Source organism: Oncorhynchus gorbuscha, linkage group LG19 (assembly GCF_021184085.1).
Source record: "Oncorhynchus gorbuscha isolate QuinsamMale2020 ecotype Even-year linkage group LG19, OgorEven_v1.0, whole genome shotgun sequence".
Lineage (NCBI taxonomy): Eukaryota > Metazoa > Chordata > Actinopteri > Salmoniformes > Salmonidae > Oncorhynchus > Oncorhynchus gorbuscha.
In genome coordinates, this window is record NC_060191.1 from 20,395,955 (window position 1) to 20,468,043 (window position 72,089).

Below are 72,089 nucleotides of genomic sequence, written 5' to 3' on the forward strand. Positions count from 1 at the left end.
GTTCATGAATTGTTTATGGTTCATTGAACAAGCATAGGAAACAGTTGTTAACCCTTTACAATGAAGATCTGTGAAGTTATTTGGATTTCTACAAATGTCTTTGAAAGACAGGGTCCTGAAAAAGGGACGTTTATTTTTTTGCTGAGTTTATTTATCTTTAAGCAGGACAAATCTGAGTGGGCACATGCCCCTGTGGGCATGACACCTCTGCTATTTATGATTGTGTTATTATTATAATAAACAAGGGGAAAATAAATACATCAGAGCAATATTTCAGGGTAAGGTTCTTCTGTCAATGATACGCCATGCATGTTGATGTTTCTATGTCATGTTGATGTTTTCTATAAGCACTAGGGCTAGGCAATGGAAGATGGAGCCTACATGCAATAGATTTTTACACATGACATAGACTGTCTGTACTGTATGCTGCTTTAGTGACGATATTCAATGCAAAATTGTACAGGGGTTCTTTTTTTGTCAATAAAATGTAATTTTTCAAGACTTTAAAGTGTCAAGTGTTATATTGTTACTATAACCTCTTCTCATATACATTGTTTATAATTCAGAGACCATACAGTAAGTGATATATAGTTCCCTTTTGAGTCTGTAGAATACTGTCTAATCAACCTATCATAATCAACATCTCATATCTCACAACCTGCCTTATTTCTGCTTGTGGTCCAAAAGGAGTTACTGTAATGCCTGTCAGACTACAATGGTACAACCTCTGAGTTACTCTGCATGCACATTTCCCATCTACAGTTACAATCACTCCATTCATAAGGTTTGTCAAGATAGTTCATCTTCACAATGTTGTATCAAGCTGCATTTAGTCATGGTAAAGGATTCATAATTAAGTCATTTGTGCTTGTTATTTTTGTGACGAGTAGAGAGTAGAGTAGTACTTGATTGATCCCCACTTGGAAAATTGTTTTAGCACTCAGCATCATCAATAAATGACAAGGACAAGAAAAGACATGTAACAAACACATGATAAAAAAATCAGATAGACACATACAGTATGAAGGCACCTGCACCTTAGAGGCCTTAAAGTTCAATTCACTACAGTACTGTATTACAGTGCTGTGTGTGTGTGTGTGTGTGTGTGTGTGTGTGTGTGTGTGTGTGTGTGTGTGTGTGTGTGTGTGTGTGTGTGTGTGTGTGTGTGTGTGTGTCATTGTCCATGATCATGTGTCTTAGCTTGTAGCCTTTTTATGAATATATCCTGAATTGATTCTAGATTGCAGTTGTAGCACTGGCTTTCTTGATGATTTTGTCAAGCTGGTTTAAGTCCTCCTTGGCCATTCCAGCACACCACACTGCTGTAGAACATGCAAAGCATTTTGTCAACGACACTATCTAAGCTTCCCTAAAAAATACAGTCTGGATTGGACTTTTTAGTACACTGTGTGAATTCTCCTTCCAGTTCAGCTTGTTGTCCACTATTACACCCACGTTCTTGTAAAAGTCAACAGTACTAAGTTCTTTACCATTAATACAAATTTGATTGGAAAAAGAATCCCCCCAAATCTACCACCTGCTCTTTGGTCTTTAGTAGATTCAGGTCCAGGTAGTTGGCCTCACACCATTTCACAAAGGACTCTGTTGTTTCCCTGTGGTGAGTATTGTCTCATCTCATGACACAGCTTACTATAGCAGTCATCAGTTCAGTGTTGTGTGTAAAGACATTTGTGTAAAGGATAAACAGGAAAGGTGACAGGACCGTCCCTTGCGGGGGCCCCCATGTTTGTATATATCCGATCCAATACTGCATGGTTCAGTCTTATGAACCCTGGTCTATTGGTCATATCACAATCCATTTGATTATGTGTGGGTTGACATGAATGTCCTTTAGCTTTTGGGCCAGAAGTTGGGGTTGTATGGTATGGAAAGCACTGGAGAAGTCAAAGAACATTGTTGTCACCACACAGCCAGGCTTCTCCAGGTGCTCTGTGGAGGAGATCGAGCAGAACATATTCCACACCAGTTTTAGGGTGGTATGCAAATAGCAAAGGATCCAGGTAGGCTGCCACCTCGGCTCTTAATAAGGGTATTCAAATTTGTTCAATCATAATGTAATAAAGATATAAGTCATATTCTTCCAAAATCCGGGTGTTTATTTTGGTCATAATTCTATAACACCTATCCAATTTTCACATCAGGAGCATTTGAAATTCAGAAAAATACTTCAGTAAGTTAAATGTTATTAATGTGCAAAAGATGGACAGTATGTTTAAATGAAAAACATTTATTTCACTTTATTGCTATTACAAACTGGACAATATTTTATGCTAAATTGAACACCTGATAGAATAACGCTGCAAGTATGGATGATGAGAAGATACACCTGTAAGTTCAACCTGTCAGGAAACTCCTGAACATGCACAAACAGTGCCTCCTGTTGATAGGCTCAAGGACATCAATTTCAGAGATGAACCAGGTATCTATTCAGTCCTGAAACCGTTTGTTACCGGCCATGCTCAACATCTCATTTTAAGTAAGTGGTCAGTATGGAATGTCAAAAGAAGACCAGTAGCTATCCAAACTTGCCACCCTACGGCCTGCCCCTGCGTCGTCCCCTAGTTCCCCCAGGTGTCTGTGTTCTGGGGGGGTTGGCAGAGCTGTGTGGGGTTCGTCTGAAGGGAGGACATTTTGCGGGCACGACGGCGTCTGGATGCTTCTCTCCAAGCCTCCCTTTGCTGTCTCTGGGTCTCTTCAGGTAGATCTGATATCAGCACCCTCTTCTGATAATACCTGAAGAGAGAATGAGTATGAACACAGGCTCCACAACACAGATACAATCTCTTCTGATAATACCTGAAGAGAGAATGAGTATGAACACAGGCTCCACAACACAGATACACACACTAGGGCTGTCATAGTAGAACCGCCCAACCTTTGCTTTTGGAGAATGTGCTTATTTTCTCGTTTTCTAGGTATTATCATTGCACTGTTGGAGATAGAAACACAAGCAATTTGCTGCACCTGCGATAACATCTGCAAATAAACTTTGATTTGATAACCCGTCATAAATACAGATCGTACACAAATTGAAGCCTAACCCTTGGTGGACAGTCATTGTTTAACATTTCAGTAAATGTATTTATTTTGTTTGGAGTGGTAACCTTCCACATGGAGATTAAAAGAACGAATGACGCTGTTTTGCTGCTTTAAGTCATTTATTTATCAGGCCTCTATAACCGGCAGATGCTTGATAGAAAACATGAACATGCATGCAGCTGTTGCGCAACATTTAAAAAATACTATTATGGCTAAACAGAGTTTGGAGAGCACGCCTCTGTGGTGTAGTGCAGCTCAATCTACTTTGTCTTCTTGGCAGGTGGCTGTTAGTCAGGTTCCATGTCCTCTTCATCTCCCTCAGTTCTATCTTCATCGTCTTCTCCCACTTCCACATCTGCAGCCCTTTCGTCCACTCCATCCCCAGTGCTAACGTCACCCTCTTCTCCCTCTTGTCCTTCCAGGAGACTACCACTGGTGGCTACTGTGGAGTTGGTGGGGGGCTGGTTGACAGGGATATCTGTTTGAAGAAAAATGCAAGGTATTTTTTATGCAAGGTATATCTTTAATAAAATAAATTTGCATACATTCTGCAATCTTCACTTTGTGTTGCTACACAGAGGGGAGTTGTTGGTATATGCTGTTGTATGTATGCTGTTGAACGTATACTGACTGTACAAAACATTAAGGATACCTACTACCATACCCTGTTGAAAGGCACTTATTTTGTCTGTCCCATTAACCCTCTGAACGGCACACATGCGACAAAAGGCTTACAAATCCTTCTTTAACCTGCCTCCTCCCCTTCATCTACACGGATTGAAGTGGATTTAACAAGTGACAACAATAAGGGATCATAGCTTTCACCTGGATTCACCTGGTCAGTCTATGTAAAGAGCAGGTGTCCTTAATGATTTGTACACTCAGGGTATTTTGTGTATGCTGTTGAGAGTGGAGAGTAACTTACACTTCAGTAAAGAGTCATAGTATTTGAGCAGCTCCTGGAGGCAGTCCTCCTCCAGACCTGGCCGAGGGTTGGTGGGCATCATGACTTCTACTCCCAAGCAGCCTCCACGGAACTGCTACTCTATGAGGACGGACCTAAAGCCCAGAGCATGCACTTTCCGGAGCTGCAGAAGACAAAGGGGTTTACTGAATTATAATTTCAATCAGGTGGCTGCTAATCATAAATACAATAGGAATGAGTTAAATTCAAATGGAATAAAGTTAAGAATGTGTGGGTTACCATTCGGAAAAGTGAGTCCAGGAACCTGGCAACTTTGTTTTAAAGGATGGTCGGTCTTGTCCACTCTATCAGTGTCTTGTCCATTGCCTTATTTTGTAATTTGCGGTTTTTCTTGAAAGGCTGCACGGTTTTGCAGGTCTCACATATTTTAGAAGCATAATTTCACAACCTTTTGCAGTTGTCACACACCTTCGTTGAGCCATGAGTTGGTTAAATTTGATAAAGAATGAACAAAGAAACAAACAGAAAGGCGTCAAGGAGAGCACATGGTTAGCACATTTGATTTGACAATAAACAGAAGTTGCAGTCAATATTACCTCTTGAACAGGGACCCTGAGTGTGGCTTATTACAATCAGCTAGATTGGGTGGGTTTTGATAATATGATAGCCTTAAGCATAGCCTCCCCACTCCCTATTAATCCCATTCAAGGGGGAAAAAATCTAAATAACCTACTCAGCAGCAGAGCACACACATCAAGTACAGGTTGAAGGAATGGGGGATTAATGGAGATTTGATTTATTGTATTTAAACTTGTTTAACATTTTACAGTATTTTAAGGTGTGAAATTGATTAGCTACCAGTCAGAGAAATACACTGCACTGTCAGTAGACAAATTCCAATCCTCAAGATAGATCGGCAATGGCAAAATGCAGTTTAATCCAAAACAGGATGTTTTATCACAAATAAATAATATTGAAAAAGATAACAGCTTAAGCCCCCATGCAGTCTTTGTAATTATATTTTTAAATCACCACTTTGTCTAATGAATTACTGTGTTTATTTAATGAAAATTCCACCAACATATACTGTATGTTTAACCATTTATGTCCCTGAGCCTCCTTTGGCCCTTAAAATGCTCAGTCCGTTTGTGTGGGCGTTAGGAAACACATTTGAAGATACAGTATTTACATACACAGACCCGATTGGCTGATAGGATGGTCTAGAACCCACTCCCTTACGCAGATGAACAATCATTGGGCTATTATAATCAGATCATAATTTGGCCCACATCATGTGAGCCAAAAGTTCCATCCTACCTGAACAGGCTTAAATTCCAGGCAATTTTCAACAGCTCTTACACAAAACAGGCATCCTTTTTACCATTTCTGAGTTTTATTTCAACCTCTGTGTGGAAATATAACAAAAAGCAGGAAAATCCAGTTTAACTTCACTGCCCCTTTAACACTGTAGTGAAATGGGAACTGAATTTAATCACACTGATTTTATTTACAGTAAGTCAACAAAACGTTTTAAAGAAATCTGTCAACAACAAAAAAACACTTCCGGTAATCATTTAGAACATCATTATAACATAAAAGTTATAAAATCACGTTTCCCCATCACAGACAGGGCCAGCCAACAGAAACATATAACAATTATTCCAAGATGCATATCATGATAGATCTCAATTGCAATCTGTAGTGTTGATTGGTTGATACTAAACAAGAGCAACATTACAACATTTGAAGCTATTCATCATGTATGTGCATCCTTGTTTGTGTGTTTGCATCTCCTATGAAACTGGTTCACCATTCAAATTCAGTCAGGTCTTTGAGGAAGGTGGCAACTGCATCGGTCTTCCTTTGCACAACTCTTCCAGTCCTGCGGCTCACCCCGGCTTCTGAATCAAGGTATGAAGAGCATTTGGTTCCTTCGTTTGGGTTGATCCCTACTAGAAACCTAAACAGTCAACATGGAAGCGTTAGTCAATCCAGGCAATCAGGCATTGCTTTCACAACTCTTTCAATTCGGGTTGCAAAGCTATGGGTAATTTAGAAATCTAACAGAATCTTCAGTAATTTCGGTAATTAAGAGAAAATGTATGGCAATCTATTGTAACTTTGGTAATTTATACTTGAATAAAAATATATAGTATTCATTTTTTTATATATCTGTGTCCATATTGTACATGAGTTTCTAGTAGATATGGTTCAAGAGAAAAGAGCCTAATTAATGAAAAAAGCATCAACGATTTACTTTTTTATAACGGTCACCAGTTTGACGACAAAACATTGACAACAAATACATATGGGGCGGCAGGTAGCCTAGTGGTTAGAGCGTTGGACTAGTAATCGAATGGTTGTAAAATCTCATCCCTGAGCTGACACGGTAAAAATCTGTCGTTCTGCCCCTGAACAAGGCATTTAACCCACTGTTCCAAGGCCGTCATTGAAAATAAGAATTTGTTCACAACTAACTTGCCTAGTTAAATAAAGGTAAAAAAAAATACAAATTAAAAAAAATACTGACATAGTAAAATAAATAAGTGTGTAAAAATATATAAAGGCTACTTCATGCTGAAACCCTCATATGAAACACCAATGGTATTCACTAAATTAATGGTTTATATTTAGGATGTTTTACAGCTTTGTTTTTCTGTTTTAAAATATTCTTCTTTAATTATTTCATATATTTAAATGTGATAAGGCCACACAGAGGGCCAGAGATAATTACAGACACCTGTGATAATGTGAGGTACCCAAAAGGGCCACTATATGTATTATAATAGATTAAATAAAATCCTTGAAGATACCAAAAAGCTGGCAGTTTACTGGTAAACAAAAGCTTCCAGTAATATACCCTCCCTTTGCAACACTAGGCAAGTCTCAACACTGAGATGCGCAAAGATGAAATGTAACTGCAAGGCATGCAAGACAAATGTAAGTGCTGGATCAATAAATGTTCAATACTTGCCTCTGAATAAGCTCCAGTGTTGCTGAGGCTGTCTCCTGGTACTCTGTATTGAACACGTAGAAACATCCGAAGAGCACAGAGAGGGCAGCAGCAAAGTTGGACTGATTATCCAAAACACAGACCACTCTCCCCTCGATCGACACCATCCACTTAGATGAAGCCAGCAGGGAACTCCCTGAAGTATACAGTAATAATGAATGTGTTAAACAATATATATTTTTAATATAGGCCTACACAATATATTTCTGTTCCACCACAATTAAAGATTACAGTATTAGACTATAATTCATCTTATTGTTCTATTCTTCTGTGCAGTATTAACATTATGAAGTTAAGTACCAGTATGTATTTCTGGTGGTTTATCTAGCCCCACCTTCGACATAATCTGATTTATGAATATGATCATCTCCAGTCCATACACAAAACGCCATCATTACCAAGCATGATAAGTCTTGGAGTGGCCGGCAAATGCAACTGAGCCTCTACATCCATCCGGGTGTCATTCACCTACATTAAACACAAAAAGAAGAAGGTTGTTGAATCCTGATATGATCAATCATGTGTGTAAAAGCACAGTATAATGTATATAGTCCCAGTATAAAACAATCAGATTAGGTTTTTTATTTGAATAAAATCACACACACAATAACTTACATCAGCCAAAAGGAAGAGAGAGTCCTCTTTCTCTCTGAAGTGGGACAGCACCAGAAGAATGGCAGCACAGGCTGTGAGGTTTCCACTGACGTCACCTTCAATGTCATTGAGGAGACTTTGGATGCCTCTCCTCCAGTTGGGTTTCTGACTTCGGAAGAAATTGACAATGGTCTTTCCTTTGCTCTGGAGAGCATCACTGAGACAGCGGTCGATCTCAACTCCAGTGAGCATGTGGAAGTGGGCGCAGAGCCATCTCTTGGTAAAAAGAAAAGGCCATTGTTGCTTGACGTCACCAATGCTTGGGGCTGGCCATGCATTTATCATGTGGCGTTGGTTAATGTACGTAAGCCTCATGAATTCATCCACGTCTCCCCTGTCCACACCTCTGGGGCTTGCACTGTTGAAAATGGTGGCCATAATCTGTCTCTTATTTTCCAGGGAGTCAGGAGTTTCTCCTTCTGGAAGGTCCTGTGGGTGCCAGTTTATGCACCCATAACTGTCCACTTTTGTTCTTGCTGTTTTGACTTGTCTGTTGCCGTTTTCCCCTTTTTTGCTCGTCTTGGGTCTGCGTATTCTATTTTCAGTGTTCCGGTTCACATGCTCCACTCTGGTCTTTATTTGGGTGAGCAAGGAGGAGTACCTTCTGCTAAGCAGTTCCCCTTCTTTTGACAGGTCTGCAAAGCTCTGTGGATATTCTGAAACTATAGCTTTGGCAATTTCTGAACATACTTTCTTGTTGGGGTTGAGGCAGTGTACACGCATTGCATCAACGGTGATCCTCACCATCAGCCGCCTATCTGCCGCCTCGACTCTTCGTCCCTCTGCAATGGCTCGCCTGAGGCTTTCAGGCGTCTGCTGCCAAGGGACATGAAAGTTGCTGATCCAATCCTCATCATAATCATCATCCTCCCTAAAAAGCAATACCAATTGCATGGGATAAATTGATGGTTGCTTGTGTGGCAAGTGTTCACAGTGCTATACAAAGCCAATATGTTATTATATGTTTATTTTTGCCTGAGCCAAGAGGATTTGGTACCTCCAATGAATCCTGGTAGAGAATAATTGACAATGATGATGGGAGGCTCTTGTAAAAAGTCAATTTTCTTTCAAATTTGACCATTCGTCATGTCCTCATTAGCAACAAAGTGGATCATTTTGTACTGGTCTTTCACCGTTGACAGTCCAAGAATAGGTGTCAGTCTCTTTGATAGGGATCTACTGACAGAAGCGTATCCTGCCTGTTGCATCGGAACCAAGACATCTGAGCTGAATTGGCTCAACATAGTGTCCAGTTAGACCATACACCTTTTCCACTTATACTGTATGCAGATCTTTCGTGACAATCAATGCTTTTTTAAATATCTATTAAAATATTTGAATGAAAATATCTGAGTGTCTCCCGACAGTGAAGCACGGTTGATTTTAACACAATTGTAATTTATCAGACGCTCTTATCCAGAGCGACTTAAAGGATCAATTAGGGTTAAGTCCCTTGCGCAAGGATACAGACACATTTTTCACCTAGTCAGCTCGAGGATTTGAACCAGTGACCTTTCGTTTACTGGCCCAACGCTCTTAACAGTAAATGTGTTTTTATGTGAAGTACAGTAATGTTACAGTAATATAACAGCAAGCTTTATATTATGGATGATTACAGTATTGTTTTCCCGCCTTGAAATAATGTCCTATACTGTAATTAGGGATGCACGATATATCGGTGAACATATCGGAATCGGACGATATTAGCTAAAAATGCCAACATGGTATCGGCCGATGTCTAGTTTAATGCTGATGTGCAAAACCGATGTCAAAGCTGACGTGGATAACTATATAACGTAATGACGCCACGTAAAATTCTGCACCACGCATGCAACACAGCATTCCTAACCTAGCCCACAATGTCTGCTGTGTGTATCGAGCAGTCAACAAGTCGAGAAGTCCTTTCAAAGAGTAAGAACATTTCTGCGAGACAACTCAAAGGCAAAATCTATTGACGCCAAGATAATTGAATTCATTGCCCCTGACAATCAACCGTTCTCTCTCGTGGGTGATGTTGGCTTTCGCCGACTGGTTGAGCACCAGTACACACGTTGCTCTACCAGAGTTACACAGTAATAGCGTCACTGGTATTAGCTTCACGACATACTATGGAACGTCGTTTGGGTCTTTGCATGTCAAAAAATATATAAAAATAACACTATTTGACGTGTTAAATAAGCTTTTAATTTGACACGTCAAATAACAGTTATATTGTAGAATGTTGTGTGTTCTGAATTTGCACATGCAAGCCAAGCGCCACCACTACTATCAGTAGCACTGTCAAAGCTGTACAGAAGAAGTCTGCAAAGAAGCAAACACCGGCCACGAACGATGTGTATACAATAGCGCGTTGGTAATAAAGCATTATTTGTTCAACCATAACTTCTGGGGTAGCTAGGTACCTTTAGCTCGGTACCAAGCTAGCACCAATACAACCAGCCTGAAAACAATGACTAGTACAAATTGCAGTCATTTTCATTATTCTTAGAAATGATTTAAGAATACTTGTGAGTAAGTATTAGCTAGGTAGCCACTTCTTGTTCGCCTATTGAAATTGAACTTCAGTTCATGAAAATAAATAGCTAGCCAGCTACTTAACCCTGTTGCCCAAAGCTAATGTTATAAGCAGCCAGCTAGCTTCATCTGGCTAGTGACGTTCGACCGGACTGTGGACCCGGGTTATGTGTAGTGAAGCTAACCACAATAACGATTAAGCACAATAGTGGAATTTGTTGTTTGCCTTCAAAATAAAAGTACATCTTTGAAAGTGATGCAGAAGGTGGAATCATGCCATATTTAGACTAAATAATGTCAAACAAGGTTGGAATGTGAATCAATGAGATGGGGTATCAGTCTACTCGGTGACACCCACAGAACAGAAATGTGAAAATGTTACGCAAATATTAGCATTGTAGCTCTTATCCTTGGACTGTGACTGTGTGAAAACACCTCCCCAGTCAACCTATTGTGTGTATTGACATTCATATTGCACTGTACAGCTTTACCTAAGGATTGGGGATCAATGAAATGGGGTATCAGTCTACTCAATAAATACCCAATATAGTTTTCTACAACAACCTCCTCAGAGTTATCACACTCAAACATCCATGCAGTATTGTTTTTCCTAATGAATAGTGTTCATATAGACTGACAATAAATGTGGTTAAATTCACAGTTGTTTCAGAGTACTGCAATAAGAGCTACGACGCTAATGTTCTCTGGGTGTCACTGAGTAGACTGATACCCCATGTCTGATACCTGAGACTGATACCCCTATTGTGGCTAATCCTTAGTTTGCAGCCATGAGCTAGCTAGCTTTTATGACCAGCACTGTAGGTGCGCGAGACAACTTTACCAGCATCATAGCATACGTATCAATGAATCGTTGTGACATATGAAATACGAGTGATAGTTATTATACATTGATTACACTATGTAAAAAATGTATGAACGCGTTAAATTATTATGTGACGTGCAGTCATGTTCAGGTCCTGATTGGTCAACAAGTTTATTTGACACTTCAAATAGTGTTATTTAACACACAAAGACCCAAATGGTGTTTCATAGTATGAGAAATCCTGGTTGAGAATGACACGACTGAACAAATAAACAACGAAACGGCACAGCAAGTAAGTGAAAGAAATAGGTTTTGATGTTTTACTGGTAATGGGACATGCGTAAATTCCAACAAAATCAGTTAAGAACCGTTTCTTATTTACAATGACGGCCTACCCCGAACGACGCTGTGCGCCGCCCTATGGACTCCCAATCACGGCCGAATGTAATACAGGCTGGATTCGAACCAAAGACTGTAGTGACGCCTCTTGCACTGAGATGCAGTGCCTTAGACCGCTGTGTCCACTACTAGAATGCTTAAAAGGCCGCAAAAAAAATGTAATATTGGTATCGGGGCTTTTTTGGCAAGGAAAATATTGGATATCAGTATCGGCCAAAAATGTCATATCGGTGCATCACTAATTGTAATGTAATCTACTGTGTTACACTGCAAAACACACTGAAGGTATTTTACTGTGGATTTGTGACAGTCTTTCACAGCACTGATAAAAATTATTGACAACCCAGAATCCAGGCCTGTCAAAACACTAAAATATGCTAAACATGTCAGAAATATTACATGCTCCATGTTTTGCAAGACAACTTAACTAAATTGAATCACAATTTAAGTGTAATTGTGGACAGCCAGACTGTGTGGATGAAAGGTCATACCTGCATTTTGCCCTTTCCTTGTAAGCCCGCAACTTCTCAGGGTCAGCACGGATTCTCTCTCTGTACTGCCGCTGTGTCTCTGCGCTTGACAGCCTCCCTGATGTCAAGAGACAATAGAACCGTATTGTTATTGGCACGATCCTCTTAAACCTGAATTTAACTTGGAGTTTACCATGAACTGCATAGCAGACAGTTGTTTTTAAATCCATAAGACCCCTTACAACTTTACAATAACCCTCACTACTACACTATAAAAAAACAACAACAAACAGAAAAGGACAGAGACAAGACACACAAGCATACTTTTCACACGCTCTGTCGATGTCTCCTCAGACAGTTCTGAACGTCTATCGCCTGGACTCTGGCTACCAGCAACAGAAGACGTTCCATCAGACTCTTTCCCCAAGACGTGCATCGGGCCTAAGCCCTCCTGTTGTTCCGCAATGCTCTCCTCACTCATCTCCCATTTGATGTAGAAGGACCCAGTGTCAGCAGGCTCCTCTTTTATCACTGGGCTGGTGACTGGAGTGGCTGATGGGGACTGGCCTCTGGTTCTCTCTGCTGAAAGCCCAGGAGTCCCTGCATTGAGACCTGGGATTGAAACAAATACATTATATCTAAAGCTGGGGTTGGTCTCAAACTGGCCAGGTTTGAGCATAGACATGTTCAAGTAGCCTTTACCAGCAGATCAGTTACCATGAACAAGAAGATGTCTCATCATAGGCGTTCCAATGCTAAATGGGGCAGTAACTAGTACACAATGATAATCTGCAGAACATATACTGAGGCAAGTAGGGTAGTTAGCTACATGACCTCATGAGAAAACATTTTCTGTCGTGTACCAGATTTGTCCCAGTATTGGCAATGTCATAACTTTAGCATATGGGGAATATCAACTATGAATGCATTCATCATATCATAGTGTTTATAATGATGTACACACTGACATTTATGCACCGGTGACCTGAGTGGGAATGTACAGTATTATGAACTGCTGATAACCAAGCAATAAGGACAGAGCTACTCACTGGGGAAATCCATTCTCCAATTAGTTTCGCTTCCCACCTCGTTCTCATTGCACATCGGTTTCCCAAAATCTCTTCCTGGTGAAAGTGCAGAAAATTCAAAAGATAGGCCTACTCGAAATGCTGTTAATTCCTCTTCAGCTTTTTTAAGCTTACATTTAAGCGTTTCATTTTCTTTGTCCCTCTCGGCCACCTTCCTTTCATATTCCAGTATTTTGGTACTGTTCATATTGTAAATAACATCCATGACAGTATTTACCGCTGTTCTGATAGCATTTTCCACTGCACGAGCGTTTTCTTCGTTTTGTAAACAGGAATTCATTGCTCTACTAGGGAGATTTTTAAAAAAAAATCACCCACACAGCCTAACGCTACCAAGTTTGCTAAATTGGCCAAGTCACTGAGAGTGAAGCAGCAATACCAAAGATACTGATAACTAGCTAGCTAACCCTTTTGTCTGTGGCACTGTAACGTTACTAGCTAAATGTTTACCTGGCAGTTCACTTCCGCCGCGTTGAACGCGCGCATCACGTGTCAAATATGTTTGTGGTAGCTCAATCACAGCACCATCTAGTGGTAAATCAGTGAATAATCAAGTAGCAATAGTTGTACAATGAACTAATTTATTGACATTTCTAAAAAAAAATAACATACAACATTAACAAGCCCCAACCAATTTATTGAATAACTGGATTGTTAGAATATGATACCGAAATCATTCCCTCAACAAAGGAGATATCAACAATTATGATCCCCAAATCCCCATCTTTGTTCAGTAGCCTAAACTCATCTGTACAGGCCTAATCCCCCCCCTACCGAATTCTATCCTACTGCCTGCCCCTGCAGTGCCCCCTAGTCCACCCAGGTGTCTCTGTGTTCTGGGGGAGGTGGCAGGGCTGTGTGAGGTTCGTCTGGAGGGAGGACATTTTGCGGGCACGACATCGTCTGGATGCTTCTCTCCAGGCCTCTCTCTTCAATCTGCGGGTCTCTTCAGGTAAATCTGATATTGAAACCTTCCTCTGCTGATTCCTGGGGAAAAAAGGAGTGAGTATGAACACAGATATTATAACAAATACACATTATCACAACGTTAAACATGTTGCATGCTCTGTTTTCAAATGTCTATGAAATTAACGTCTCCATGCAGGACAATGGAAATAAAATTAATTGTATTCACGTTAATGTCAATATTCTCCTCAAGACTGTATTGAAGGTGGACATCCAGACTGTGGCAGTGAAAGGTACTGTAATCTATTTACCTGCGTCGTTCCTTCTCCTTGTAGGCCCGGAACTTCTCAGGGTCAGCACGGACTCGCTCTCTGAACCTCCGCTGTGTCTCTGCGCTTGACAGCCTATCTGAGACAATAGAACCATTTTGTCGTTGGCATGATCCTGTTAAACCTGAATTAAAAACATATATGTATATAATTTCACATGCATACTTTTCAGATGCCTGGCTGGTCTCTCCCCATACTCATGTCCACTCTGGCTACCAGCAACAGGGTGAGTTCCATCTCTTTGCATGGTTGGCGTTCCACCCCTCTGCTGGGCTTCGTACTCTTTTCCCAGGACGTGTGTCGGGCCTAGGCCTTCCCGTTGCTCCCCAATGCCCTCCTCACTCATCTCCCATTTAATGTAGAATGTCTCAATGTCAGAGGGCTCCTCTTTTATCACTGGTCTGGTGACTGGACTGGGTGATGGGGACTGGCCTCTGGTTCGCTCTGCTAAAAGCCCAGACTCTTCTGCAGAATGGGAGGAAGGGTTCTGGTGATGGGACATATAAATAGTTGATGCCCCAGTGGGAACAGTTGTGACTTTGCACGGGGAAAAAACCTGTGGAGGAGTACTTCCATCAAGACCTGTGATCAAAACAAAGATATTTGGACAAAAACAGGGGTTGGTAAGTGTATGTCAAAGTTAAATATTGGGATAAAATCAATTGGGACAATACTCACTGGGGAAATCTATTCTCCAATCAGCTCTGCTTGACACCTCGTTTTCATGGCAAATTGGTTTCCCTCTTTGCATTTCTGGTGAAAGTGTATAAGTGCTTGACCTGACTTGATGACATTCATTTCCAGAAAATTCAAAGGAGCCTCGCAATGCTGTGATCTCTCGTTCTGCTGTTTTAACTTTGCGTTTCAGCGTTTCGTTTTCTTTGTCCTTCTCGGCCAACTTACTTTGATATTCTTGTATTTTGGCACTGTTGATACTAGAAATAACACTCACAACAGTATGTATCGCTGTTCTAACTGCATGTTCGACTGCACGAGCGTCGTCTTCATTTTGCAAAAAGGAGAACGTTGCTCTACTATGGAAATAATTCATTTTTTTTTCAACATGAAAGCCGGCCACTAAAGACTGTATGTGCACCCAGCAGTGCTATTGGACCGCTTCTAACGCAGGTTAATGAGATAATAACAAATTGGTAAGAGAACGAACCGGCGGTATTTCAAAAGAACACGTTAATAGCAGATAAAATAAGACAACAGACACAGTTCATGTTGATTATCTCCAAACACCATTCACTTCCGCATGTATTTTAAAGGTGGTGGCGAAGTCACAGCGTCGTCTAGTGGTAGCTAACTCAATACTGATTTTGTTTCAAGTTTCACGTTTTAATGTCACATGCGCAAGTACAGTGAAATGCCTTTCTTGCAAACTCAAAACCCAACAATGCAATAATCAATAACAATGTATCACTAGAAAGGAACACACGAGAAATACTAATAAGAAATATGAAATACACCGTAAAGCAAGTAAGTAAGCATACTATATACAGGACATATTTAAAAAGTCAGTTCCAATACTATGCATGTGCAGTGATACTGCAGTGATGGAGGTAGACAGGTATAAGTGTAAGGGGACTAGGCAACGGGATATAAGATAGACAGAGTAGCAGCAGCTTGCATGTGAGTTGGCGTGCGGGTGTGTAGAGTCAGTATAAATGTATGTGTGAGTGTTTGTGTGCGTGTGTGTTGGAGTGACAGTGTGTGTGAGTGTGGTGCCCTGTTAGTGTGCATAGACATGGCAAATATAGAAATAAAAGGGCCAACTTGGAGTAGCAGCTTTTCTCCACATGATGGTAGTATACAGCAAATAATATGGACATAAGGGAAGAAAGTTGCCCATTGCTCCAATGCTGTAGGTACCAGCCTTTGACGGACGGTCCATCATATATGCACAGGTGCATTATATCATCAAAATAAAGCCAGAAAGTTTTATGGGAATATCTTTACAAATTGATGTGGATATATGCATATAATGTGGTTTGCTGGCTCATAGCATTTCAGGTTATGGATATGCATGGAAATCTAAATCAATTGTTGTGAGCAGAAAGTATGGGATAGATTGGGGTGGAATTACAAGTCTAACAATAGACAACCAAAAATATAACATGAAAAATGATAGCTTTGGACATTTCTTGATCATTAGAAGGATGGACCAATATGAGGTAAAGTCAGGTATGCTGTATACATATCCTGCTTAGGTCTTACTGTCTGACTGAAATAGAAAAGAAACATGGAGTCATCACAAGTGCAAACACAGTCACAGCATGTTCTTTTTTAGCCTTTTTGTTACCTGGGTGTTAGGGGAAGCGTTCTTTTCATTAGAAGTGGCTGAAATGACTCTCCCAGGTCTAGGGGCTTTAACGCTCTTGAGGCTGCTTCACCAAGTTGTTCTGTGACCCGGATACTAAAGCAAAGTGGTGGAGGTGTCTTATCGTGGTGGGTGGAGGACTTGTATGTTGAGAGTAGTTGGAGGTGGTAGGGGGGAGATATGCAGTCTTGCAGCTGTGCATGTGCTTGTGTGTCCGTGTGTTTGAATAAGGGGGGCAGAAAAGATTGAGAAGTGTTGGAGCAGAAAATCTCTCTCTCCCTCCTCTTTTCTCTCACTCCTTTTCTCTTTCTCTCCCTCTGTCGCTGGGCCAGACGTAAAGCAACAGCAATTTGCGCGATTTCACAGCTCACTGGGTCCCTAAAACTCTGACTGCCCTGCAATGACAGAGGGAGAGGAGGAGGAGGAGGAATGAGGAAGAGGGCAGAAATAAAGGGATGGAGAGGCAGGGTGGTGGCGAGGGTAAATAGAGGAGGATTAAGAAAAGCAAATGAAAAAATAACAGAGAACATTGTATAGAGATGGAGGAAGATGTATTATAATATATACATATGTTTGGCTAAATGTGAGGGCAGGGCAAGATGTGTACTGTATTGTGACGGAAACAAGAATACATGCATGTGTAGCACTGATCCAACACTGAAACTGTCAAACCTTGATGAAGATATGGGGCTATTATATTCCCATCTGTAAGAGACTCCATTTTAGTTAAACAGTGTAAACAGTTTGGTATCTCAGGTCTATAAGGAAATACTTGGACATTTCATAAAAATACTATGGACCTTTCTGGTAATATGTGTAAGAAATAATAAGAGCCATTTTGGATGCTAATCCAAGCATCTGATCCGGAGTCCTAATCCGGTCATCGCTCCATGCCCTCTTAGACATCAATAGGGTTCCCTTTGGGTGGTCATTACCCTGCCAAGTGTCTGTCCTTTGGAGCAGGGTCACCCTCGAGACCCCTCAAGGACCACCATCAACTTCTGAAGACCTGCACCGCACGAGGTTAGCGCGGTCACAGACACATTCTTAAACAGAGTCACAGACCGGTATATATACAGACCAACTTTTCCTTTCTTCATTTAACTTCATACAGATAGAGGTTGTCTTTGTCAGTGGCTCATGACCATGGTCAGCTATTCTTAAACACCTTGCAGCAGGCATGCAGCGGAGGATTGAGACCAAGAGACTAATTTCCATCCTTAAGTCAAATCAAATCAAATGTATTTATATAGCCCTTCGTACATCAGCTGATATCTCAGTGCTGTACAGAAACCCAGCCTAAAACCCCAAACAACAAGCAATGCAGGTGTAGAAGCCTTAAGTCTTTCAGAACCCCAGACTGCGAGTCCAGTCGAGGGATAGTCGACACTCCGAACACCCTCTCTCAAGACTCGAGGGCAGGGAAAGCCGTTAAGAGGCTGAGCAAGAGAGAGAGAAAAGAGGGAGCCATTGAGATAAGAGGTGTCACCTGAATGCTTTGTCTTGAGAGAGTTAAGAGTGGGTTCAGGGGTGGTTCAGGACATCTGGGCAGGGTTTGAAGGGTCAGCCAAGGGACAGGAAACCCTCCTAATCCCCCAGCTGGGCCTGGAGGAGAGGATTTGGCCCCACTCGCCCCCCTGCCCCATTCCCAACACCCACAACAGTAGCTAATTGAGCCCCACTCTGATCACAGCACTCCCATGCTTTCACAGGCTTTTGGAGCGCAGCCTGGAAATCTGTGCTACTGTATCTGTTATGGTAGATTGATAACATCTATGTGCACAGCATATAGGAAGTCTGCGAATTGAATTCTAAGCACTTCACACAGATGTACAGATGGCTGCAAAGGCTTTGAATATGTTCTGCCTTCCTGTATGCATACAGTTAGACACTGTTGGCAGGCATGTTAATAATATTGATAATAAGATAGGCGGATGGATGGACTTAGAGTTCAATGAAGGAATAGAGGGCAGTAGTTTGTATACAAAGATGCACAAACATAGCTAAGACAGGCTGGTACACTGGCCTTGAGCTCGTGTTGTGTGGCCTCTCTCCTCTCAAATAACTGCCCCTCCCCCTACATGGCATTACCATACAGGCCGAGGGGTCAAGTGAAGGTGCTGTCCTCCACCAGCCAACTGGAAAACTAAAGAGTTCAGAGGTCATGGATAAGCAGCCCAGTTGGCTGGATGGTCAGACAAATCAAATTTACATCATATTGTGTTCCCTCTTAAATCATGGTACATATGGAATTAGGTTGGAAGACTGCACATTTAATTTAGTTTATCCTGGTACTTGACCAAAATATTGATAAGAAATGACATTAGATCAATTGACAATGCTGAATTATGTTTTTAAAATTTTATTTAGTTTATCTGATAATATCATGCAAAATTATTTCAACTTTAGTTTGCTGGTTCTCATCAAATCAAATCAAATGTATTTATATAGCCCTTCGTGCATCAGCTGATATCTCAAAGTGCTGTACAGAAACCCAGCCTAAAACCCCAAACAGCAAGCAATGCAGGTGTAGAAGCAAGGTGGCTAGGAAAAACTCCCTAGAAAGGCCCAAACCTAGGAAGAAACCTAGAGAGGAACCAGGCTATGTGGGGTGGCCAGTCCTCTTCTGGCTGTGCCGGGTGGAGATTATAACAGAACATGGCCAAGATGTTCAAATGTTCATAAATGACCAGCATGGTCAAATAATAATAATCACTGGCAGAACAGTTGAAACTGGAGCAGCAGCACGGCCAGGTGGACTGGGGACTGCAAGGAATCATCATTTCAGGTAGTCCTGATGCATGGTCCAAGGGCTCAGGTCCTCCGAGAGAGAGAAAGAAAGAGAGAAAGAGATCATTAGAGAGAGCATACTTAAATTCACACAGGACACTGGATAGGACAGGAGAAGTACTCCAGATATAACAAACTGACCCTGGCCCCAGACACAAACTACTGCAGCATAAATACTGGAGACTGAGACAGGTGGGGTCAGGAGACACTGTGGCCCCATCCGATGACACCTCCAGACAGGGCCAAACAGGAAGGATATAACCCCACCCACTTTGCCAAAGCACAGCCCCCACACCACTAGAGGCAAGGCCGAGTATAGCTCACAAAGATCTCCGACACGGCACAACCGAAGGGGGGGCGCCAACCCAGACAGGAAGATCACATCAGTGACTCAACCCACTCAAGTGACGCACCCCTCCTAGGGGCGGCATGAAAGAGCACCAGTAAGCCAGTGACTCAGCCCCTGTAATACGGTTAGAGGCAGAGAATCCCAGGGAAAGAGGGGAACCGGCCAGGCAGAGACAGCAAGGGCGGTTCGTTGCTCCAGAGCCTTCCCGTTCACCTTCACACTCCTGGGCCAGACTACACTCAATCATATGACCCACTGAAGAGATGAGTCTTCAGTAAAGACTTAAAGGTTGAGACCGAGTTTGCGTCTCTCACATGGGTAGGCAGACCATTCCATAAACATGGAGCTCTATAGGAGAAAGCCCTGCCTCCAGCTGTTTGCTTGGAAATTCTAGGGACAATTAGGAGGCCCGCGTCTTGTGACCGTAGCGTACGTGTAGGTATGTACGGCTGCACCAAAGTAGAGATAGGTAGGAGCAAGCCCATGTAATGCTTTCTAGGTTAGCAGTAAAACCTTGAAATCAGCCAGTGTAGGGAGGCTAGCACTGGAGTAATATGAAAAAAAATTTGGGTTCTAGTCAGGATTCTAGCAGCCGTATTTAGCACTAACTGAAGTTTATTTAGTGCTTCATCCGGGTAGCCGGAAAGTAGAGCATTGCAGTAGTCTAACGTAGAAGTAACAAAAGCATGGATACATTTTTCTGCATCATTTTTGGACAGAAAGTTTCTGATTTTTGCAATGTTACGTAGATGGAAAAAAGCTGTCCTTGAAACAGTCTTGATATGTTCGTCAAAAGAGAGATCAGGGTCCAGAGTTTTATTTGAGACAACTGTACAAACATTAAGATTAATTGTCAGATTCAACAGAAGATTTCTTTGTTTCTTGGGACCTAGAACAAGCATCTCTGTTTTGTCCGAGTTTAAAAGTAGAAAGTTTGCAGCCATCCACTTCCTTATGTCTGAAACACAGGCTTCTAGCGAGGGCAATTTTGGGGCTTCACCATGTTCGATTGAAATGTACAGCTGTGTGTCATCCGCATAGCAGTGAAAGTTAACATTATGTTTTCGAATGACATCCCCAAGAGGTAAAATATATAGTGAAAACAATAGTGGTCCTAAAACGGAGCCTTGAGGAACACCGAAATGTACAGTTGATTTGTCAGAGGACAAACCGTTCACAGAGACAAACTTATATCTTTCCGACAGATAAGATCTAAACCAGGCCAGAACTTGTCCGTGTAGACCAATTTGGGTTTCCAATCTCTCCAAAAGAATGTGGTGATCGATGGTATCAAAAACAGCACTGAGGTCTTGGAGCACAAGGACAGATGCAGAGCCTCGGTCTGATGCCTTTGAAAGATTATTTACCACCTTCACAAGTGCAGTCTCGGTGCTATGATGGGGTCTAAAACCAGACTGAAGCATTTCGTATACAATGTTTGTCTTCAGGAAGGCAGTGAGTTGCTGCGCAACAGCCTTTTCTAAAAAATTTGATATAGGCCGATAGTTTTTTTTTATTTTCTGGGTCAAGGTTTGGCTTTTTCAAGAGAGGCTTTATTACATGAAGCAATGTGTGTGCTTATACAGTGCACTCTGAAAATATTCAGACCCCTTCACTTTTTCACCTTTTCCACATTTCGTTACAGCCTTATTCTAAAATGGATGAACTTATGTTTCCCCTTCATCAATCTACACACAATACCCCATAATGACAAAGTGAAAACAGGTTTATTGGAGTCCACCTGTGGTAAATTCAATTGATTGGACTTTTTTTAAATATAAAAAAATTAAATCACCTTTATTTAACCAGGTAGGCTAGTTGAGAACAAGTTCTCATTTACTACTACGACCTGGCCAAGATAAAGCATAGCAGTGTGAACAGACAACAACACAGAGTTACACATGGAGTAAACAATAAACAAGTCAATAACACAGCAGAAAAAAAGAAAAAAAAAAGTCTATACATTGTGTGCAAAAGGCAAGAGGTGGTAGGCGAATAATTACAATTTAGCAGATTAACACTGGAGTGATAAATGATCAGATGGTCATGTGCAGGTAGAGATACTGGTGTCCAAAAGAGCAGAAAAGTAAATAAATAAAAACAGTATGGGGATGAGGTAGGTCAATTGGGTGGGCTATTTACCGATGGACTATGTACAGCTGCAGCGATCGGTTAGCTGCTCAGATAGCAGAGGTTTAAAGTTGGTGAGGGAGATAAAAGTCTCCAACTTCAGCTATTTTTGCAATTCGTTCCAGTCACAGGCAGCAGAGAACTGGAAGGAAAGGGGGCCAAATGAGGTGTTGGCTTTAGGGATGATCAGTAAGATACACCTGCTGGAGTGCGTGCTACGGTGGGTGTTGCCATCGTGACCAGTGAACTGAGATAAGGCGGAGCTTTACCTAGCATGGACTTGACCTGGAGCCAGTGGGTCTGGCGACGAATATGTAGCGTGGACCAGCCGACTAGAGCATACAGTTCGCAGTGGTGGGTGGTATAAGGTGCTTTAGTAACAAAACGGATGGCACTGTGATAAACTGCATCCAGTTTGCTGAGTAGAGTGTTGGAAGCTATTTTGTAGATGACATCGCCGATGTCGAGGATCGGTAGGAGAGTCAGATTTACTAGGGTAAGTTTGGCGGCGTGAGTGAAGGGGGCTTTGTTGCGGAATAGAAAGCCGACTCTAGATTTGATTTTAGATTGGAGATGTTTGATATGAGTCTGGAAGGAGAGTTTACAGTCTAGCCAGACACCTAGGTACTTATAGATGTCCACATATTCTAGGTCGGAACCATCCAGGGGGGTGATGCTAGTCGGGTGTGCGTGTGCAGGCAGCGAATGGTTGAAAAGCATGTATTTGGTTTTACTAGCGTTTAAGAGCAGCTGGAGGCCACGGAAGGAGTGTTGTATGGCATTGAAGCTCGTTTGGAGGTTAGATAGCACAGTGTCCAAGGAAGGGCCAGAAGTATACAGAATGGTGTCGTCTGCGTAGAGGTGGATCAGGGAATCGCCCGCAGCAAGAGCAACATCATTGATATATACAGAGAAAAGAGTCGGCCCGAGAATTGAACCCTGTGGTACCCCCATAGAGACTGCCAGAGGACCGGACAGCATGCCCTCCGATTTGACACACTGAACTCTGTCTGCAAAGTAGTTGGTGAACCAGGCAAGGCAGTCATTAGAAAAACCGAAAGGCACATACCTGTCTACATAAGGAACCACAGTTGACAATGCATGTCAGAGCGAATACCAAGCCATGAGGTCGAAGTCATTGCCCGTAGAGCTCCTAGACAAGATTGTGTTGAGACACAGATCTGGAGAAGGGTACCAAAAAATAAATCTGCAGAACGTCCCCATACACAGTGTCGTCCATCATTCTTAAATGGAAGAAGTTTGGAACCACCAATCTGGCCTTTATGGTAGAGTGTCCAGACGGAAGCCACTCTTCAGTAAAAGGCACATGACAGCCCACTTGGATTTTGCCAAATGGCATCTAAAGGACTCTCAGACCATGAGAAACAAGATTGTCTGGTCTGATGAATCCAAGATTGAACTATTTGTCCTGAATGCCAAGCGTCACATTTAGAGGAAACCAGGCACCGCTCATCACCTGGCTAATAACATCCCTACGGCGAAGCATAATGGTGGTGGCAGCATCATGCTGTGGGGATGATTTTCAGCGGAGGAACTGGGACACTAGTCAGGATCAAGACAAAGATGAACAGAGCAAAGTACAGAGAGGTCCTTGATGAAAACCTGCCCCAGAAACTGATATTTCAGTTTTTTATTTCTAAAAACCTGTTTTTGCTTTATCATTATGGGGTAGATTGATGAGGAGAAAACATAATTGAATCTATTTTAGAATGAGGCTGTAACGTAACACAATTGTTGGTCAGGTCATGTCATAGTTATTTGTCCCTGCTCTTTTGAACAGTGCTGAATAGACTGTTGAACAGCCATCTCTAGCCGTCTACCGGGTGATACACACACACACACACACACACACACACACACACACACACACACACACACACACACACACACACACACACACACACACACACACACACACACACACACACACACACACACACACACACACACACACACACACACACACACACACACACACACACACACACACACACCTCATACTCACAAACACATATACACACTCATACACAGCCAACGCTGCTGTCCCATGTTAGACATTGAACCACTGGTCACTTCCCGTTTCACACTGTGTATTTAAATACTCTATCCCCAATGTAGCTCATCATAATATTTCTACTACTGTACATTGTATTTTAGTTACACTGATTATACACACAATATATGTATTTACAGAATACACTATTCTTGACAGAGCTTACTCTAATATATCCCCTGCTATACATATATTCTATTTGGGTTGTTAATCAGATATGTCCCAGATTTCTTGATTTCTTGTCCTTTTTTGTATTTTATTGTTTATTGTTATTTATTGTTTGACATTTTACTGCATTGTTAGGCACTTGTAACATATGCATTTCACTCCACCAGCTATAACACCTGCTAAACTGTACGCAACCAATAAACTTTGAATCGATTTTTCTTTGAATAAGTTATTCAGTCCGTTTCATGTACAGAGGACAAGCTAAAAGTGAAGGGGATCGGGTCCAGTATTCCACCACCACCCACAGGGAGATGTGCATTACATGCTACATTGGTGTTGGCACCTCTCATCTGAACTCACTATCTCTGTAATTTCCTTTTTATCCCTTCCATGACTTTGACCTTCTCTGCGCTGCGAGCATTTGGTAAGCAGTGATTTATCTGCCAAATAAATGTGTTGGCTCCATTGAAATGTGTTTAAGGTGGGGGTCATTCTCCAGGCCAAAGATGGCAGCTAATAAATCCAAGTTGGGGTGAGGGGCGAGAGGAGAGATAGATGGACCAGAAGATAAAAGGGGGGAGTTTACAACTCTGTGAAAAATGGGGAGGGCATTCTAAGGAGATATAGATTGTTTTATAGAGGCTTGAATGCTAAATGTCTCGGTACAGTGCAGCATGGGAGACCTCACCTTGAGTGAGATCCGGCAATAAGATGGAGCATCATTCATGTTGACAGTTTGAGCTTGAGCTAGCAGGTTAGAGGGCTCATCTAAAGAGTAAAGGACGGTGTCCCTCCCTCCCAGCTCTTTGGGTTTAGAATGCTTTAGTTACATCACCTGCCTGAAAAATGACTGGCCTCATTCACATTATTACCCACAAACACTTCTCTACTCCTAGCCTGTATCACTGGCGTTATACACTTTGATAATCTGACTCTTTTAATGAGCATTTATGACAGTGTATATGATTTTATGAAGAAGGTGAAGGTTCAAATCTAGTTTGAATACTGTACTACTATCCCATATACACTCTTAGAAAAAAAGGTGCTACCTATAACCTAAACGGGTTCTTCTGCTGTCCCCATAGGAGAACTCTTTGAATAACATTTTAGTTCCAGGTAGAATGTTGTTATGGGAAATCAACCAAAAATAATTAGTTCATTTGACAAATCTGTTGAAATCACACTATATGTTTTATACTTTAGAATTGCATACTTATTTCACTGTACAGCCTTACCTATAGATTGTGGATCAATGTCATGGGGTATCAGTCTACTCAGTGACACCCAGAGAACATTAGCTCTTATTGTGGGACTCTGAAACAACCGCGAATTAAGCCACATTTATTGTCAACCTATGTGTATTGAACACTATTCCAGAGGAAAAACAATACTGCATGGATGTTTTGGAGTCTAACTCTAAGGAGGACGTTGGGAGAAAAAAATATTGGGTATTGAGTAGACTGATACCCCATTTCGTTGATCCCAAATCCTTAGATAAAGCTGTACAGTGCAATATGAATGTCGAAACACAATAAGCTGACTAGGGAGTTGATTTCACACAGTCACAGTCCCGTGATAAGAGCTACAACGCTAATATTGGCATAAACTCTTCACATTTGTGTTCTGTGGGTGTCACCGAGTAGACTGATACCCCATTTCATTGCTTCACATTCCAACTATGTGTAACAGTATATAGTCTGATTCCACCAATTATAACCTTCTGCATCACTTTCAAAGAGGTACTTTTATTTTGAAGGCAAACTGCAAATTCCACTATTGTGCCTAATCCTTACTGTGGCTAGCTTCACAACACATAACCCGGTCCAGTCGAGCCTCCCTAGTCAAATGAAGCTAGCTGGCTGCTTATAACGTTAGCTTTGGGCAACAGGGTTAAGTAGCTGGCTAGCTATTTATTTTCATGAACTGAAGTTCAATTTCAATAGGTGAACAACAAGTGGCTACCTAGCTAATACTTACTCACAAGGATTCCTAAATCATTGCTAAGAATAATGAAAATAACTGCAGTTTCTACAGGTCATTGTTTTCAGGCTGGTTGTATTGGTGCTAGCTAGGTACCAAGCTAAAGGTAGCTAGCTACCCCAGAAGTTGCGGTCGAACAAATAATGCTTTATTACCAACGCGCTATTGTAAACACATCGTTCGTGGCCTGTGTTTGCTTGTTTACAGACTTTTTTGTACAGCTTTGACAGTGCTACTGATAGTAGTGGTGGCGCTTGGCTTGCATGTGCAAATTCAGAACACACAACATTCTACAATATAACTGTTATTTGATGCCTCAAATCAAAAGCTTATTTAACACGTCAAATAGTGTTATTTGACGTATCTTTTTTGACATGCAAAGACCCAAACTGCGTTCCATATTATGTCGTGAAGCTAATAGCAGTGACGTTATTACTGTGTAACTCTGGTAGGGCAGCGTGTGTACCGGTGCTCGGCGAAAGCCAACATCACCCACGACAGAGAACGTTTGATTGTCAAGGGCAATGAATCCCATTATCTTGGCATTCATGGATTTGACCGTTTGAGTTGTCTCACTGACATTTTCTTACTCTTTCAAATGACTGCTTGACTTGTTGACTGCTCGATACACACAGCAGACATTGTGGGCTAGGTTAGGAATGCTGTGTTGCATGTGTAGCGCAAAATATTACACGTCAGCTTTAACATCGGTTTTGCACATCAGTGTTAAACTAGACACCAGGCCGATACTGACATTGGCATTTTTAGCTAATATCGTCCGATTCCGATATGTTCACTGATATATTGTGCATCCCTAGTATATACATATGAAGTTGGTTAAACAGTATATTCTTAGTAGAAAGAGGAGGAAGGGAAGTGCTACTAAGGTACACAATAGTACATTTTGGTAGATAGAAGGTGCTCTTTGGTAAAAGGGGTAAACTGGTCATCAAAAAGAAAAGAGGACCAAGGCACTCTTCATATAATTGATTTAAATGCCTTTGTTAGTATGGCATGTTCAATAGAAACAAAGTTTTTAAAAACCAACGCGTTTTTAAAAACCAACGCGTTTTTAAAAACCAACGCGTTTTTAAAAACCAACGCGTTTTTAAAAACCAACGCGTTTTTAAAAACCAACGCGTTTCAGCTGCATGGCCTTCATCAGGGAGTACAAAAACAGGAATACAATGTCCTCTTTTTAACAGCTTTTCAATTAGCCCTAATTGGAAGAGGGCGTGGTTACACAATTGATTGGACACACCTAGTAAGCAATACTATACACATTGATGTTACTAGGTGTGTCCAATCAATTGTGTAACCACTCCCTCATCCAATTAGGGCTAATTGAAAAGCTGTTAAAAAGAGGACATTGCATTCCTTTTTTTGTACTCTTCGACGGGACTGTACTCTTACCAATGCCAAGTCTCTCACCCACCTTGTATGAAATGGTGGGCTGGACCTCACTTTACATGCGCGGACAGCTACATTTGTATGTGTTCATCTACAAAATGTTTCTGGGTAAACTCCCCCTCTATATTGGTACCCTGCTCTCCTATCAGATGCTTTCTGCTAGGTGGTTGATACTGAAAGTCCCCAGGGCCGTTACAGAGTTAGGCAAGTCTGCCTTTTCCTATTGTGCACTGGAGGAATGGAACAGTCTGCAAAATACACTTCACCTATATGTACTAGCGCCCCTTAGTGAGTTTAAAACTCTGTGTAAATGTTGCCTGTAGGCCGGATCATCTCTTAATGAATGTGCTGTTTGTATTGCATGTTTTAAATGTTGTAATGTTGTATTGACTGCTGCTGCTTTCTTGGCTAGATCTCCCTTGCAAAGCTGTAACTCGGTGGGTATTTCCTGGTTAAAGAAAGATTAAATAAAACAAGATGGTGCTACATATCCCAAAAACATAGATCAAGAAACATCACACATTCTGCAATCTTAAACTAAACCAAGGCCAATACAGCACATGCCTGTACAAGCAACTTGTTGGCGAGTGTTGCTCAGGTTCAGTCTATCCATGATTGCCCTTTTGTTTACCTTAATTCACCACCAGCAGTTTCGTCACAAATGAGGTGGCCAGCGCTGGTACCAGGGGTCGTTTGGTTGGTTCACGCTGCTCTGAATTGCGTCACCGTGGGAGGAGAGGGGAGTGCAAGTGGCCAGAACCCCGAGCAGATGTCAGCAGCTCACCATTAATGAGGCCTAATCACTAATTAGGGAGGGGTGGCTAATGAAGGTTACTACTGAGAGGGAGCCAGGGAGCGGCCTGGAAAAGGGAGGATAGGACAGTCACTAGCGTCTTATCAAAACAGGGCTGTTATGGAAGGTTCACGGTAAACCATAGACATATCCAAGCTAAATGTGTTCCATTGTTGTCCTTGGACCAGATGCGGTGTCTGTGAACGTTTGAGTTCTGAACTGTACACGGCCGTCGACCGGGGGTCAAGCACACACTTGTTTGTCTTGGAATGGGAATAACTTTGTACTGGGGATTGCATTTGCTCGTGAAGGCAGCACAATGAGGAAATCAAAAGTGGTAGTAGCAGATGGATACAGAGATGGATGGAGGGTCCTAAGAGGCAGATGTTTATGGGCCATTATTTACAAGCTCTTTAATCTGGGCTATTTCCCCGCCCTTGGCAATGGACAGGTCTATGGGTCACGCTAGCTGAACCCTTCCACTCCTGGTCATCCATCTCCCAGTGGCTATGATACAGAGGGATGAAGGGATAGAGAGAGGGAGGGAAAGAGGGGGGAGAGAGAGGACTAGTGGAGGGAGGGAGAGAGGGGAGATTGATAGAGAGACATGGAGCCACTCCACTGAAAAGCTGTCACAGACATTATTCATTCATCTTTCTGTCATTCTTTCAATCTTTTTCTCCCTCTGCATACATTCAATTAGTGGAGCCCTTACAGTGCTGTTGCAATGCCAACAGCACTCCTCTGACCCAACTCTCGCCTAATTTTCCCATCTGCAAGATGAATATTAGCCGAATTGCTGTCCATATTGATTTGAGCTAAGGTTAAAAGTTTTGAAGACCTTGGCTTGAATATGAGTTGCCTAGCAACCGGCCCGTTGACTGTGGTCCCGGCCTACCCAGACAGCTTAAGCCTAGACCTTGATTTCCTCTCCCATTTGTGATTAAATGCAGCCCCTTCCGCCTGACACGGCGACCTTAACCCCAGACCTCCCTGCTCCAGGGTCACTTAACCTTGAACCCAATTACAAGATAAGGTTACTTAAGTGTAACCCATGCCTTGCTTCACTCAGTTAATAGGACAGTCAGGAAAATGGGCCAGCGCAGCTGATTCGCTTCTAGCTAATTCGCTGGTTTGACATAGGTCGGGTGGCTTCCATAAAGAACGAGCAGCTTCGATTTCTCATGCAAAATGAGACTCAGCAATACAATATTGAGGTGGACTAAACAGCAGCGCTAGCAAACCTGGTATTCAGATAGGGCGGTTTCATCACTTCAGACACCTCTGCTGAGCCTTGTCTTCTGTGTTGCATATCAAGTAGGAACTGTCTTGTAGACATAGAGCTATGCTCTACGAAACAAATATATTATCTATTGTCAGTCCAACATTGTTCTAACAGAGCCAGTTTGCTTTGCTATGATGCTTGGGACCCGTTATGGATGAATTAACTAGTCATTCTTTTGTTCTGCCATTCACCCCTCCAATCTGGCTCTACTCCTGTTGGAACCTGGCCAATGGGCTGGTTTAACAAGCTGTGCTACATCCATAGCAGACCAGAGGGAGGGAGATCAAAGTCTACAACTGACGCGCTAGCATTAGCAGCTAATCCTGCTAGCTTGCTAGTTTTAATGCTGCTACTGGTGTTGCTGCTACAATGTACAAATGTGACACAAATGTATTCAAAGACTAGAATAATTCAAATATATTCATATGGACTGCAACTGTCAAACACTACAACTGCCAAGCTAGCAATACATCATGACAGTGTGCTAGTTCGAGTGCCGCTACTGCTTGTTAATGTATCATTATGGGCTGCGTTACTGTTAATGGTGTTACACTTTGTATTATTCTCCTGATCAATTTAAGATAGACTTAAGCTAAGACTTAATAGTATGCTCCTAGCACCATGTATTTTATGCACTTGCCGTCATAGCAAAATATCTTCAAACTCCAGTTCAAATACAAATAGCCATGTATATGAAACAATGATCTTTGACCACAATGAGCAATGCGACAAGGGAATGACAATAATGTGAGCACATCGGCATTTGTAATGGCAACGACTGGCATATGTTCAGCAACTGACTGTAGAGGACACACTGTATTATAGTGGTCTGGTTTAGCCTATGTGGGCTTTGGGCTTGTTTTTCCCTGGGTTGTTGTGTCACAGTGGTCCTGAACTCTCTGGAACTGCCCACAGATCAACACATGGTTAACCTTATCAACACATCGCCTTTTTTTGATCAACTCCCAAATAGGTCACACATTTTACCCACAGTGAAAGACAAAGGGTTTCTGATTAAATTTTGCAACCATGTTTGCCGACATATGGTTTTAACCAGATCACAGCATGTCAGGTCATACACACATACTGTACAACCTCATCACAATCTCCCTCGTGACATAAATACTTTCAAATGGCAGACCACAATGTACCATAACACAAATGATGTTCAATTGGATAAAATCTCAACTACAACCACTTTACTTTGGGTATAGTTAAACGGTAAACAGTCAAAAACATTTACACACAGACAAGCATGCACTTAAACACTTAGCCAAACGCACAGCGTATATCTCCCTCGATCGAGCATGCATAGAGGGAACAATACGGCCGTTGTGTTGGCCACGGCAGTAAAAATAACACTCATTTTTAATACTCTCCTTTGGAGAGAGTGCTGGCTGATTGCTTAACGCAGTCAAAAAAGAGGCGGAGAAAGGAGAGGGAGAATGAGAATGAGAAAAACAGAGAGGGGGGGGGGGCGAGCAAGCGAGAGAGTGCCCTGGTAGCGGCTTGCTGACCGCCAGTTGAACCTGTCACTGAACTGAGGATGAACCCTCAACTTGAGTAGCATCCGTCACGGATCTCCCTGGGAGCTACAAGCGAGGGCAGCCACCGCTGGGACACACACACATTGGTACGTCATACACGCATAATCCTCGTTCATCCGGTACTGGGTGTGCAAACATATGCACAGACACATCCCCATTCATGCACGCGTGCGCACGCACACACACAGCAATGTAATAATGACACACTCACATGCACACTTTCGATCCCTGACACACAGGTCGACCCTGTGTGCCATTTTCACAGGCACATGCCCTCTGGCCCGCAGAGGTGTGCGTGTACAAGTAGACATGCAAAAGCATCATGCACAGCGTTTGTGTGTCACACACACACGCAAGCACGCACATACACTTGTGCACGCTAACAACAGCTAACACTTTACCAGACACATTCGCGGCAGCTAGCCCTTTAACCATCCCACTGTGACACGCCCATGGGGACATGGCAGAATGCACCGCAGGGTCATGGACAGGTCAGCACAGAGCATACCAACCCTGTCCCGGTTTGGCATTCATCTCCAAATGTCAGGGGAGGGGAAAGAGAGAGATGGAGACCGAGAGAGATGCACAGGAAAACGGTTAAACAGCACCCCTTCTGCAACCTTTTTCATGTTATCTGACTTTTCTGATGGGTATTTGGTGTTACCATGAGATCCCAATGGAAATCCCCACTGTACGAGTGGGGCAAGAGGGAGCTTCGGGGTGAGGAAGGACGGTATAAACAGGAGGATTTCGGATCACAAACCCCTCCCTAACCCCCCTTGTCTGGTCTGGCGGTGCACTGTCGACATGTCAGACACAAAAGCATAAGAGTTCCACGTACTGTACCCCCTGTCGCGTAGCCCGCCCCTTCCCCCCCCCCAAATGTGACTTTTCCTTTTGTTTATTTTGATTCAATCACATTATGGCGACCTTGAATCTAAACGCCACCAGGATGCACTGTGTTGGAAATTCGGTCTGTTGTTGAATGTTTTTGACAAGGCCACAGCCTCATAGGATTACAGTTTGCGTGGAATGTACTGTGCGTTGAGTTATTGCCACAGATGCTTGCAGCAAATATACAATATTCCAAATCCATTTTGTCTACAACAGATTGTCTATCCTGAAATACCCAACAATATATTATGCAACCATTTATGTCGTGATTTAAATGTAGGGATATGTGTATGGTATTAATAACATATTTATCAACATATATATTATTCATTGCCCAAACAATTCCTAAATACTAGTGTAAATTGATTTTGGTGAATTAAGGTAAGCACTATTGTCCACATATGGAATTGACTCTGGCTTGGACACAGTCAAGCTTCTTGTAGAACTTGCAATATCCCATTGATTGAGAATAGCTGAGTATTTAATTGAACGGGGGGATGAAATAGGGGGGATGAAATAAAGACATTTCCTACGTTTCCTCTGATCATTTATTCATATCCCAGAGGATGGATGAGGGAAGGAACATGACAGAGGCTTGGTGTACTTGTACAAATGGGCTTACCCCAGGGACAATCATCACACAATCATTTCCTCTTTTATTGGTGTTATGTTCTGTCTTTTTTCTTTTAACGTTTTTTAGCCACTTAAGTGGATCCCAATTAAACCGTAGTTGTTGTGTCAACCTCCCTACACTACATGAGGCACTGCATAATTGGATAACCTATTACAGGGTAACGACACCTAGGTCATTCCACCGGCTGTATCTGGTGTAGGGCTTATTCATTTTCAAGTGTGACCTCTTTCTTTTATATAATAAAATGATCTTGAACCTCTTTGCAGAAAATGCATCTGTCAAAATGATAAAGACATAGGTCTGTGTAAATGATAAACGGTTTGAAAGACAAATCGCACACAAGTGATTTTTAGGAGTGACACGAGGTAAGAGGATTTCCAGTTGATCCTATGTTGTTTACTAACTGTAAGATGGATATGAGTGTCATCTCAGGTCAGTAAGTTATGTCAGACATAGGTCACGGAAGCATGTCTTACCCTTGTTGTTGTCCAGGCCAGCAGGCATCACATTGAGAGTCCTCACAGAACACTTTAGGTTTACTTGTGATATCACACGCTGTGAGTGAAAAAGTGACTGTGTGACCCCTGGAGGGGCAGGTGGGGGGGCCCCCGCTGTGTTGTTCTGTCCTCCGTACAGGGACACTGAGGTCTTTATTGGGTACTGTGGAGGTTTGAACATTGGCTCATGAGGTCTATCATGTTGGGAAGCGTGTTTGCGAGTGTATAATTAAAATGATGTGGATGTGATATAAAAGATCTACAGTATGATTGCGTATCAGAACGTCCACATCTAATCCTGAATTAAGTTCTAAAACCAAGACAAGATTTACAGTCTATTGACCTGCAGTGTCTAAGTTTTTGTCCTCATTGTTTCAATACTGAATGAGACCTCTCAAACCAATGACTCTCACCATTAATTAAATATAAAGGAATAAATATCAGCCAGCAGACATTTGAGCCTTCATGGAAACATGGACATTTTCTGGACTTTATAAAAACAACAGCTGGGAGTCTGGCTGTCCCTGAGGTAATGACAGGTGTTGGTATCTCCGGGTGACATGCCTATCGACAGCTGCCATGGAGACCTGGCTGGGCGTTGGCCACACAGACACAGTGCAGGGGAGGCTGACAGGTGGTGGAGAGGGAACCGCTGTCAACATCCCTGTCATGAGTCATGACCTTAGATGGGGTTTCCCCTCCAGGCAACTGGTAGGTCATTGATACACATACGCAATTCCCTTTGATAGACCAGTGGTGGTTGCTTTGTTATCGTTCCTCACAAATACCGGAACAGTGTCCATGCTGGTTATTCGAGGGTGACTCTCACACTCACTTTCTAACTTTCTCACTTTGAGTTTATGTGTGTGTACGTGTGTGTGTGTGTGTGTGTGTGTGTGTGTGTGTGTGTGTGTGTGTGTGTGTGTGTGTGTGTGTGTGTGTGTGTGTGTGTGTGTGTGTGTGTGTGTGTGTGTGTGTGTGTGTGTGTGTGTGTGTGTGTGTGTGTGTGCGTGTGTTCAGTGTCCAAGCCAAATAACACATCAGTTACAGCATTGATGGAATTTCTTTCATTCTGACCCCTGTGGAGAATTCATACACTCATAAAAGACTAATTTCACCAACACACACGTGCACACCAACATACACACACACACACACACACACGTGCCCAAAAGTCTCACTCTTTAATCACACTCGATGAAGTACTCAGGAACATACAGCTGCATCACCCAGCACCAATTAGCACGGCGGTGACCTCACACAACCGGGTCAGTGATTCCCACAACAGGAACAAAAAGAAAGCTTGTCCTGGAATCCCTGTTCCCAATTACTCTACAGTGAGCTGCCCGGTGGACAATGCTGCAGGTGAGAAGTTGGATGGGGCCTCTGTTAAAGCCTGGCAGAGACACAATGGAACACTGTGGCTTCGGCTGGAACAGCTAGGCTACATGCTCGCTGGCGACTTGGCCCTCGCCCTGCTCTTATATCATCTGATTTTTCATATAAAGTATGACAAGTCACAATTCCGGAAATGGATATGCTTGTTTTACTACCTGTCCTGATCTGGCGTCTCTATAACTTTTATTTAAACGGCAGTGCATTGTCTTTATTCAATTTCAGATAACATAATGATCCATAAGGACATCAAATGTTAAATATCCGATTTTAAGCTATTTAAAATCTGTCCTCAACTTCAGTAATACATTCTGTAGGGTTACATGGAAACAAAGAAGATGAATGTATGGATTGCAATGCACAGACCATCGGAGGGCAAAAACAACAGAGCTCTCCATTGATCCCACATATGTGGCATGGGTCAAAATACAGCATGGGACATGTACTCCTGGGCCCATTGTAATTGTTTATGTTTCTGGGAAAACTTGCACCATGTTTTCAGTCCAATGGCCGCTCATCTCCGCAACAATGACCCCGCCCTCTCTGCATCCTGTGCGCTCAATGCAACATGCATGTGATCTAATATTCCTGATCTATGGCCACTTGTTTGAGGACAATGGAACCAGAGGACCATAATTAGTCTACTCTACAATAGACTGGAATGTTTCCTTTCCACAAAGAGTGGTTACAAAATCTATATGGTATAAAGTGTTCTCTCCAAACATAAAAAACAATGTTGATCTGCGAACCGAAACGGACTGACTGGCACTATTCACTCCAAAGACCATTCCTGAAATGGATCTGATAGAGGCATAGTGGATGATGGTTCGCATTGACCCCAGCAGCCAAGGCTTCAATGTCCCAACCTCTGTGGGTCTTCTGTGGTTGGATGTTTATGCTCAGTTCACAACCAATTACAGAGGGACTCTTCTGCACACAATGCACGATTGATATGCCTCTGGGCCATGTGAAGATGACTTAGTGGGACAAATGGAGCCTGCAGACATGGCAGTGAATGAGAGAGAAACAGAGGGAAAGAGAGAGAGGAGAGAAGAGAGGGAAAGAGAGAGAGGAGAGAAGAGAGGGAAAGAGAGAGAGGAGAGAAGAGAGGGAAAGAGAGAGGAGATAAGAGAGGGAAAGAGAGAGGGGAGAGAAGAGAGGGAAAGAGAGAGAGGAGATAACAGAGGGAAAGAGAGCGAGGAGATAACAGAGGGAAAGAGAGAGAGGAGATAAGAGAGGGAAAGAGAGAGGGGAGAGAAGAGAGGGAAAGAGAGAGAGGAGATAACAGAGGGAAAGAGAGAGGAGAGAAGAGAGGGAAAGAGAGAGAGGAGAGAAGAGAGGGAAAGAGAGAGAGGAGAGAAGAGAGGGAAAGAGAGCGAGGAGATAACAGAGGGAAAGAGAGAGAGGAGAGAAGAGAGGGAAAGAGAGAGAGGAGAGAAGAGAGGGAAAGACGGAGGAAGCAAAAAATAAAAACTGAAAAAGAGAGAGGAACAAGAAAGAAGGATAGAGGGGGAGAGAGACCGAGAGAGGGAGAGAGCAAGTGAGAGAGTAATGGAAAGAGACAGGGAACAAGAGAGAATGAAAGAGAGGGAATGATAGAAAGAGAGAGAGAGAGAGGGAACAAGAGATAGAGAGATGCACTAGTGAACACACGAGGGGAACGTACAGAAAGTGGAAACAGACGGGCTAAAAATAAATCATCTGAAATATTTAACTTACTGACCCAGAAACAGCCCCAGTGTAATCATATCTGTGCTCCAACAGAAGAGACTGCAATGGCACGGCCATGATATCATTTGGGCCAATGGAAACGGTAATGAAATGCCAGGAGTACGTGGCTCGTCGCAGGAGAACACACTAGAAAACCTACGCAAATGAACCACATAATGTCAGTGTGTCTGTCGGGTATAATGTTGGCAGCGAAAATCTGCATGACTGAGACCAGAGTATCATTGAGTAAAATGAAGACGACACTCAGAACGTTTGATGCGGTAGTAATTTATCAATGAACTCATAACACTTTTCACTCTGGTCCGGTTTTGAAACTCTCACGTGACCTTTCTCCGCAATGAACAGCAATAGGGTATTACCTTTTCAGATATCTCAGTCAGGTATGGAAAATACAACTTTTGCATTGCAATACTGAAGGAAAACATAAGAACAATAGTCCTTCTCCTTATGATAGAATGGTCCAATGAAAATAATTGAAATGTATTTGTTTATTTGGATCCAAGTCAGCTTTTTGCAGAAGCAGCAGCTCCTCTTCCTGGGGTCCACAAGAAACAGTGACTAAACAACTGTCGACAGACACGTATTGTGATGGTGAAGATGTTGGAGAAGACCTGGTGATTGGCATGTACCTTTGTCCCTTTCTACCTCAATCTCAATGCTCTCCATGTCCATATTCAGCAGTGAGATTGGCCTGTAACCCCAGCCCTGTTGCCATTACCATTTTAGAGTTCCGACTGAGCAGTGAGGATGCTGCACAACACCATCAATATTAATGTTCTGTGGCTAAACCGGCTTTGGAAGAACTTTCTCCCACATTAATATTGATGCTCTTGCCAGATATTGGGGTTGGGCTCTCTTTAAGGATTTATAACAGGAACCGGGGAGGCGCACTCCTCGCGAGGGGCAATGCCATTTTGGATCCGTACCTCGATGATGCAGACGATGTCTCTCTGTTCGTAGCAATTTCCGTGGGAGAGGGGTGACTTCTGTGCACCCTTGATGAGATCTGAGGAGAGAGGGTTGCCTTGACGCAGATCCAATTCCCTTCTGATGCTGCACGGCCGGGATGATTGTTATGAGCTTTCCCCTTTCAAGGGATCTGGGAATGCCAAATGGGGTTTGTTGATTCTGGAATATGGGTTATTGCTTCTGGAACATCTTCACAAACAGTCCACTGTTTAGCCACACACACTGACTCCCATATCACATTCATTATTTGTTGCTAAGATGCATTGCTTTACATACCAAGTGTCAAGTGGGCTTACTTATGAAGCGTTCCAGGCCTGGAGATTTTGTCATGGATTCTGTGAGAAATTGACTTTGTAGAAAACCCAGTATAAATAAAAACGGATGTGAATGACCTTGACATCGCTGCCTGACATACAATCATTCTATCAAGACTTAATAAGGACTCGGCAGGCCCGTTCTTTGAGCTTGTGTGGCCTACCACTTCACGGAATCTAGAAGCATTGGTCATCTTCTTGACTGTTAAATGTAGTGACAGAGACATTATTGGTCATGATTTTGGGGGTCTCCTTCTGAATCTTATGTCCCTACTAGCACTTTATGAATCCGTCTATTTCCATCATGGACAAACATTTCTAACTAGGCAACACAAATTGCTTATCATACACTACATGTCCAAAAGTGCTGTACACCTGCTCGTCGAACATCTCACTCCAAAACCATGGGCATTAATATGGAGTTGGTCCCCCCTCTTCTAGGAAGGCTTTCCACTGGATGTTGGAACATTGCTGCGGGGACTTCCATTCAGCCGCAAGAGCATTTGTGAGGTCGCATTTGCGCTGATGTTGGGCGATTAGGCCTGGCTTGAAGTCGCCGTTCCATCCCAAAGGTTTGATGGAGTTGAGGTCAAGGCTCTGTGCAGACCAGTAAAGTTCTTCCACACCAATCTCAAAAAAACATTTCTGTGTGGACCTCGCTTTGTGCATGAGGGCATTGTCAGGCTGAAACATGAAAGGGCTTCCCCAAACTGTTGCCACAAAGTTGGAAGCATATAATCGTTTAGAATGTCATTGTGTGCTGTAGCATTAAGATTTCCTTCACTGGAGCTAAGGGGCCTAGCCTGAACCGTGAAAAACAGCCCCATGCCATTATTTCCCCACCAAAATTTACAGTTGGCACTATACATTCAGGCAGGTAGTGTTCTCCTGGCATCCGCCAAACACAGATTTGTTTGTTGGACAGCCAGATGGTGAAGTGTGATTCATCACTCCAGAGAACGCGTTTCCACTGCTCCAGAGTCCAATGGTGTCAAGCTTTACACCACTCCAGCCGACACTTAGCATTGCGCATGGTGATCTTAGGCTTGTGTGTGGCTCCCAACAAACAGTTATTGTGCTGATATTGCTTCCAGTGTCAGTTTGGAACTCGGTAGTGAGTGTTGCAACCGAGGACAGACAATTCTTTACATGATATGCGCCTCAGCACTCGGCAATCTCGTTCTTTGAGCTTGTGTGGCCTACCACTTTACGGCTGAGCCGTTGTTGCTCCTAAACATTTCCACTTCACAATAACGACACTTAAAGTAGACCGGGGCTGCTCTAGCAGGACAGATATTTTACGAACTGACTTGTTGGAAAGTTGGCATCCTATGACGGTGCCACTTTGAAAGTCACTGAGCTCTACGTTAAGGCTATTCTACTGCCAATGTTTGTCTATGGAGATTGCATGACTGTGTGCTCGATTTTATACACCTGTCAGCAATGGGTGTGGCTGAAATAGCCGAATCCACTAATAGTGTATATTCAACATTTGAATTTGCATGGACTATATAGAACAAAACGTGTCAACAATGAAAACCATGTCTTGGATCAGACTCCCAATGAACACGTTACTGACAAAACCCATATATCTCTGACATGGGTTGCCAAATACAGCTGTCCAGCTAAAATCCCCCTTTCTCCATCCCCCTCTCGCTCCATCCCCTTCCCTCCCTCCATTCCTCTCTCCCTCCATCCCCCTCTCTCCATCCCTCTCTCCCTCCCTTCAGCCCATCTAGCTTTTGCGTGCGAGCCAGTAAGTGGGACCTCTTAGGGGACAAAGAGTGACCTCAATTCGATCTGACGTCTCGCCTATCGATCTCCTTCGATGGCGGCCTGGGCTGCCGTATCCCCCGGAGACAGACAGCTTGGCCGTCCTTGTAATGGCTGACGTTCACGTTTAAAAACCTCTGGCCTGTTTATCAAGCACAACCCCCCCATCTCCCTCAACCATCCCCCTCTCCGAAATATAAATTACACAGGCCCCCCACCCCCCACCCAATCCCCCAACCCTGTTTTACAGGTTTTCCTCATACGCATTGCTCATCTGCGGAACCATTTGCGAAATGTGGAGTGTTTGTCAAATGGTTAAATGCATGTGACTGGTGCCTGTGTGTGTCATCTCCAGAGGCACCTGCGTGTTTTAGGGGGTGATGGGACCTGGAACAATTACAGTCAGGCTACGGGTGACGTATCGGCAGAGTTCATGTATTTATCATCCCAACCTCTGACTTGATTGGTGAGAACTAACCTCCTCTTACATGCATGCAGGTCTTTTGAAATGCTGTTCAAATATTGGTTTATTCAATTAAATACTTCTATGTTCACACATGGGGAAGTACTATACAACCTTGAATTTGGTGTTTGACTCCACCTACAGATTCATATGTCTATGTAGTCATGTTTTGATGGTATGTGTAGGTGGAAATGTTTGCCGTAAAAAGGCAGGTGTGCAAAACGGAAGGTTAGAGTAATTATTCTCAAGCCATTCAAAGCAGCCATGTCAGGGTTTGATTTACCCTTACCCCCAGTAGTGCACACACACACACAGATACTCACACACACACTTTTGGGCCACATATGTTTTTTATATTCATACCAAGGGAGGGGAAAAAAAGTGTGCCTTCAAAATGGGGGTTGAGGGGTCATGGTGTTTGGCCAGGAGTGACAGCTCTGAAATGAAGGCATAAGTCACTCTCCTACTCACCATACGCACCATTCTGGGATAGGGGAGGGGAACAGAACAAGGCTATGAAGGGTAGGGGACTGGGGAGGGAGAAGGCTTTAAGGCAGTTGGTGGGAGGGAGGTGGGGTGTAAAGGGCACAAGGTTACAGTGTGGGGTAGTGGTGTGTGATGGGAGGAGGGGGGGGAGAATGACTGAATATAAAGCATGTCTTTAGGGAGGCAGAGGACCTGTGAGCTCTTCTCTCTTACCTTTATCAGGCTGCCACAGAGCTGCCAATCTGAGTGAAGGACCACAGATGTTGTTTACACATACATTACCCACCCACACACCACCTTGAACTGAAGGGTCGAAGACAATGTGTGCACTTTCTCTTGATTCTCTCTCTCTCTCTCTTTTTCTCTCTATTTTTCTCCCTGACTCAAACACACACATACATCATTAAGTGAGAGGTCAGAGTGTTTGTTTACACTCTCTCTCTCTCTCTCTCACACTAACAGCAGGGGAGTATCAACATTTGGGCTGCACCCTGCCGTGAGAGTTGGTTGTGGAGTCCCCCCACTTTGTCTCTCACTGATTAGTTTAGAGCATTGATTTGTTTCATGCCTCGGTACCCCATCATATCCAAACAGCTCGAGATAAACACACTGTCCACACTGAGTGACTACTACTCATGGCCAATGGACTGCACCACATGGGATTATCCATATGACTTGAGCCACCTGTCATAAGCTCCGTCTAAAATGGCCACTTGAATTCATATCGACTTGGTGAATCACCTGATTTCAGCCTGTTCTTTGGTAAGAGAATTTAGTTGTATTATGTTGTAGTCATAATGACAGAATATGCCATGGTGTTTGAAGTGAATAAACCTTTGATAGTATAGTTAAACATCTAAAATGTTAGTCATAGTTATGACAGGTTATGACATCTGTAAGTCATGTGTTAACAGCATTAGGCAATACATTCGTGGAGTAGGATGTTAGCTGGTTCGGATCATAGCACCACAAGATGGAGAAATAACTGTGAACAACACATTTTTATTTCAATTAACGGATCCATTTTTCCCAAACAAAAATAGAGAAAAAAAACATACTCTTATAGAAATATTCTGTGAACTAATGTATCAACAGACAGTCCTGCTCTCCAAGGTCCCAATGGCTTTCAAATCCCAATAATTGTTGCTGATACCCCAGTGCCACGTTAAAAAACAGACTGGTCGTCCAACAATCAATGTTGCCGTACAGCCCGTCATCAATTGATGGTAACAAAAACACAATAATATCTATGCTAAATCACAGTAATGACCATTGTAACTTTAATTGAGGTTTGGAGGTTAGTAATACAATTTCCTAGTATGCTGCTTGAATGACAATTGAATTGAGGTGGCCTCATATGGAGGATATATTGCCTGTCATAACAGGTAACTTCAGATTATGGCACAGTCATAAAATAAATGCTCAGTGACAAAATCTTGTTCTAAGGCAAGTACAACTATAGTTTTCAAATGCTTATTGGTTCAGGCTCCATAACCATTTTCATTTTTTTGTGATTGTGACATGAAACTAACAGGGATTAACTGGCATGTGTTATGTCATTCCTTTGACAGCATTATATAGATGTTATGAAGGGATATATGATATTCTGCTTTGAAACAGTGGCGGAAGTACACTGACCATTACCAGTTAGTGGCCCTGTAGTTTTGACCTCAAAATGGCGACTGAGGAAAAATCTACCAGTGCTGTGTTTATGATGGGAGTGGGTCAAGTGTGGGTTCTGGATAGTTTCACATTGCAAGTGCCTATTTTGTATATATATATATATTTGTTTTGCAACTTCCCGCACCCTCTGACGTCTAAATACAAGTTAAAGGTCAAATTATAGACAAACCAAAAGGTGTTTTTGTCACCACTACCACAAAGATAATCCAAACAATTAATATCCATGTTCCACTTTGGTACAGGCTGTTGATAGGTGTTTTGCCCTGGGTGAGGAGTGATTCTCTGTTTCCTACTGATAGTGGCATGTCTGTCCTGTCTGTCCTGTCTCCCCAACCTGAACCTGAGCTAGTCCCAACATACCCCTTAATGTGGATGTCTATGAGTCAATGACATACATATGGACACAATCATGAATTTCTCTCATTATAAACAGTGCTAATACACACACACACACACACACACACACACGATAAATGTCTTCTGAAAATTCCAAGGAAATTTGGCATTTGTTTTTTAATGGCTTCGGGTTAATTAAAAAATTATTGGTTGATGAAGAACCTTTGGCCTGGCTCTCTCGGTCAAGCAGTTATATCGGCAAAGGCCTTGCTCTAAATCGCCATACAGTGGAGATTCTTGGACACGTCTCCTTTAGATGCAAGCACAGTGCCGACAATAGAGTGACTGCGTCGCCAGTAGCCAACACCGCGTCGAGTCCGAGACTGACAAAGTCGTCTTTACCGGCATAAGTCCGACAGAGCTGCAGGAGAACGGCGCAAAAACACTTCTGCCAGCCGGCCCGTCTAGTGTCACCTCTCAAATGTGGCAATGGCGAAGTAGGAGGGGCCATGGCAGCCTCCTTGTCTCTCTATTGGCCGTGGTCCCCTGGAGAAGAGGCATGTGAATGGCTGGATTGGTGAATGGGGATGTGGTGAGGTGGTCAGTCTGCTTTTTGGCAGAACGGTGGTGGTCTTCCAGGGGATGGAGGGAGGAGATAAACGGAGGGAGGGATTGAGGGATGGTCGATGAAGGATGGATGAAGAGCTGAATACGCGACGACTCATCCTCCTCAGGGCCCGTTTTCATTGTAGTGGAGGGAGATGGGGCGGTCGCGCTGCACGGGCATGTAGGGCCAGTTGTAGCTGGAGCCAGAGAGGAGCATGTCGCGCAGCAGCGTCTCGATGGGCGTCTTACCCACCAGGCGCACGAAGAAGAGCTGCTCGATGACGGGCGAGGAGACGATGCGGAGGGAGGGCAGACGCAGGAGCAGGCGGCCGAAGCGGTTGGGCTGGCTGGGGTACTGGTTCCTCACATACTCCTCCAGGGCACACTGGGACTTCTCCTGGATGCTCTCCACGTGGGCCACATCCGACAGGCCCATGGCATCTGAGAAAGGGATAGGAAGGTTAGGTGTTGATGAGTTTCTGGTTCATTATGGTTCTAATGAGTTGACCTCACATTGACATGCAATGTGAAATTGTGTCCAGCTACGTTACATACATTAGAGCTGAAATGTCTGCATCCCTAAGTAAATATGTCATCTATGTGGTGGAATACAATTCCCTTTGCCTTCAGTTGTGGATCGAGGTTTTGTCCCTGCTCTCACACCTCCCCTAGCACCAGTCCCTGGTGTGAGTCTCACATCACACAGCGAGCGTGTCGACTGTGTGAGATACTTTTCACATCCTTCGAGCTCCGTGGTTATGGGGTCAGAGATGGGTGAACTCAAAACAAAGTCCCATTTAGTGTACTGCATGGTGCTGTCCTGTACTGCACGGTACTGTAGTGCACACTCAGTACTACTGTGCCAGTGTTTCTGTCCCCAGTATGAACCTTGTTTAAAGGCTGCATCGAACAGCGAGGGTCATTTTCTCCCAAGTGCTTTACTCTAGTGTGCAGCAGAAGCACTGGGCCAGGATCTTTTACCCACCACCCAGCACGCTAGTCCCTTTGTTACAGTTCCCTTTAATCGCCCCCCTGCGCAAACTTGGTCCAGCTGAGCTTCAGTTCCGTGTAACAAAAGATTCATGTGCCTCATCATTTTGTCGCAGAGGGCCCCCCCCCCAGGTGGGGTATAACTGCAAATTCTGCCACATTTCCCACTTTGAGGGCAGACATTAAGTTTTTAAGCTATCCACCATTTTAGGGTCCGTGTGAGGCATCAGTGGCTGAGAAAGCTAGTTCTGTCTGTGTGATTGAGCTCGCGCGTGCTACAACGACCCCTCCGCAGGCATCCTTTACAGGCACCTCCTCCCTTTGTCTGGCTCCCTGGGCACACACAGCCACACTTTGGGGATGAGGATGGTGGCAGTGGTAAGATGGCCGCTCTTTGATTTGGGGTGATGGGACTGGGATATGGGGTGGAATGTCTGAGGGCAGAGGTGAGGGGGGGTTATTGAGATTTTGTCTGTCCTTGTTAGCTCATGCAGGCAGATCTCGATGGGGGCCTGGTTTACGAATGGTCTGTCCATCTCATTGTGTGTACATGCATGTGTGTGTGTGTGCGTGTGTCTCATTGTGTGTACATGCGCGTGTGTGTGTATGTGTATGTGTATGTGTATGTGTGCGTGTGCGTGTGCGTGTGCGTGTGTGTGTGTGTGTGCGCGTGCGCGTGTGCGTGTGTGTGTCATTGTGTGTACATGCATGTGTGTTGGCTGGAGCTGTGGGACGGATCACATGGATGCTCAGGGCTACAGGGGTTGTGTAGGTCAGGGCCTGGGCTGTGGCGAATCCCCCTTGTCGCTGCAACCCACCATGAATAATTCAAGCACGGTGGTGGAGGCAGGGGTGAGAGGGCTGGGGTTTGGAGAGGAGGAAAGGGGAGGGGCTGCCTGACTGCTTTCAATAATAGATGGAAGCGTGAAGGAGAAGAGGGTGATGAAATAAATGAGAAGAGCGAAGGGGTTCTTCAGCCATCCAAATGGAAGAGTGCGAGCCAGAACTTGGTATATGCAACGTGATTCTGACAAGCTGTGCGATGGAGACGAGGAAAAGGGCGATCGACAGGAAACAAAAAGCAAGAGCTCAGAGTTGGGTTCTCTCACACTCATACCCCCTGGGTCATAAACAATGAGTCCTCCACACATCCCAACCCCAGATCTGACAGCATTCTGGGTGGCGTAGAATAACCAAAATGATATACAGTGGCAAAAGTGGTGTATCAAATCAATAAGCAAAGTATTGTTTTTATATTGCTATTTCACCAATATTTACGCTTCTTTAGCTCATATAAGTAGTCCATCCATGATAATATTGAGTTGGTATCCATACATTATTGATACATTGTTTACAAAGATATTGTTAACCACTTGGTTGTTAACCACACGCTGTACTGCAGACTCTATACGTCTGATAACTTATCTGGAGTGACCACTACGACCGAAATGTGTAGTTACAACGCAAACTATCCTACGGGTGGACATAAACAAAGACATATAGAAACAGAAACCACTAAAGTCAACGCCACTCACCGGAGGTGAAGAGCACGATGGATTTGATGCAGGAGTACTCAGCCGTGTCCACTTGCAGAACCTTCAGTTTCTCCACCTGCTCCTGGAATACCCGGATGTGGTCCATGAACGCCACCACGCGCTCCGCAGACATGGGCGATGCGTGCAGACCGGCCGCCGCCAACAGGGGCGCCACGTGCAGCGGCATGGAGCACTGGGCCGCGTTCAGCACAAACAGCTCACTCCATGACATGCGCAGGAGCGCCACCTAGGGCATGGGAATGATGGCAGAATTGGTTAGTTCAGAGTGGACGAGGGTGGTTCTGGGAAACAAGGATAATAGTGTTTATCTTCCTTATGCAAATGATTGAGTATGGCAAATGTTAGTGATATGCTCAAACTTTTAAAGGATGCTGACCCCACAATTGAACCTTTACATGACATACCAATATACATATATTTGTTCTGGGCAATATCTGTGTTGAGCATCAACAGCTCATCCATAAGGGATTACCCAAATAAAGTGACCACACCACATCTCTAAGCATTCATCATTTCTATTTTCTAGTCAGAAATAACAAAAAAGATCTAGTCAAGCATAAAAAAAAGATCTAGTCAGGCAGAGTTTCTAGTCAGGAATCAGGGTGGTCGTCCTCACCTGGTCCATGAGCTGCAGGTCAGGGAAGAAGGGGATGTTCTTGGCCCACTCCACAGCGCTGAAGAGCAGCCGTGCGGCCAGCTCGCAGATGTTCTCGATGCCCATCAGGTTGTTTCCCTGCATGCACTGGGACCCGTAGCGGGACGTGGGATAAGGCTCGGCGCGCAGCAGCAAAGAGATGAATCCTGATAGGTAGGGCTGCCCATTGTAAGGGTCGCTGCCATTGGTCAGGTACTGACCCGGGCTAGACTGGGAGTTGGACATGCGGCCTCTCTGGACAGCTGAGGGAGAGAGAAAGAAAGGGTTAAGAAAATGAGGAGATAAAGCATTTGAATTTTATGAGCAAAATACATTTTCCCTCTTGACATTTCATAAGCAAATACTCAAGTGCTAGAAGCTAATTGTTTGGCATGGGGCTAACTTGGTTATACTACTGCATCTTTCATTCATTCATGTGGCTGTACTCTATCCATCTATCCTAAGAGGCTTTATTTCAATCCAGGCTGGCACAGTTACAGTAACATTTAGGACCTGAAGCTTCTCTGCATTCACATCGTCATGACTGCGTCCAACACTAACTGCCTTGATTTAGTAGGCTGCAATTACCACTGTGTCATAAAGCAGTATCTAGAGGCACTCAGACGAGTCTACTCTTTCTCAATGGGAATATATAGGGCCAAATCACACTGGGGCTAGCAGCTAAAAGCCATGTCTGGGGAGAGGAGGAAGGTGGGTGGAGATTGGAGGTGGGGGGTGCAAAGTGTGGAGAAACGGGGGGAAATTTCTGCGGCTCTAAATGTGTCGGCACTCTGTCTCCTGACCGGCAGACACCGGTGCCGTGCATCAATGAGTAATGGCAACCAGCAGCCAGTAAAGACACTACGGTTCTTCACACCTCTGCCCCCCCCCCCCCCCCCCCCACTGCCAAATGGCTCAGACGAAGGGGAAGGGGGCACGCAGAGGCTAAGCACACATCCCCACCCCCGCTGAGCTAAGAAGCGGCGGCTCAAAGCCCATTTGGAAAACACCTGTTCAGTCATCCCCGCTGTCTGACTAATAACTCCCTCTACAGTTACAGAACAAGGGAGAGAGAGAGTACGCGGGAGGGAGTACGCGGGAGGGAGTACGCGGGAGGGAGGGATGGAGGGAGAGAGAGAGTACACGGGAGGCAGGGAGGGGGAGGGAGGGAGGGAGGGAGAGGAGGGAGGGAGGGAGAGTACGCGGGAGGGAGGGAGGGAGGGAGGGAGGGAGGGAGGGAGGGAGGGAGGGAGGGAGGGAGGGAGGGAGGGAGGGAGGGAGGGAGGGAGGGAGGGAGGACAGGCTAGGGTTTGGAAAATACTTTGAAACTCAGCATCACCTGTCCTTCGACACAACAGCTGTGAAAATTTAATACACTACAGTGTACCAAAGAGTACAGGTCAAATCACTCAAGAACATAGTAAGTCAATAGATATGTCCATCGAATTTCAAGACTGTTGAATGATTAGAAAAACATTTGAGTTTGTGACCAAAAAATACTGGTCTCCCTTGAACACAAACAACTCCTGTCCCAGGGAAAGAATGTTGCCTCAACGACAATGTAGCGTACTGAGACAGCATTGCACAATGGGCCGTACCATGTCACTCACAAAAAAAAAACTCCTGGTTGTACCCAAACCTGAACTTTTTCTAGAGCATGGTTGCCCTTCATTAGAGGTTAGTATGTTATAACTATCTGAATTAAAATAATAATAATTAATGCATCATAATGATTAATGACGTAATGCACCAGATGCCAAATCCACCCCATCCACTTGTCTTCTGAAAAGCCTCTTTGAGGAGGTTGTGTGTGAGTGCATGAGTGCTTGAGTCGAAATGACGCTTGAAAAGCATCTCTATGTGAATGAGCAAGGGAAATGAATGAGACAGGGAGAGAAGGGCATAGACAGGATAAAAGGGAGAGGGAGAAAGATAGTGAGTGGCATGGGCTGAGAGAGAGTGAGAGTGAGGATGTAGAGACAGATTTGAATGCCTGCCATAATCGATTTCCCGATTTCTAATTGGTCAGCAGTGGCTTAGTGTGATTGGAAAGACCAAATCCCCATCTCTTGACAGTAGAGCTACTGGCAAACAGTGGGACCAAACAACTAAAGAGCCTAAAACCCCAAACAGAAAGACCACGGCACTACATATAACCTCCTCTCCCCTGTAACTATTCCCCAACGGATAAAATATGGTACATAAATAAGGCAGAGGGGAGAAAAGGGCACTAAACAGGTATCATGGGCGATTTCAGCCATGACTTTTAAAAAACACCACCACAGCGAGTCACAGAGAGTGTGTGGCCGTGGAGTTAAGCATGTCTCATCCCACCAAGGCTGTCCTTATTTGGCCTTTAGTCACTGTGCTAGAAGTACAAGACAGTTGAGCAAACTATTGTAGATAAATACAATGAAGGACTATCTGCTCCTGTAAAAGGTCATAGTCAGGGGCTATGTACTAGAAGCATGACAGATTTGGCACAGCCTCATTGTCAACGGCGATAAGTAGTATAATGGTTTTCGTGTAGTCCCTTAGAAGTCTGCGAACAAAAAACACAAGATACTGTAACATTCAAACACAGATACACAAAAAAATGGCTTATTTTGGACAGTAAAGCCGTGTGTATTGTGTAAGCCCGCTCAGAGAGGAGTGTGTGATGTGACATTCATGTGTTATTCCTGTGCTTCTGACAGACTCCTTTAGCTTGGGTTGAACTCTGAACTCTGGGGTCACTGCTCTCACTCTGCATGCAACGGTTACAGTGAAGCACCAATCCCCCGGCAAAAAGTCACAGCCAAGGCTGTGAGAAAGAGAGGAAGAAAGGGTGAGAGGAAAGGAGAGAAAAAAAGAGGTTGAGAATGAAGATGAAGGTGAGTATAAGAGTAGAGAATTGAGAAATAGAGGGATGAAGTGAAATAAACCAGTGGTTCCCAAACTGTGGGGCACGCCCTCAGTCTGGCTTTAAACGTACTCTTGAAAGTTTTAATAGTAGAATGCACAAGGTGCAATCCCCGAAATTGGGGAGTGCATCATCAGTTCCTCTTGTCATGTTAGTCACTGCATACCTTAGAGACCTATAAATATCACATGAATACACATTAGACATGAGAAAATGCGTAGAATTGCAGGAAAGAAGCTTTAAACCTGCAAAATAAATTCTCTCCACCAACAAGAGGGCTGTGAACAGTGTGTGCCATGAACAGTGCTTGTGCCCATAGAAATAGACGTGGTGTGTGGCAGCGGGATTTTCCTCAATGCTGGAGGGGGATCCCTGAAAGAGGCAATGAGATCAAGGAAGAGGGAGGGAGACAGAGTTAAGTATGACATTGTATGGAAAGGGAGAGGGAACGGGCAAAGAGACAGGGAAAAAGAGAGACACAGACAGACGGAGATGGAGAAAGCTCCCGGTGAGGATGCTCAGACGCATTAGCTGCAAACGTAGGCCCTTTAATATCCACCCAGTCACGTTGGCGCTGCTTTGATGAAGCAGATATGAATTAATAACAGAAATGCACCCTGCACGGAGGAGTGCTCTGGCTTTCTATCCATCTCTCTACTCACTCATATCCATTTCTACAATGGAAGAGATCACACAACAAGCTATGCTATACAAGCGATTCAATCATTTTCATTACATTGAGTTAAAAACTCCATGGCTGTATCTCAAGAAAATTGGTGTAAAGTGGCCTGGAATCAAAAACAACACGATACTTCAAAATGTAACAATGAATATGGATGACGCTGGACTTACTGTAGATGCTAGCCTTTCATATTGTGGCAATAGGCTAACCTGGCTGTTGTACAGACAACAGAGAAAATGAGAGACTCAACAGAGAAATATGACAATATGACACGCAATGTATCGTGAACTGGAGTCTATTCACCTTGAGGTGTCAAAGGAAGCCCATCTCTGCAGAGTGAGCTCTATTCCTCCACTCACATCCCTCCTCCTCTAAAATATTCAATGCTAGCCTTGGGGATATCAGAACGGGAAACGACTCGTGCCTCAGCTCTATGGTCTCTTTGTGGCCTATCACTTCAATGGAGGCTGCTTTCTGACAGTGAATAATGGCAAGGCCTCAGTCAATATGGAAGTCATGGTGCTGGAACCTTACAGCCAGCTTGGACTTAAATAGACCTATTCTAACATGTCAATAAACTATGACAGTATTGTAATAGGGGAATGTTTTGGCAGGCCAGAGTTTAGGGGTCAAACTAGTCTCGGTTTGTGATTGCCTGCTCATACAAACTGGACAACGTGTATGGGTTAGTCAATAAAGGCAGTCAGTTAGCGAGCCCTGGTACTTTCTCAATAGAGTCAACCTCACATTTGGACCTTGAACATCGCCATTATTAATGTTTAGTTTCTGGTTCCTGTTGACCTACAGTATATCCGTCTCTGTGTTTGGTCGGTGTGAACCAAGGGTCACCAGCTGTAGCAGCGAGTCTCGTCAAGAGTGATGTGTTTCATAATCCTATGTATGAGTAACTGAATATCAATATACAGGTCTTTCCCTGTGTTATTTACCATTGAAGGACACTCACACTAGGAGTCATAATGAAGATAATCTGTCTTTGAATGTTCTGTCTGTGAACAGTCGTAACTATGTACTTACTATGAACAATTTAGAGCAGGGTTCTCCAACAGGTTGATAGCAAGCTACCAGTAGCTCGCAGCCCACCTATGAGTAACTCGCCAAACAATTCTGAAAGTACGTGCAATTTTCATGTATTCCACGGCAAACTGTCATAAACAAATCTCAGAAGTATCAGACACCACAAGCTCCCAGCTACTATTTATTGATATTATCCCACCCCTAGTTAGCCACTATTGGCTTAAAAAGCCAAACCTAACACCATCTGTCAATAAATTTTTGTCACTCCATGTGTAGCCAGTTGATGTGATAACTGTCTTGTGGGTTGACAGAAATACTTTCTCCCAATTCTTCTCAATTAAATTTGAACTGCAAAGTAGGCATACCTGGCAGAAGTATATCATGAGTAAGTATATCATTTGTATCTATTATTTGAAAACTTTGCCATGAAATGAGCATTAGTAGTACAGAACCATTACTAGACCAGCACATTAGATGACACAATCCTCACTTGCTAGATGTGCAATTAAAAGGCCAGATGCACAACTAAAGGGGAATAACACACAAACATAATAATTTGCTAGTTTTATTTCCAGACCTACAAAAAGAGTCTTCTGATTTAATTTGAGCTTTGACATGGACTCAGACCATCCAATTCTGTTGTTTCTCTATGAATCATTGCAATTTTGAGAGTGAAAAAAATCTGAAAATCTAAAACCAGGAAAAATAAAACTAAGAAAAAAACATCAGTTGGGAAAATCAAAAAATAAATAATCTAAAAAAATTATATAGGACCCCGCTTGTTTATTAACCATTATTTTAGCAGGTATATTGACAGAAAACATAGCTAGAAACATTGAGTAGCTCGCGACCCGTTTCATTTTTTAAAAGTAGCTCCCATACGAGAAGTAGCTCCCATACTAGTGGACAGTGTGCCTGTCCATGCCAATCTCTGTGACCATGTCACTATGTGCGGTAGCTGGTAGGGAATGTATTGTATGCATGAGAAGGCTGCTAGTTGTGAATGTAAAATTGTCAATGTGTCAAGTATACAGTGTGTTCTTCGAACGTGTGAATTTGACAAACATCACAGTCTATATTGGTCTTTTTTGGTCTCACTAAGGTCAGAGGAGCACATACGGAACATTCCGACAGCAGAACATGATATGCACTTCACTCCCAACTAGCCAAGGAACTGTCAGCCAGTTGCACAGGTTCACTGTCTCTCTCTTCCTCACTCCCTCCTCATCCCTTAAACCAGTATTCTACTCTAAGCAGGAATGTCATTGAGAAACATGTAGAGTAGAGATGCCAGAGGTGCCAAACAGGTAGAGCAGTGAAGAGGTAAACATGACCTTTTACATGACTGTTTAGTATAAATCAACATTTAACACGAGATATTCGATATCTATGTGGGCTGAAATAGAGTGACCTCTCAGTCAAGTTACACACGAAGGGTCACCCTAAAGATCAACTGAACTGTCCAAATAACACTCCTGAATTAGCCAGCGAATGTGACACTGATCTTAAATAATGAAGACGTGTGTGCAGTACATTTTGTAGCAAGTTATAGCATAGATAGGATCAATTACTATTTTTTTTGTACCTTACTAAAACGTTGCCATGTTTTACAGAATTTCGCCACTAGGGAGTGGTGCATTTTTGGAGAGGGAGGGGAGATGAGGGGCAGCGACTTGGTCGACAAGAAAGGCCCGCCTAACCACAAACATAACCTGTCAGCTTTGTTTTTATATGCTTTGTTGCTGATATTCTGCTATATTTGTTTATTTTCACTGGCAGAGACCATCAATACGTTACTTTTACACATGTTACCAACAGTAGAAGGGCGTGGGTAGAATCACTAGGGAAGCCAGGAAAAATGCCATATTACAACCTACTGTATGTGTTGTGATAATTACATAGTTTGCTCTATAACCTGTTAGTTCATATGCCTTGACTCCGTGATATATAGGCCTAAAGGCAGAGACGATAAGAAGACACAGTGGTAGAATAAATTCAACCACACCTTTGTTTCATCACAAAACCAGAGAGCAACTTCTGTCCACAAAGCATTTAGCCTGTAACAAACAGCTACATGACCTACAGCATGGTCAAGCAGGGTAATGTTTCTGACATTTTTGGACCTTTTAAACAACTATTGACTTAGAACCACGGAGAGTTACCACAAGTCGAAAAGGAAACAGGAGCTGCCTCCACTATTCCAGCACCATTTCAACTTCAACATTTCAACCTCATCAAATTGCCTATGTTTTCTCCAATACAGTGACAACTAATAGATACCAAAAACTATTTAGTCCAATCATCAAGCTAAATATGATGTGGCTGTCCATGGTTGATTTCTGTGTGTGTGTGTGTGTGTGTGTGTGTGTGTGTGTGTGTGTGTGTGTGTGTGTGTGTGTGTGTGTGTGTGTGTGTGTGTGTGTGTGTGTGTGTGTGTGTGTGTGTGTGTGTGTGTGTGTGTGTGTGTGTGTGTGTGTGTGTGTGTGTGCGTAAGTGGAAAAAACATGTTGATTCACCCTACTTGTTGAGAAAGGCCAATGCCATCCTCCTCTCTTTCATGTTGACGAAGCGGTCTTTCATTCTGTCATACAGTACATGCTTTTATTTATTGTTGTCCTAGGCTACCTGGCTAAAATGTTTGCTCACTAATCTAATTTCCTTTCATGGGCAACATTAGCTCGTTACATTAGCCTTCTAAAACTTCCATCCTCTCAGGCCAGTGGCACAACAATGTATGAATTAATGGTTGGATCAGAATCGCCATTATAATTATTGTCAGTATGGAGAATTAAGTAAAACCACAAGTCCAAAGCCACCGGATGACAACAACACAAAAATTAAAGTTGTTTCTGTCAATGATGCATGCTCTCAATTCAATTTGATAGGAGTGACGCCAAATCCAAGCTGCTTACCCTTAACACTTTTGTACTTTTGGTGCACCAGGAACATTCACAGTTGAGCTCACTCAGTTTTGCTCAATGCTGATTGGCTATTATTTGATACTTTTTTATCAATAGAGGCCAAATGCTCGCTGGCTTCCCTTGCGTTCAATGCTACGAGAGGCAACAATGTCATACTCTTTTAACCAGACAGCATCAGATACATGGCCTACACATACAGAGACAGAGGGGCAGTTCATATAAGGTAATCAGTCAGTTGAATTAAATGAATTAGACCCTAATCTATGGATTTCAGCCTGGCTCCCCTGTCGGCCCACCCACAGAGGAGCCAGGCCCCGCCAATCAGACTCAGGTTTTCCCCACAAAAGGGCTTTATTACAGACAAAAATACTCCTCAGTTTCATCAGCTGTCCAGGTGGCTCGTCTCAGATGATCCCTTAGGTGAAGAAGCCAGATGTGGAGGTCCTGGGCTGGCGTGGTTACACTTGGTCTGCGGTTGTAAAGCAGGTTGAACGTAATGCCAAATTCTCTAAAATGACGTTGGAGGCGGCGTATGGTAGAGAAATTAATATTAAATTCTCTAGCAACAGCTCTGATGGACATTCCTGTAGTCAGCATGCCAATTGCACACTCCTTCAAAACATGCAATTGTGTTGTGTGACAAAAGGCACATTTTAGAGTGGCCTTTTAGTGTCCCCAGCACAAGGTGCACCTGTGTAATGATCATGCTGTTTAATCAGCTTCTTGATATGCCACACCTGTCAGGTGGATGGATTATCTTGGCAAAGGGGGATTTGCTCATTAACATGGATGTAAACCAATTTTTGCCATTTTGTTTGAGAAATAAGCTTTTTGTGTGTATGGAATATTTCTGGGATATTTTATTTCAGCTCATGAAGCACTTTACATGTTGCATTTATATTTTTGTTCAGTATATATTTTTTTATTGGTCAATTTTTTGGGGCCGCCTAGCTTCCCTTGGCAGCCATGAATTAACGTCACTGGTTACCAATCCATGTGCCGAGAATAGCATAATATTTAGATGATTATTTTGTGCATGGCTTGCATAACACAAGTAGGAAATACCTCGTAGTGGTAATAACTATTACAAAGTCAATTATTGATAGTTTCAACAATCAATTTGAGATGATTTCAAATCCATATTCAGGGCAGGAATGTACATTTGTGTATTTCCAAAATGTTCCAAAATTCACACCGATTATAACTCAGAAAGCCCAATGGCCTCCTCTGTCAGCCGACCCAGGTGCATTATGTAGAAGAAACATGACTTATGTATGACCTCTGGGGAAGACGAAAAGTAGCTTTGGGTGTGTAGTCTTGCTGCTTTCTCGCTGCTACCAGTAAGCCTTTAATGTGATTGCAATGCTGCATTTAAATGTGTACAATTGGTGCTTTTATTATTAATTATCCCCACCATTAGGCTACCTCTGAACTTTTCAGGGCAAATAGATAGCAGGACATTATCTTAGGCCCTATTGCTGAGTTAGAAACATATATGTAGACTATTTCACACCAAATTATGCCTCTAATATTTTGTTAATAACAATCTGACTAAGAAGATAATTTGATTTTCTTTCAGGGTTTGAAAATTATTGGTAGGCCTAAAGAAAACCATTTATTTTTAAAATATGTTTTATCTACTACCTCACAAAGGTTGCCGTTTAAAAGCATTGTTAACACTTGGTTGTAGTACAACACAACTCTGCATAGCATTTTAATTATAATTATTGTATTGAATGTCAATTAGATAATTAGGCATATACAAAATAGTTATGCCTAGGCCTGCATTAACCACGTCATCATTTTCAATTTAAAACCAACACTTTTCATATTTTAAAGAAGTGCGATTTCAAAATGTTCCTCAAAGGCACTGACACCTACGAGGACATGTCTCTAGGCCTGTAATCCACGATGAGGATGAGTCTGTTTTGAGTATGACAGACCTGTATCAATTTAATCAACACTTGAAAGAATTGAGATTTTTTAATCGTGTTTTTGGTGAATATTATTCTAGACCATATAATAGTAACATAGCAAATCAAATCCCTTTTAAAATGTTATCTGCAGTAGTTAATATATAATGTAGCCAAATAATGGTCTGATAACATATTGAGCATGTTTATGTAGATGAAAGGTCAACAGACTGCACTGTGTCAGGAGATTTCCTCGGGTTCATTCAGTCAGAAAGGGGCATGGCTGACTAAATTTACCCTGCAGTGCTTTACATGAACTGTGTACAGTTTACACACTAGCACACTAACGAGATCCCTTGAATGATAATATTAGGCGATAGGACGGGTATTTCCACCTAAAATGTACTGTATAGTCAGTTCATTTTGACAGAGGTTACTGTATTCAAGACCTCGTTTGTAATAGGCCTGCCTGCTTGATACACTCACACACTGGAAGTTAAACACAGCGTGCTTCCTGCACAGAGCGCACGTCTTCTGTTGACTACGGTTTGTGTCACCATTTGCACTGTTTATGGTCGTATCATAGGAACCTTTTGGGGTATCCACAACAGCTTGCGTGGCCAGGCTTAGCAAGAATTACAGTACATAATATAATTGTTTATAATTTGCGATAAAAAAATATATTACAATAAACTAACAAGGTTGACTCCAGAGTAGGCTACACTGCACAGCGATAAACATGTATTTATGATTAGAGAAATGTAGTATTGTTGGTGGGTAACGCATAAAACACAGAGTACAACGACGTCCAGCATGGAAACATGCATGTGCAAATCTTTTATGAGGATTTCAAGTGTCTGGTTCGCGTGTTGTAATTAACACAACTCGTTTGATTGAACATGACGCAGCAAGGTCCAAGCGGACTGATTAAAAGTGAAACGCAGTGCTTTGCGAACACGTTGCCACTGTTCATCTTTCGCACTAATTGACCCGTTCATAATCATGCACAATACAATACATGTAGCGGGCCCTCTTGTAGCGGATAGGGTGTAGAGGAGCAAACACCAGAATTAATTGGGGAGACAAAGGGAGCCCTTTTCCGAGGGGAGAAAAATAATTGCATACTATGGACTGAATAGAAAATACAAGGGTAGGCGATCTGAAACAACAAACATTGCGTTACAGCAGACTACAAATACCTTTTATGCGAACTATGACTGATAGAAGCAGGAAATCTATAAGACACGGATATCCATCGTTAAAGCACTAACGTTATATGGTTTCAACTTTACGCACCAATATTCTTGACACCAAACGTCCGCCAAAACCCAATTTGAATCTCAAATCCTGTCTTACCTTCTCTTCTCATGCCGACTTTGAGGCACTTCTTCAGTCGGCAGTACTGGCACTGGTTCCGATGATGTTGGTCGATGGGACAGTCGCGGTTCCCCCGGCATGTGTAACTGAGGTTCCGTCGCACCGAACGTTTGAAGAAGCTTTTACAGCCCTCGCATGTGAATTGACCGTAATGTTTGCCACTGGACTTATCCCCGCACACCATGCAGTCCACGTTGGGAATCTTGTCCCCGGAAAGTGCATCGTTCCCCGGGGTGGAACCAGAGGGGGTTCCCGGTGTCCCGCCCGGCTCCTGACTGCAAATCTGGAGCTGGGACCCGGGATCCGCCGAAATGTTCTCTTGCCACTGGTTTACTACCATTGCCATGCTATCCTAAAACAATTTGGTTAGACAACAGATACGAGTCCAACTCCGTAGCGCGGGGAGGAGATAAGAATCCGTTCTGACGTCTTGGGAAAACAAGGCAGGGCGAAAAGGCGCTTCCCACTTCCTCCAAAAAGTATTTAATATATTATCAAATTGATTTTCTCTAGTTAATCAAATGTCCCTGTCGTAAACGTATCTTCTGTAAACTTCTATCAAAGTTTACGAAGACAGCACGGTATCAACATGACTATTGCGTAAGAATGGAGGCTACTGCCTGTGTTCTGCTCTGCGCAGAAATCCATAAACACGCTCTCTCAAAAACGTTGATTGTATTTGAAAAGTCGACTAACAATACAGCATGTACAGAATGGAGAAGTGGTCGTTAAAGTGTCATTTTCATGAATATCGACTGCCTAGAATCTTATTCTGCTTAATATTCGAACTGAACTAAATCAAAATATTCTCTCAATCACAAAAACACAATACTGACCACAGTTGTACGCAATTATGTGATCGAAGTTATCTAGTGAACTCATACGGACGTGCAATCCCAAAAGAAACGTTACTTTCGTTCCTCTAATGTTGTGCGCCACGATGAGGTCTGCATAGAAATTTCGATAAACCATGGATGGGGTGCTCTGTGGTAGATGCAGTATGTTCACAAGCAGATATATTTGCCAAACATGTACTTCACCCGTCGGCTGTCTGTCCCATCTCTGAGAATCATAGTTAGAATTTGGTGAAAGTGACACGAAACAGCCGTGCCCATATAAGGCCAAAACTACCATATAAGGCATGACCCCTCCTCTCATCGAGAACGGTTATACGCATGTGCGGGCAGTTTCAATTGGCCAGAGGAGAATAAAGCAATAAGGCACTCTCCAATTGGCGCAGTCGCCGATTAGCTATACAGTATGTTCTGGTTGATAGAGTGGCTGTGTTATTATTGTATAGCAGAGTGTAGCTGGATACACAAATCACTGTAGACATAGATCTTGATTTCTTTGAAATATAATAACACAAAACTGTTAGGCCTCAGTCAAAGGGTAAAATGCCTTTATCAAAGTAATAGGCATTTATATGTCAAATACGTCCCCAAACATCAGTCTTTATAAACTTTTCCACTCTAATTTAGCTTTTATTTTCATTTTTTTATTTGATGGCTATTGAACCCAATCATACCCACTTTTTTAAAAAACGTTTTAATTACTTGTATATATCATACTGATACCACAATGCACTCTTTCTGAATGTTTATTGTTATGCCCACGTGCTGAAAGCTATGCAGTTTTCACAGTAAGATTATCGATTGTGCCAAACCAAGTTGACAAACTTCTCACCCAGACAAACATATGGAGTGTTCATTTGGTCAGTTTGTTGTGCAGCTAAACTTGCCATCTGGATATCAATGCACAAAAGGCCATAGCAGTAATTAACGATGGCTACTGTGTGTTTCTCTAATGGGGTTTTCAAGCTGAAAACAGCAGGGACCTCATTATTTTTCCAGACAGGTCCTGATCTGTCATTTGAGGAGTAATAAGACCATTGTACATGACAGCAGCAGAATCCCATGTGAAGACTAGAAGCAAATTCAACTAAAATAGTACATGTTTTCAACCTTTCACTGTGCAGAATGTGATAACCTAGGCCTGGGTTATTGGATATTAATAGCAGTGTATGTAACAGCCATTTATTTGTTTGTGACTTGAACATAGGCCTATAGCTTACCTTCGATATTGACGAACTCAAATACAAATGCATATTTTCTAACTCCGGCCTGAAATGTCAGATGTTGATAACAGCATTTAAGCTTAGCAACCTTGACAACACCAACAATGTATGTTTTCTCGCAACAGATCTGTGAGTAGATTTATTCCCCAGACGTGTCATAACATGCAGAGGGAAATACTCCCTAAATGTCCCCAACCTTTGTGCGCCAAAAGTTAGCTCTCATAAGGCCAATAAATTGTCACAAATGGAAATTCCATTAACCCGTTGAAACTATTCTGACTTGAACTCATTCACACAATTTTAAGCTGTACCATTTAGAAGGCATTTTCTATTTAGCTTTTGTACAGTTGTACCAGAACAGAAAGAACAGTGTGTCGTGAAGGCTTTGCGCTTTCAGAAATGCAAAGCTACACACATTTTGCTTTTATGATTTTTAATTTTTCAATGAGGATAACTCATCTTTAAAATGTCTTAATTACAATGTCATTAGCGAACCTATTGCCGGTGCAGGTTGGTTTGAAAACCATGCGTAAAACCAAATACTCAGTAGGCCTAAAGTATAAACAGAGTACAACCTGGGTTAATCACATTCACAGAAATAAGCTACGGGAACGGAACAACTTCATTAACGTTGAAGTGATTTACCCAAAGGAAAAAAGCGCGAAGAGGACGGGACCCCACTTAGCTTTTAGACAGGTTGAGTGCAGTGCTTCAAGTGCCCCGGGCGAAAACGTTGGCCTCGCGCTCGGCATAATTGTTGTCACATGTAACCTTACCTGTCTTCCAATTAGCCCCTTGACTCGCTATTAGAGCATTCCACTGGCTATAGGCTAGTGACCAAGGGCACTTTTTGGTTTGGGGGCCTAATAATTAGGGTGTAATTCTATACGTTGAAGGCTTATGAGGAAGGCTGGAGGAGTTTTCAAGTCAATTTAATTGAGCAAAGCGACATTTAATGAGGTTCAACCAAAATTGTTCATTTTTTAATACATACTATATATGTACTCCTCCATTCTTCAACATAAGTAGATGGACCAATACTAGTTGTATATTGTGTTTTCATTGACTTAAGTGAACTGTTGAGATTTGGAACTAGTGAAATTGGATCAGTTTCCATGGCAGATCAATTAGAATGCATAAAAACGATCCATCAAATTCTAATTGTATTTATTTGTCACATGGTTCGTATACAATAGGCATATACTAACAGTGAAACGCTCAATTATGAGTCATTTTCTATCAATGCAGAGTTATAGATATAAAATACAACATAAATACTGACAGGAGTGTGAAAACATTACACAGTGAATATCGAACACCAATGAGTTAAAATAACATGGCTGTATACAGTACAATGAGTACCAGTACCAAGTCAAAGGTAATTGAGGTAATTATGGACATATAGGTAGGGATAAAGTGACTAGGCAACATGATATATAATAGATAGTAGCAGCAGCATATGTAGTGAGTGTGAAAGTGTTTAGGCTGTGTGTGTGTGTGTGTGTGGGGGGGGGGGTTGTGAATGTGTGTGTGGGGTCAGTATGCATGTGTGTGGGCATATGTAGTGTGCATGGGTGTGTGTATGTTTGAGTGTGTGAGTAGAGTCCAATGGATGTACATAACCAGTTCAGGAGAGTCATTTCAAAAAAGGGTCAATGCAGGTACAGATGTGCCATAAAGAGACCTGATTTGACGGACCTTTGTTAATTGCTTATTAAGATGACAATACAACTTCTGATTGTATTTCTGAATATAAATTAGGGTAATTGTTGTTGTTATTTAGCTGTAACTTGGTTATTGAAATTGATATTACAGCTCATGGCAACCTAACCCATGTCAAAACTAGTTAGTCCTAAATTAATAAACCAATACCGTTGCGTGTTTAAGTGATAAATGACCCCAGCAACTGGTGGGTCAGGTTTGGGTTTAAGGGGTAAGAGGGGTTGGAGGGTAAACATGACTGCAAAGGATTGCCTAGCAAATGCAAAGGCAACAGGTTTACTGGGTAATTTATGGAGACCCCGACAACGCCAGAGGCCCACAATGCAATGCTTCTTCTGGCTATGCTAAATATGACCCATTTTCAGAAAGGTGTCCATAAACTGATCAGGTATGTGAGCTGAGCTTGGGGCGAAAATAGAAGTGGGACTTGAATGACCTGTTGGACAGGGCCTCGCTAAGGCCCTTAGAGAGACAAGAAGTGGTGTTTGGACTCTCTATGTATGTGATCAAGTCCAACTAGTTACATGGAGTTTAGTTTTCAAGAACTAGGCTAGCACAGAGACAGACATAAATGAAAATCCAAGGAAATGTGTGTTTGTGTCAAAGTGAATGTGTGAGCATGTTTACTTTTTATAGTGGTCTGAGCCGACAGTTTTTTTAGCCTTGCTGTTTCCTTTGGCCGATTGGGGTTGATTAAGAGGTTAACCATGGAGAAGCATGGCGTCTTTAAGGGAGATTTATCTGTTCCTGCACTGACCCCGTACGGGTTGCTTCCCTCACCCCTGTGTCCTTAGGATTTATTTAGTTATTTGTTTGTATGTTGGAAGGGGTCACATGTTTCCCCACTCCATTTTCCCTGTTTGTCCATCCCAAGCTCATTCCTCATCCTTTTTTTGCACTGGTTATGAAGTTGTTGCCATTTTGCTGAGCAAGCTATGTTATGACATGAATGAAGTCCCTGCTAAGTCTCATGACCTTTACAAAACCAGTAAGAAACTCCCTAAAATTGCTATTATTATTATCGGTTCAACTTTGAACCTTGGATAAATGACTGTGTTTGTTTTACAGTATTCAATGTTTATTTTAATTCAGTACCATCTTATTGTTTTCAGTTTTCAGTTTCCCATTTGATGTATTTCTACATTAATTCATTGTTTACATTTTTAACAAACAAGCTCACTAACTTCCTGTACATTTAGTCCAAAGGGGAAGCTATGACATGTGATCAAGCTTGTTATAGTTATATAGATAAAGAGTTAATAGTTGTTAAACAATCTATTATAATTAATGTCTTTTAACTACTGATATTAGGACTTGGGTTGGAAAAACTACACATAAAAAATTCTAAACACATGGACACTTTCTCCCAAAAGTCTCTTTCAACTGACTGTCTTAAAAACACACACACTTACTCACACCTTTTGTGTAGGGTCCTGCCAGAACCTAGAGTCAGTGGGCCTTTTCCAGTGGGGCTATACAGGGAATGCTATGTGCTAGCATGACCTGACATGTCTCTGAAGTTGGAGGGGGTCTCGACCTCTGAACTCAGGCTCCAAAACTAGGAAGATGAAAAAAGGGATTGGGTGGGAGGGTTGCTCCTAAACAAGGGCTTCTGTTTCGACCACTCCAGGAATGTCAGTTCCATAAAAAGATGCCTACCAGGAATGTCAGTTCCATAAAAAGATGCCTAGAGAGAGAGAGAGAGAGAGAGAGAGAGAGAGAGAGAGAGAGAGAGAGAGAGAGAGAGAGAGAGAGAGAGAGAGAGAGAGAGAGAGAGAGAGAGAGAGAGAGAGAGAGAGAGAGAGAGAGAGAGAGAGAGAGAGAGAGAGAGAGAGAGAGAGAGAAATTTAGAAAGAAAGAGGGGAAAGTGGAAGATACCGCACTTTACCCATAGTCCTTTACTTATTCACCAAAACGATACCCTATCACACTTCCACACTTTTATGATACCATACATTTTCCACAGTTTAAGAATTTGTTAGTTCACATTTATGTAACAAACAAATAATTAGCAGAACTCTTGTGAAATATGAAGTGCATTTCAGATCTTCAGTAGTGTGTTACTGTTTCCTCTATACCGTCTATTGGCTGTGCCACATGAGGACCATGTAAGTCTATGACTACCGAAAACCATACATAAGACTGTATAAGGAGGCCTTGTGGCAGGCAGCCTTGAGTCCTAATAGACACAATTATAAATGATCAGGCGTTGAGACTGTGACCAATGGGCTTAACAAGATAGTGTACTTGGGGCTGAAACAGATACTTTTCCACCTAACCTTCATAATGCAATGTTTACAGGCATTTCTACACTGATCTGCGGTCATGTGATCGGCCAATAAATGAACCCCTGGCCCCTGCGGAGGGAAGGGAAGCCCTTGTGACTTGCTAGCCTGTGCGCACTAGGCTAGCCTGAACAGTTCTGACGTTGCATGGCCGGGGCCTAGTCAGGAGATAACCTTGTATGACACTGTTTTCCATTGAAACAACCATGAAGAAGACAGACATCTGGAGAAGAACACCCAGCACCGCCCAGAAACTTTCCTAATGCATTCCCAGTGGAACCTCGCTGACACAAGCCTGCCAAGCGTACGTCTCCTGGAATCGGCTAGCGTTTTAGCCAAATGTCGTCTTTGTGCTCTTGTGGTGATAAGAATGCCAAAAACAGGAAATGAGGCAGCATACGAGCACAATGCGGAAAGATTGGGGATCCTGATGCCATTTTAAAAATATATATTAATCTCCACTAACTCCAGCATGAGATTTCGGAGGTTTGTCTGTGTGGGCGATGATTTAGTCTATTCAATTTAGTCTGTCTAGGTGTCATGCTTTTGGACAGCATGCTGTTAGATTCACCTCATCAGGCCGTATAGATTATTTTGTGATCATGATTCACCAATGGCCATGTCAAGGGCCACCCAGACTTCTGACTGATCCCAGACCTGCTCTAGTGTCTGATTGCATCAGATGTCCTCTATGTGACGTCCTTATGATGGAATCTTAACTACCCAGGCTATAACCCATGGTCCAATATCTAGGCACAGAAGACAAGAACCACCAGCAAACGTTTGGAGAAATCCTCTGTTCTCAGTAACAAACATTTGGAGAATACTCCTCTTTTCTTAGTAACGTAACATTAGGCCAGCAGGCCAGGTCAGTCCAGTCATCTCTGCGTAGTTAACGTGTGCAGGGGTGGAAAAAGGCCAAATTCTCTCCCCACTGTTAAAATCTCAGACGGTGGTCTTTAACACATTCTCCCTCTCCCTCTCCCTCCCTCCCTCCTCCTCTCCCTCCCTCTCCCTCCCTCCTCCTCTCCCAATAAAAATCTCTGACCAACAGTTGACCTTTCGCCATGGCCCCCTCCGTTTCCTCCTCCTCCTCTCCTTCCATTCCCTTCTTCTCTCCCTCTAACCTCCACCACTGAGGCTCCACTGCCGGCCAATAGGAACCAGCAGCTGTGGGGAGGTGGGGAGGGAGGAATGGTGGGGAAGAGAGAGGGTAGGTGTGGGGGGTCGAGGTCACGAGGGTCATGGCACTGGTAAAGTCATCGCTGGGACTCCGATGCGGGGCATCACTTCCCCCTTCAAAGGCAGTGTGGGGACGTCCATATCCCCCCCCCGCCCCCGCTGTTCCTGGGCTCTCAGGGTCGAGACAGCCGAGGGTTAATAAAGTGATACCAGGTGTTGGCCAGGGAGGCATTTTCCTTCTTCTGTTTTTTGTTTTACTCTGCCACCAAACTGGGGGCCCCCCTATTTCACACTGCTGAATCCTGCTGGGGATCAAGCATGAGAGCAAGTTAGCCAGGAGGGGTGGCCACGTATGTCAACATGAAAACACCCCTCAGGTAGCAGTGAGTCACAGAGACATGGTGGACCTGTGTGTGTGTGTGTGTGTGTGTGTGTGTGTGTGTGTGTGTGTGTGTGTGTGTGTGTGTGTGTGTGTGTGTGTGTGTGTGTGTGTGTGTGTGTGTGTGTGTGTGTGTGTGTGTGTGTGTGTGTGTGTGTGTGTGTGTGTGTGTGTGTGTGTACATCCTAAGCAGAGGGGAGAACACATGTCATGTGACGGCAAGCTGAGTAGCATCAGAGTTCCAATGGGCCTCTATGACAATATGGGTTAACTGAGCCAACAAAGTGTCCGATTATGTACCACGGAGGAGGATTTTAGCCCAAAAGATCCCAATCCCAAATCCCACCAGCCACTTTCCCGGCTCAGTGGATACACAAGCACAGATCAGAGGTTTATAAGGTGGCATACTGGGGTTAGAGTTGTGTGGGGTGGCTTGAGCCCAGGAACAGTAGAAAAGAGGACCCCCTGAATAGCTGTGAAGATAAAACCCAGCGAGTGAAGAGCAACAGAGGGAAGCCATCAGCGGACAAGTGCTAGTGGCTGCAGCCGCCATGCTAACAGAGAGTCCCTGGCTTGTGTGTGTATATGTGTGTAAAGCTCAAATTACAGTATATACAGCAGACAACCACCAGATTTGGTTCCAACACCCCGTGAACCAACTCATTGTAAAGGCCCCACCCTATGGCCCAACCAGCAATTCATATCAGTCCGATGTGGTCCTGATGGCACGTGAAAAAAAGGGTCAGGGCCCGGGGTCTGTTCCATCAGTCTTGTTGTGTTTATAGACTGCAGCAAATGTACCTGTCACAGCAGGAAAAAGGTTACCAGATGATACATGCATTGTCTGCTCTGTGCTCCATCCATATTGAGATGCACTGTTTTTCCCCACGTGGGACCAATGCCATGCTTTGGGAACACCCCCGCACTCTGTGGTGATTGGCTCGTGATTTGCTAATGTCACAGGATGTCGAACCGACAAGACCGGACAAGACGATCAGATTCTCCGGGAGAATTTCTACCAATGCACTCCCGACATGTTCCCATCATGCTCCGAAATTCATTCACATAAAAGCGACGGTGCTTAACTCTTCCGAGTCGCCCAGGTCTAAATGGACCCCTATGGGCTCCGAAAGAAAGCCTCCAGCGTACACACACAGGTTGGTTCCATGGCCGTACCCCCATCGCGTTTAATGAGGGGCTCCTAATTAACGCTAATTAACGTCAATGACAGGCAAGGGGCCATTAGTCGATCTAATCCGTAGTCGACATTTTCCCCTCTCTTGGAACCCTGCTGCCGATATCTCACCCCAATCACAGAAAGGACACATTGTTAAGAAACCCAGCCGGCATCAAAGCTACGGCCTCCTCAACGAGTTGCCCCATTAGGACCTGAGAGAGAGAGCCGGGCCTGATCAGAACACACCACTCACACAGCCCTAGGACTGGAAGGGGTGATTGGGGGTGAGGCGGGGTTTGTGCCCCCGGACCCCCGAGTTTAGACCCCCGTCCGATCCATCAATGACTCGTTTGCTCTCTTTCATGATCCCTGGTCATGTAAAAAATGTTGAGCGTGAAAGAGGGTAGTAAGGGATCTGAAACTGTAAACAGGCCTCAGTGTATGGGCTCTGTTGGGATGGTATGGGGGCCTGAGAGTGGAGGGAAGTGTGTGTGGCTGAGGGGCAAGGGAGGGAGAGTCTCTGGTTTTGGAAGGGGGAACAGGGGGTGGTGGGAGAAGGTTCTGACCTTTGTGTGTTCCTCTGTGTGACTGCACTGTTCTCTGGGCCAAGGTTGTGCAGTGGAAGCTGTGAATGGGACAGTGAGTGGAGCACTTGTTCACTGTTAATGTATAATAAAGCCGACACGTCTATTGGCATCCACACTAAATCCCGAAACCGCATGATCTGCAACACACATTTTGTGCATGAATCAAAAGGGATAATTAAAGTAACTGTCCAGTATTTCAGATTTCTATGAAATATGACCTATAATTAATTACAATATGAGTCAAATAGTTTTCCTTCCCAAAGGGATGATTTGGGATCCCTTCATCTACTTCCCTGGAGTTAGATGAAATTGTGGACACCATGTTTATGTCTCTGCATCCAGTATGAAGGAAGATAGAGGTAGTTTTGTGAGCCAATGCTAACTAGCGTTAGCACAATGACTGGATGTCTATGGTAACAGCTAGCATTCTATATGGTTACATAGACATCCAGTCATTACGCTAACGCTAGTTAGCAATTGCACTGACATTAGTTAGCAACTTCAAACTGCACGCAGGGCATTGCCAAAATATCTAAGTATCCCTTTAAGTACTTTAAAAAGCATATTTTCAGTGTTGGAATGGTGTCAGCATACACCAACAACAGAATGGTGTGGGCATATACCGGTCATTAAAAATATTAAATATATGACATCATTCTCTATAAGGAAATAGCAAATATATTTTTAACAGTCTGATGTGGTGTTTTTTAGTATTTTTTCCCCCTCCAATTTATACTTTGGCAACAAATACGAGTATAGAATGAGTCAACAACATTATTTGGTTATGAGTTAACAGAATATGAAGTTTTAAAAGTTAGATTTACTTCAACATTATGTTGTTGGAGTGTCACCCAAGCTTCTGGAGACATTTCTGAATAAGTTGCTATGGGCTGCTCTACAGTATGCAACACTCACAAATTGTACTATTCCTCAATAAAGAAAATATTGCCTGATGGCTCAATGAACATAAAATCAACACTTCCTTTATATAGTATGTTAATATTACCCACACGATTAAATAGCTATTACATCCACTCATTGGTATTATAACAAACATGGCTTGAGGAAGAGCAGTCGTAGTTGAATGACTCTCCCCATGTTTGCACCGTGCAATAATAACACACTATCCAGCTAACTCTCCATGGGTTTGACCTGACATGTCCCTTTAAACTCTCTGTAGTTCTCTGTGTAACTTTATCGGCCACAAACCACCTGTACGTCCATAAATCAGTCATTCTTTTTGAAATCATAAAAGTGAGCCCCTCACATTTACTCTAGTGCTTCCTACACACCTCAACCACCCAACACCTTTTTCACTCATCTCCTGCAAGTCTTGGAAAGTAAACGTTATAAATTCCAGCACATAGCCAGGGCAGTAGGCTTCAGAGCGTTGTGTTGTTTTGTGGCTCCATGGATGAGTACAATGGAAAGACAGCTGTGCTCTCTATTTGGGGTCTTGGAGCCACTGGGGACTTGGGAGCACATGTTCGTTAATGATCAATTACAAAGGCTATAATGGGGGAAGTAGTCGCTGAGGGCTGTAGTGCTTTGCATCTCAAATCATTTGAATGACCGAACCTTCTGCTAAATGTATAACCGAGGATGTCGTCTTAAATTGATCGTGGATGAGTCGACGGTTTAAGCCCATTGGGGCTGGGTGTAAAAACAGTTATTAGCTATTGAACATCGATTTACTGAAGAAACAAATCAGCAAGTTACCTGCTTCCCCTCAACTCTCCTCTAATTTTAAAGAAATGCTGTCATTAATACTGTTTAGAGAAACTTCTATATTTTTATTTGACCTTTATTTAACTAGGCAAGTCAGTTAAGAACAAATTCTTATTTTCAATGACAGCCTTGGAACAGTGGGTTAACTGCCTTGTTCAGGGGCAGAACGACCTTATCAGCTCGGGGGTTTGAACTTGCAACCTTCTGATTACTAGTCCACCGCTCTAACCACTAGGCTACCCTGCCACCCCAAACATCTGAAAACACCTCAGATTGTTTAAATGCTTTTCAGGTTTTCCTTAAAACCAGTCAGTTTTCCTTATCAAATATCCAGCAACTTCACACAGTCAATGAAGAGGAGTGGAACAACTTTTCACAGGCCACAATCAACACCCTGAACAAATCTATGCACAGGAGACGCGTCGTTCTGCATGAGGTGGTCACAACAGATACTGACTGACCTACACACCCGTGACCTAAATGGTAACTGAACTATTTTAACAAGTTAGCAAGTCAGTTAAGAACAAACTCTTATTTACAATGACAGCCTACTGGGGAACAGTGGGTTAACTGCCTTGTTCAGAAAGACAGATTTTTACCTTGTCAGCTCTGTGATTCAATCCAGCAACCTCTCGGTTACTGGCCCAATGCTCAAACCACTAGGCTACCTGCTGCCCCAAATTAGAAGGGAACTGGAACATCATCCACGTCGATCCAGAGCATCCCAATAGTGCTCTATGGGTGACATGTCTGGTGAGTAGGCAGGCCACAGAAGAACTGGGACAATTTCATCTTCTAGGAATTCCTTGCGACATTGTCATGCTGAAACATGAGGTGATGGTGGCGGATGAATGGCACAACAATGGACCTCAGGATCTCGTCACGGTATCTCTGTGAATCTCAAGACATTGGAGAAATTAACATTGAATTCTCTGGCAACAGCTCCGGTGGACATTCCTGCAGTCAGCATGCCAATCGCACAAAAGTTGCGACATCTGTGGCATTGTGTTGTGTGACAAAACTGCACATTTTAGAGTGGCCTTTTATTGTCCCAAGCGCAAGGTGAATCCACCATATATCGAGCCTGTGTTCCAAGTTATTTTGAAAAGTGCTTAAATCATTTATGTTTGGATGAAAAGGTTTAGCTTTGGTTCTCAAGTCCTGTCTTAAAATCTCTTCACACCATAGTCACTTTATCAGTAAATGCTTACTCTACAAAATGCAGTGTGATGGGGTGTTCTAATCTAGACACCAAGTTAGGAGTGTTAGTTTTGCAACATGTTGGGCAAGTTTTTCCCAAAAGGCCTTTGCAGAGCAGTAAACTTCAAGAGAAAGTTTCAAATGCTGTGAGCACTTAAGCTGTAAGGAGAAGTTTTAAATAAAGAGCTGTCCGGACAAGCTCACACACACACAAACGCACACACACACACCTATCCCTCTAGGGCAGTCCACGTCCCTCCCCCACCCCTGAAACCCGATCTGTAGGCATGCAGCACGGAATTCTCCAATCGCCCTGACTTTTGACCTCTGCCCTTTTTGGCAGCACAGAGAAGAGAAGATGAAGTGTCCAAGCCTCTCTTTCCCCCCAACACAAAAAATCCCCTGTTCTAGCAATCCTTCCTCCCTCTCACACACACACACACACACACACACACACACACACACACACACACACACACACACACACACACACACACACACACACACACACACACACACACACACACACACACACACACACACACACACACACACACACACACACACACACACACACACACACACACACACACACACACACACACACTTGGGACGCCTCTAGGCCAAACCCTCCCCTCAGGCACATGGCAAAATGAGTCTTAATATCTTGGTCTCTAACCAAGGTTTGAATGCGTGTGTGTGTGTTTGTGTGTGTATCGGTGTTGGTGTGTGTGTGTGTTCATGCTTGCATTTATGCGGGCTTGCAGACGTGCATGTGTGTGCATGCACGTTGTTGTGTTAGTGTGCGTGCGCACATGTGCGTAAGTGTGTGCATGTTTCCGAGATGTTGTGAGTCCTCCGTTCCCATGCCGCTGCCCCAACAGCCCCAGTACGACTCTAAAACCCTGTGGTGCACCACCTCTCTTTCCACCATCTGACCAGTGCCATTTGTGCATTGTGTGTGTCCGGCGTGACTGCTCTCGTCATTTTCCTCTTTGATTGGCCCTCTCACAATGTAATCAGTGTTGCAGCTGTCTGAAAAGGCCTCTTGTGCAGTATCTGAGCAATGTCGATCTGAACGATGTGTCCGCACTTCTCGTTTAGTTCCATTCACGTCCATGACAAACGGCAAACTGTCTGGTGAGTGTTTGTCAAACCACTTGATTTACTTCTGTGTTGGACTGTGGTGGCCTTTTAATGCCTTCTCATTTCTGTATTTCTAAGAAATGCCATGGCCATAAGCTTGAAATTCTAATGTACAGACTGATAGACTGGAGAATAGAACCACAGACTGAGAAGAGAAAGAAGGTCACATGATCCTGCTAAAAGACAAGGCTTATTTATTCCCCTTTTGCTAATTCTTTGAAGATTGCCTCATTTTGAAATGATTTGATGGACTCATCAATTGAAAACATGGCTGACCAATATCCTTATAAACTAACCCAGTCTAGCTTCTCCAATGATTAAACAACACAGCTTTTTATGTTCGAAGCCTAAAAATTCCAGGAAACACCATGTGGTTTGAGTTAGTTTGTTACCGAGTGGCATGCCTTCATCTAAGGTAACTCGGTGTGGTGGATCCCTAAACTGTAGCCAATCCATTAAGACAAAGGTCTCTTGATCCCTTTCTTTAAACTCTGCACCGTGTCTGATTAAATGTAGCCGATTTTTACGCCTGGGCTATGGAGGCCAAGAGGCTGAATGGGTCCTCACAGTCAAACCACCATGTGCTGTCACTTCAATAGCCTGAGGAGAATAAGCCAAATAACTGCCAGACTGGTTAGAACTGCCAGCTTGCGATATGAAGATTTCATCAAGAGCCGTATGAAAGGTCTGTTTGTAGTTTCTCTCAAAGAGCTGCAACATAAAGACATACTGGGGCAAAAAAAACTACAGTAGTATGGATATTAACAAGAACAAATGTGATTAGGGGAATGGTAACTGGAACTACTTTTTAAAAACGTGTCGGTCCAAAAATCATAGTTGAATTAACCCTATGAAGGTGCATAATTAAATAACTATATCCAATTGCAACTGCATTCAACTGTCAATTTGTGTTGCCCAAACTGACCATGTAAAATACTAGGCCTGTAAAATACTTGTCTTTACAGGATACTTTTATGGAGAACGTCCCAATTAAAAGCCAAATCAGTAAAAGCACCCGAAATTACAGCAAACAACGCATTCATTATGCATCACTTGACGCCAAATACATGACCCCTGGACAACAACAACCCCCCCATCCCTCCATCCCCAAAAGGGCGTTAAGACCTGTATACTCTCTCCCTTGGGAATGCTGGGAAAGGAAGGCCTCTGCATCTGTCCTCAGCCCCAGGGGGAGAGAAAGGGAGAGAGACAGAAACAGAGAGAGAGAGAGAGAGAGCGAGAGGGAGAGAAAAAGAGAGTAAAAAAGAGAAGAAGAGAGCGCAAGGGAGGGAGAGAGAGAGAGAGGCCAAAATTCCTTCACCATCACGAGCCCCTACTACCACCCCAGAAAAGGAGAGAGATAGAGAGAGAGAGGCTGAACCACAAATCAGTGTCCCAAAGCTGAGGGTGTGCAAATTATTGAGGGTGTAGGGGCTAATTAGACCCTCCAATAGCCACTTCAACCGAGCCAGCTATGCTGCCGGCTTCACAGCGAAGTTGTAACCCAACACGCACCGCGATATGTTTGGAGTTTGCATCATTTCATACAGAAGAATGGAGAGGCATGACTAATTATATGACATTGATTTCCAGGTGTGACACATGTAACAAATGAAACCATTTAGGTCACGGGTGTGTCCCAAAGTTGGTGGGTTTAGTTGATCCCCCTCGCCACTCTGGAAGTCACCTTTTAAGTTCCGTCAGCAACACATGACAACGAAGGTCCTTCCAAGCAAGTTGGTAGGGGCAAGGGGCTGGTTTGAGATTCAACAACAGTCTCTTTAT

At 43.2% G+C, this 72,089-nt stretch overlaps 3 protein-coding genes across 5 annotated transcripts; all 3 read right to left on the reverse strand.

Annotated features, from left to right (window-relative positions):
• Positions 1-2,760: 2,760 nt before the first annotated feature.
• Positions 2,761-13,423, reverse strand: LOC124006097. Its single transcript, XM_046315869.1, has 9 exons — positions 13,397-13,423; positions 12,908-12,982; positions 12,183-12,470; positions 11,880-11,976; positions 7,614-8,523; positions 7,397-7,466; positions 6,960-7,134; positions 3,986-5,945; positions 2,761-3,538 (listed from the first exon to the last, which is right to left on the reverse strand). Exons 2-8 carry the CDS (start codon positions 12,960-12,962, stop codon positions 5,792-5,794), a joined length of 1,749 nt encoding a protein of 582 aa, XP_046171825.1. The 5' UTR covers positions 12,963-12,982; positions 13,397-13,423; the 3' UTR covers positions 2,761-3,538; positions 3,986-5,791.
• An 87-nt stretch (positions 13,424-13,510) lies between these two features.
• LOC124006044 lies at positions 13,511-15,465 on the reverse strand. 2 transcript variants are annotated; one of them, XM_046315703.1, is made up of 4 exons: positions 14,860-15,465; positions 14,347-14,763; positions 14,164-14,256; positions 13,511-13,933 (listed from the first exon to the last, which is right to left on the reverse strand). In XM_046315703.1, the coding sequence occupies exons 1-4, from the start codon at positions 15,230-15,232 to the stop codon at positions 13,878-13,880; spliced, it is 939 nt and encodes a 312-aa protein (XP_046171659.1). In that variant the 5' UTR covers positions 15,233-15,465; the 3' UTR covers positions 13,511-13,877. The 2 variants fall into 2 exon arrangements, with proteins under 2 accessions (XP_046171659.1, XP_046171658.1); XM_046315702.1 differs by having other exon boundaries at positions 14,164-14,260; positions 14,860-15,464.
• Positions 15,466-23,732: 8,267 nt separating this feature from the next.
• LOC124006102 (nuclear receptor subfamily 2 group F member 5-like) lies at positions 23,733-57,873 on the reverse strand. 2 transcript variants are annotated; one of them, XR_006833733.1, is made up of 5 exons: positions 56,801-57,873; positions 45,974-46,254; positions 45,337-45,583; positions 42,312-43,252; positions 23,733-23,788 (listed from the first exon to the last, which is right to left on the reverse strand). XR_006833733.1 is itself a non-coding variant. In XM_046315882.1 (4 exons), exons 1-4 carry the CDS (start codon positions 57,165-57,167, stop codon positions 42,936-42,938), a joined length of 1,212 nt encoding a protein of 403 aa, XP_046171838.1. In that variant the 5' UTR covers positions 57,168-57,873; the 3' UTR covers positions 41,173-42,935. The 2 variants fall into 2 exon arrangements, 1 of the variants encoding a protein (XP_046171838.1); XM_046315882.1 differs by lacking the exon at positions 23,733-23,788 and having other exon boundaries at positions 41,173-43,252.
• Positions 57,874-72,089: the final 14,216 nt, after the last annotated feature.

Bases quoted from the DNA above. Each gene is read 5' to 3' on its own strand.
- LOC124006102 (XM_046315882.1), bottom strand. From the start codon at position 57,167: ATGGCAATGGTAGTAAACCAGTGGCAAGAGAACATTTCGGCGGATCCC. The intron at 46,255-56,800 runs GTAAGACAGGAT...TCTCTCCCTCAG, and splicing joins AGTCGGCATGAGAAGAGAAG to CTGTCCAGAGAGGCCGCATG. The intron at 45,584-45,973 runs GTGAGGACGACC...CCCATGCCCTAG, and splicing joins ACCTGCAGCTCATGGACCAG to GTGGCGCTCCTGCGCATGTC.
- LOC124006097 (XM_046315869.1), bottom strand. From the start codon at position 12,962: ATGTGCAATGAGAACGAGGTGGGAAGCGAAACTAATTGGAGAATGGAT. The intron at 12,471-12,907 runs GTGAGTAGCTCT...TTTCAATCCCAG, and splicing joins TTGGAGAATGGATTTCCCCA to GTCTCAATGCAGGGACTCCT. The intron at 8,524-11,879 runs GTATGACCTTTC...ATTGCTTTTTAG, and splicing joins AAGGAAAGGGCAAAATGCAG to GGAGGATGATGATTATGATG.
- LOC124006044 (XM_046315702.1), bottom strand. From the start codon at position 15,232: ATGAATTATTTCCATAGTAGAGCAACGTTCTCCTTTTTGCAAAATGAA. The intron at 14,764-14,859 runs GTGAGTATTGTC...TTTTGATCACAG, and splicing joins TTGGAGAATAGATTTCCCCA to GTCTTGATGGAAGTACTCCT. The intron at 13,934-14,163 runs GTAAATAGATTA...TTTTTTCCCCAG, and splicing joins AAGGAGAAGGAACGACGCAG to GAATCAGCAGAGGAAGGTTT.